The sequence below is a fragment of the Vitis riparia genome, chromosome 19 (genome assembly GCF_004353265.1).
Source record: "Vitis riparia cultivar Riparia Gloire de Montpellier isolate 1030 chromosome 19, EGFV_Vit.rip_1.0, whole genome shotgun sequence".
Taxonomy (NCBI): domain Eukaryota; kingdom Viridiplantae; phylum Streptophyta; class Magnoliopsida; order Vitales; family Vitaceae; genus Vitis; species Vitis riparia.
In genome coordinates, this window is record NC_048449.1 from 8,384,665 (window position 1) to 8,456,753 (window position 72,089).

The 72,089-nt window shown below is 37.1% G+C and overlaps 2 protein-coding genes, 2 non-coding genes and 2 pseudogenes across 5 annotated transcripts in view; 2 read left to right on the forward strand and 4 right to left on the reverse strand.

The window, feature by feature from the left end:
- Positions 1-2,765: 2,765 nt before the first annotated feature.
- Positions 2,766-2,857, forward strand: LOC117909692. Its single transcript, XR_004650423.1, has one exon. It is a non-coding gene; the product is annotated as a small nucleolar RNA Z223 (small nucleolar RNA).
- Positions 2,858-3,436: 579 nt separating this feature from the next.
- LOC117909699 lies at positions 3,437-3,540 on the forward strand. Its single transcript, XR_004650429.1, has one exon. It is a non-coding gene; the product is annotated as a small nucleolar RNA snoR97 (small nucleolar RNA).
- Positions 3,541-3,910: 370 nt separating this feature from the next.
- LOC117908855 (ABC transporter C family member 3-like) lies at positions 3,911-11,427 on the reverse strand. Of its 2 annotated transcripts, none has more exons than XM_034822647.1 (11): positions 9,055-11,427; positions 8,654-8,740; positions 7,927-8,568; positions 7,668-7,832; positions 6,520-6,814; positions 6,204-6,418; positions 5,795-6,100; positions 5,572-5,635; positions 5,261-5,500; positions 5,090-5,177; positions 3,911-4,207 (listed from the first exon to the last, which is right to left on the reverse strand). In XM_034822647.1, exons 1-11 carry the CDS (start codon positions 11,392-11,394, stop codon positions 4,198-4,200), a joined length of 4,452 nt encoding a protein of 1,483 aa, XP_034678538.1. In that variant the 5' UTR covers positions 11,395-11,427; the 3' UTR covers positions 3,911-4,197. The 2 variants fall into 2 exon arrangements, with proteins under 2 accessions (XP_034678538.1, XP_034678537.1); XM_034822646.1 differs by having other exon boundaries at positions 5,035-5,177.
- A 21,177-nt stretch (positions 11,428-32,604) lies between these two features.
- LOC117908852 lies at positions 32,605-39,191 on the reverse strand (annotated as a pseudogene).
- A 4,019-nt stretch (positions 39,192-43,210) lies between these two features.
- On the reverse strand, positions 43,211-49,617 carry LOC117908851 (annotated as a pseudogene).
- Positions 49,618-68,873: 19,256 nt separating this feature from the next.
- LOC117908139 (receptor-like protein 7) overlaps positions 68,874-72,089 on the reverse strand; it is a 5,037-nt gene continuing 1,821 nt past the window's right edge. Inside the window, exons 2-4 of the mRNA XM_034821805.1 lie at positions 71,851-71,989; positions 71,458-71,688; positions 68,874-70,137 (exon numbers count right to left, since the gene is read on the reverse strand). Of these exons, the coding sequence (XP_034677696.1) occupies positions 68,874-70,137; positions 71,458-71,688; positions 71,851-71,989 (1,634 nt within the window). The remainder of the gene's footprint in view (positions 70,138-71,457; positions 71,689-71,850; positions 71,990-72,089) is intronic.

The window sequence follows — 72,089 nt, forward strand, 5'->3', positions numbered from 1 at the left end:
GGGTCTAATTCTTAAGTATGATGGACCATTCGAGGTGATAAAATGAGTTGGGCAGGTGGCCTACATGTTAAAGTTGCTTGAGAGGCTCAAGCTTCACCCAACTTTCCATGTTAGCTTTCTGAAGCCTTACCATGAGGATCTGGATCCAGAGCAAGTGTAGATAAAGTGGGCCCCTCCCTTGGTCATGAAGCAGTTTGATCGAGAGATAGAGAAGATCTTGGATCATAGGACCATGAGACATAGCAAAAAGAACCAACGAACTGATTTCTTGGTTCAGTGGAAGGGGACTTCAGAAGTAAAAGCTACTTGGGAGAATGATGTTACCTTATGGCAATTTGAAACGACGGTCCAGGCATACTGGCATACTAAGTCGACGAGGGCGTCAACTTCAGCAGGCGAGAGTGGGTTTGTCAGCCCCTTAGCCTCTTGACTTAACCATGGAGGAAAAGGCCTCATGGGTAGGCCTTGCACCCATGAGAGTCTAGGTAGAAAGCAAGGAAAGCTTGGAGGTTTGATGGTTTAAACTCCAGGGGCTGTGTGAGGAGGCCGTGGGTGAGCCAGACACGCACCGCGAGCAGGCCAAATGCGCACCGTGAGCAGGCCAGACGCGCACGCACTACGGGCAAGCCAGACATGCACCGCGTGCACACCAGATGGGCATCGCGCACACCTGACTTAGGTGGTGCAGATGAAGGCTGAGGGACTTTTGGAATTTTAATTTATATTTATTTATTATTCCATTATGTCTCCTCAGGCATATTGATGTCTCCTCCAGAAACAATGAAAACGGAAGAAAGTGTTGTCTGTAGAGTCGACAAAGTGTTGTCCAATGGTTATGACTGTAGAGTCGACAAAGTGTTGTCTAAGGGTTTGCTTAATCAGATTGTCAGTGGCTGTATCAACTGATGCGGTAGCTTCATCAAGCATTAAGACCTTGCTTTTCTTGAGTAGCACTTGGCCAAGACAAACCAGCTACCTCTGACCCATGCTCCAATTCTCTCCATTCTCAGTAACTGCCAAATTCATATCAATATTAGGAGACTCATATGAGGTTTCTATTTAAATTTTATGTTAGCAAAGCGGAAGAAATAACCTGCAGAATCTAGCTTTCCTTCTTTCTTCCTGACTTCATCCCCAAGCTGGCTCTTATCTAGAGCCTGAACCAATGAGTTAGGAAAGCAATATTTCATTTGTACAATATTAAGAAATGAAGCAAAAGAAAACTATTTTTCTACTGTCTTAAGAAAACATAGTAGAGGAAAACCACATGTCCACCTTACTTTCTGAGTATATCAATAGAATAAACAAAGCCTACCTCCCAAATCTGTTCATCTGAGTACTCTTCAAGTGGGTCAAGGTTGCTCCGTACAGTCCCTTCAAACATGGTTGGATCCTGAGGGATAATGCTTAGTCTGGGCCGCAAATCATGTAGTCCAATGGAAGAGATGTTGGTACCATCTATCATAATCTGACCAGCGACAGGTTCAACGATTCGAAAGAGGGTCTGTAGGAGGGTTGATTTACCACTGCCAGTTCGCCCTACAATGCCACTCTTCATTCCTCCCAGGAAAGTGCATGTGAGACCTCTCAATGCAAGTGGCATGTGTGGGGAATAGCGGACCTACATCCACACTCACCGTCATCAAACATATGGAAATTCCTCTGACCAGAGGAAGCCATGAATAATCCTCTAGCATATATACAAATTGAAATTACCTGCAAATCCTGAATATCAACTTGTCCATGTGAAGGCCAAGAACATGCTGGCCTGTTTTCTTCTATGACAAGAGGCGGCTCACTTGGAATGGAAGTGTATTGAAAGTATTCTCTCAACTGATATAATTATATTCTCCATATTGCAAAAATTCCGTATTACCTAAGACCTTTAATGTTCAAATTAAGTCCAGATGTCACTGTTAGGCCTGCAAGACCTTTAATGGAAGCGGAAAAGAGTATTAGTAATTCTCCTATGCCATTTGCTACCGAGAGTGAAATGGATAATCAGCGAATGTACGAGATCAGAGCTACTTACCAGGATCAATTACTCCCTCTGGAACAGAGATTAAGAAAACCAAAGAGAAGGCAAATGTAACAGAAGATAGCATATCCAAGCGGAAGCACAGCCATTCCATTGCACCAGCAATGCTAAACTTGGGCCGTATATACCCATCTATCAATTTCATGTTTGTGTCTCTGAATCTAGATTCTTGATCAAAGCTCCTGATGGTCATAGATCCTGATATAGTTTCAGAAAAATGTTGTATTACTGGAGCTTTGCATACTCCGGCCAATCTTGATAGTTCTCGTGCTGAAGGTATGTAATATTGCTGCATAATTATAACTTTGAAAGAACCTTTTGCTCATATATGATATAAATCTAAGCTTTAAGGAGTACTGAGGGAGAAAAATGGTTTTGGAAATGATAAAAAAAGAAAAAAGAAGTACATTACTTAAACATCCATCTAAACAGAAAAACCTGCAGTCTATCTTGCAGCCAATTTCATTACCCTTATCTGAAAAATGAATTGGCACTAAAAAACCACCATATCAAAACTAAAGAAACTTTCATTTTGAGGCCATATTAATTGGCATGGTACATTCATATTGGCACCTTAATATGCAATGCTTGTGGTTCAGCCCCAGCTCAGCTCGATCAGAAAGGAAAGTTGAACATTCTATTTTAATGCAGTTGGTTTAAAATGGATCAAAATCTTATTAAGCATTTAGAATTTTTACTCAAATTGTTGAGTGATATATTTCATTTGTATTGGCAATGATGATGAAAGTACAGGGTTAAATGCCAGTTCTGCTTCAAAAAATTCTTGATTGATAAGCTGTTATTTACTCTGAGCCTCTCATTCAATTCATAAAATTTTGTGAAAATCTAGAAATAATTTTCTATTTATAATTTAGATCTGTTGAGCTTGGCTGGAATGATGGTTTTTCTTATACCTATATGATAATCCACAAATAATGTTTTCCTTTTCCATAATATTTATGTTTTGGGTTTGATTGTGAGCTTGTTATACTTTCATGATAGTGAAGATATATATCCAAGACCCTGTTTTCAGGGAGAACCTACTTGGTTGCTACACTATTTATGAAATTACTGGATCTTTCTGAGTCATCTGCAGAACTTTATGCATCTTATTGTGAAGATATCCATATTTGCAAGCCTTCATAGTAGAAAATTATTATGTACATTCTCTTTTTGTTCTTTGTGGATTGTGTTGTGAGAATTTGATTTAATTAATGGTTTTGAGGTCACTAAGTTACTAGTGATGATACAATCCAATTAATTGAGACGTGGTGGAGCCAAGTCCCTGTTTACAGGGAGAACCTACTTGGTGAAGCCTCATATCATAATGAGACCCTGCTATGCTAAAACGATATCTCAATTTGAATTGTGGGTCTGAGTTTTACTATACTCTTTGCCATTACACGGTTGGTATAGAGTCTGAAAAACTCAGAAAGTGTGTTGTCATCAGCTACTTCTCTTGTATGTTTACGAGATTGGAGTTAAATAACAGCACTACATTAAACCTTAGATTAATTTGCTAGCCATTAATGATTAAATAATAGCAATCTTAAATGGTTGGTGTTGGTTTGCTTTCTTGTTGGCAGGCTTGTTCTAACTTTAGCAACTGTCAATGAGCATTTGCAGAAGGCATTTGGACATTTGCTGAAGTAATGTGAGAGAATTTGGAGGGTGAAGTCATGTGGGTTTGTGATTTTGTTATCTGGAAAGAGCTTTGATTATTATTAGCAATCGTGTGTATGATTAATAATCAATCTTTCAAATTGTATAAATTGTTTTATTTAATAAAGGATTAATTTGGGTTGGTTTCATGGTGTGGACTTTCCTATACTGCAGTGGTGGTACTGACTCCAATATTTGTCTAGAGTAGGCTTTGTCAGTAGCCAATTTTCCCACTCAACCAAAACTTAAGGTCATGCTCTCTTGAATTACATAACACATTCTGCCAAAGCATATCCAGATTGTAACAGCCACTCGGTTGCCAACATTGCCAGGCAAGAGTTTCTGCTGACATGGTTGAATAGTTCAGCATTTGGGCTTCTTGGTTCAGATGTCTGTCAGCCTCTCAAAATTAGAATTTGACCTCACTGTACTCTGCTTCAAGCTTTGCAAAAGTTGATGACTTGTTCTCTAGCAATCTAGCCGGGGTGTCATATTCCTCAATAAGCCCTGCACCAACATTTCCATGAAAAAAGAATCAAGAAAAAGGATAGGAAATATTTGGAACTTTTGAGAGAGTAACATAAGGGTGGCCGAATCTATTGTGCCAAATATCAAAATTAGAAGTTGCAGCCAGGTGTAGCATCAGAGAAGATGAAATCTGATTCTTTTCAAGAAATTTTCTTGGATAGAGTTTGTAAAGGTGATGTTCAACTAGACTATAGAGCATAATTTTCTTTGAATCCAGGTTCTTAACAAGGAAACAAGAAAGGAAAAACTTAATTGAGATTTTTTCTCTACTTGACCTCAAATTGTAGCAGAGGTAAAATAAATTCTCCCATACATGGTTATCATTTACGATACCTGAAAAGAAAAATGAAGCTTTGCAGAACTTTATTCCTACTTACAAGAGTGCTTCTATTTCTATTTAGATTAATACATTGAATAGTGTAAATAAGTTTCTACATCGAACAAGATCGTTACAGAAAAGCTGAGTAACAAGATAACTCCCAACAGAACAGTTGAGTTCGATACCTAACTCCAACTCATCCAAGCGACTCAACTGAGTCCTAGCTTAAAAATGAAAACAAAAGAAGTCTAAAATATTTGTAGGAATGTTCCTTTACTTATCACATGACTATGACATTTGAATGCCAGTTTCAAACCATTGACAGTAGGTCTAATCTACTTCTACAATCATTGATCATGTGATGGCTGATTTTATTATGGACAATTGAGGGGAAAAACACTACTGTGTTTATGGGATTGTAATTGCAATTCAGTTGTTGTCATTGTCAAGCAAAATTTGCAGTTCAAATTGTTGAAGGGTGTAAGACCTGGGCTTGCTGGTTCAGATATCGGCCAGATTTTCAAGACTAGTTAGATTTTGACCTCACGGTGTACTCTGCTACAAGCTTTGCAAAAGATGACGACTTGTTCTCTAGCAATCTTGCGGGGGTATCATGTTCCTCAATAAGCCCTGCATCAACATTTCCAGGGAAACAAATCAAGAATACAGATGAAGTTAAAGGAGTGTGAGTAGATGATGTTTATAGTACTAACCATGATCTAGAAGTAGAACCATGTCACTATCTAGAACAGAAGTTATTCGATGCGCAATGGTTATGACCGTAGAATCAACAAAGTGTTGTCTAAGGGTTAGCTGAATCAGATTATCAGTGGCTGTATCAACTGATGCAGTAGCTTCATCAAGCACCAAGACCTTGCTTTTCTTGAGTAGCACTCGTCCGAGACAAACCAGCTGCCTCTGACCCATACTCCAATTCTCTCCATTCTCATTAACTGCCAAATGCACATCAACCTTAAGAGACTTAAATTTTGTGCTCTTATATGGGGTTTCTATTTAATATTACCTGCAGAATCAAGCTTTCCTTCTTTCCTCCTGACTTCATCTCCAAGCTGACACTTCTCCAGGGCCTGAACCAATAAGTTAGTTAAGTAAACAACATTGCGTTTCTACAGAATTAAGAAATGAAGCAAAGGAAAACTATATTTCGACGGTATTAAGAAAACAAGGTAAAGGAAAACTATATTTCTACCATACTTGAGTATATCAAAAGAATAAACAAAACCCACCTCCCAAATCTGTTCATCTGAATACTCTTCCAGTGGGTCAAGGTTGCTCCGTACAGTCCCTTCAAACATGGTTGGATCCTGAGGGATAATGCTTAGTCTGGACCGCAAATCATGTAGCCCAATCAAGGAGATGTTGGTACCATCTATCATAATTTCACCGGCGGTAGGTTCAACAATTCGAAAGAGGGTCTGTATGAGGGTTGATTTACCGCTACCAGTTCGGCCTACTATGCCAGTCCTCATCCCTCCTGGGAAATTGCATGTGAGACCTCTCAATACAAGTGGCAGGTGTGGGGCATAGCGGACCTACATCCACACTCACCATCATCAAACATATAGAAATTCCTTTGACCAGAGGTAGCCATGAATAACCCTCTAATACAATGTAAGAATGCAAAATTGAACTTACCTGCAAATCACGAATATCAACTTCTCCATGTGAAGGCCAAGAACATGCTGGCTTGTTTCCTTCCATGACAAGGGGAGGCTCATTTGGAATGGAAGTGTATTGAAGCATTCTCTCAACTGATATAATCTTATTCTCCATATTGCAAAGATTCCATACCACCCAAGATTGTAACGTGTTTAAATTAAGTCCATATGTCACTGCTAAGCCCGCAATGCCTTCAATGCAAGGAGGGAAAGTGTATTAGTCATGCTCCTATGCCATTTACTGATGCGAGTGAGATGGATAATTAATACAGATTCCAGATCGAGCTACTTACCCGGATCAATTGCTCCCTCTGGAATAGAGATCAAGAAAACCAAAGAGAAGGCAAATGTAATAGAAGATAGCACATCCAAGCGGAAGCACAGCCACTCCATTGCAGCAGCACTGTTGAACTTGGGCCTGGTATACCCATCTATAAGTTTCATATTTGTATCCCTGAATCTTGACTCTTGATCAAAGCTCCTGATGGTTGTGGATCCTGAGATGGTTTCAGAAAAATGCTGTATTACTGGAGCTTTGCATACTCCGACCAATCTTGCCAGTTCTCGGGCTGATGATATATAATATCGCTGCATATAAATATTCCAAAATTTAGGTTTACATCATATATCACAATGGAAGGTAGGTTGAATGGAATTAGAGCTTCTAAGAGTTGTGGAAAATGATATTAATGCAATAATCAAGACTATAGCATCTAGACAGCAAAATCATGCAGTCTAGCTTTCAGCAAACTTCACCACACTATATCTGAAAAATGATTGGCACTTAAAAGAATCATACAACTAAATCTTTACTTCCGAATAGGGATGGGCAATGGGGCGGGTTTTTCTGTGTACCCGCCCCACCCCTAATAGGACGAGTTTAAAATTTAAATAAATGGATTTGGGATGTTTTTAAAACTTGGGATGGATTTGGGTATTTCCTTGTCTCGCCATGCCTTGCCCTGCCTCGCTCCGATTATATATAAAATTAATTTGATTTAATTTAATTTTTATTTTTCTATTTTTAATATATTATTAATAATAATAATAAACTACTTTTCAATAAAATAAGTTAAAAAAAAATATTAATTTAATTATTTATAAAATATATTTATTTTAATGTAATTAAACAAATTGAAAATAATTTAAAAAAAAAATTAAAATTTTTTTTTAAAAAAAGTTAAACCGGGCAAGGCGGGTATAGGAATTTCTCATACTTGCCCCGCCCTGCCCGATCCCGTTTAATTTTTTTAATGGTATGAGGATGAAAATTATTTTGACTGAAACCCCTCTTACCCCTATTGCCATCCCTACTTCTGAAGCGATATAAATTAGGATAGCATATACTCCACAATATGCAATAGTTGTGAGTGAGTCTGCTTTGATGCAGTTGGTTTGAAAAAAATCAAATAACCCAGCAAGTAAAGATGGTGAGAGTCACCTGATACCAGATGCAAGTTGCAATCATGGGGACAAAAACAATGAAAACCTGCCATACGACTTGGGACATGACTGCAATAATTCCCAGGAGCTGTATGAATGAGAAAGCACATTTCCATATTACCATTGGAATATCCATGTCCACTGCACTTTGGTCTGTAGAAGCCTGTAAGAGGAAAAGGGAAAGCACAATTAAGTGATGCTTTGGTTCTTGGGGAAAACTGAAAGAAAGCAATAGATATATTCTCTTTTTCGCTTACTCTGTTTAGGATTCGTCCACTTGGGGTGGCATCAAAGAATGACATTGGGGCACGGAAAATGCTCAAATGCATTTTATTGAAGAGTATAGTAGCTGTCCTGTAACCAGCTGTTACAACAAGCATGGCTCTGGAAAGGACACAAAGAGAACTTCCAATGGCCAAAGCTACATAGACAAGTATAAGAGTAGAGCCACCAACCGCAGGTTTCACATCCTCTGACACAGGTGTTGCCCAAGCCATCCAATAATTGCTTCCAATTTGAAGCAGCTGAAAGAGAATTTGTGACAGCAATATAAAGGGCACAAGAGCTCCTCCATATGCTGTTGTGATATATTTCCAATAAACTGAAAAACCAACTTTACCTTTCCCTCTCTCCTCTTCTTGAACGAGCTGGGCTTTTGGCCCATCCGTGCCTTCTATGTTTCCAGTTTGCCCATTTCTGTTTTCTTCTTTTAGCACAACCTCAGAAGTACTTCCTGTATCAACACTGTTCTCACTCATGATACTTGATTTTTCTGCCTCTATGGATTCAAGTGCTGATAAGGCTTTCTTATGTGCACCCACAAGCTCCACAAAATCACTTCCATAGTTGAGAATGTCATTGTACTTTCCAGCCTGTGTGATTCTTCCTTCTTTCATGACCTGTTGGCAAGGAGCACTACATTTCATTAGTTGTGGGGGGATAAAGAAACAAATGCAGGGAAGAGAAAATAAGTTAATTGCTCACCAATATGAGATCAGCAGCAGGTAAGAACTCCACTTGATGAGTAACATAAACCACTGTTTTTGAATCCAAGAGGCCCAGCAAACATTCCTGTTAAAAATAGTAAAATGCCATTTATGCAAGGACTATACATTTATTTATTTAGTCAGATAAATGGAGAAACAAAACTGAATGAAACACAACAAAATTAAGAGGGAATGGAATGGTAGGAGTCCCCAATTACCTCAAACTCACCAAGCCCAATGGTACATACATATATAAGTGCTTATTTCTGACTAAATTGTGAGGAGAGCTCAATTCTACTAAATGCAATAGTGTTCATAGAAAGTATGTTTTCATTTCATAAAATTATCAATGCATCATAGCTCAATAAATAAAAAATTTAGAACTGAAAACAGAATCACCTTGAAGAGCTGGGTGCCTGTACGAGCATCAACAGCACTAAAAGGATCATCAAACAGATAAATATCCGCATCTTGGTAAAGTGCACGTGCGATCTGAATTCTTTGCTTCTGCCCACCACTCAAATTGATTCCTCGCTCACCTATAACCGTCTGATCACCAAATGGGAGGATCTCCAGGTCCGTCTTCAAGGAACATGCATCCAGGATCCTTTCATACCTTTCTCTGTCCATCTCCTTGCCAAACAAGATGTTTTCTTCTATCTTGCCACTCTGTATCCAAGGCGACTGTGCAACATATGCCTTTGTTCCACTCAGCTTAAGGGTACCAGATATCTTGGGCACTTCACCCAGGATACAAGAAAGTAAGCTTGACTTTCCTGAGCCAACAGCACCACAAACAGCAACCCTCATGCCATGATGCACTTGCAAATTAATATCCTTCAATGTTGGATGAGGGGAAGATAAATCCCAAGAGAAATTCCCATTTACTATCTCAATTGCTGTGCTAGAAGTACCCAATGGAAGCTTCTCGACAACATCAGGCTGCAAGTCATCAAGACGAAGAAAGGATGCAATTCTATCAAGGGAAACTTTTGTCTGAGCTATCATCGAGATAGTGTCAGGAAGATTGTAAATGGGCTCTTGAAGTATCCTGAATGTTGCAAGTGAAGATAAGATCTTCCCTGATTCAAGTGGGATCCCCATAAGCATAGCAGTTCCAAAGGAGACCACAGACACAAATATTGGGCCAACCCAGAAAACAAAAGTGGTGATGGCTAAAGTGTAAACATATTTTTTCAACCACCCTGTCTCATTCTTCCGTAAGTCAACAATTTTAGATAAAAACTTCATTTCCCATCCCTGAAGCTTGAGAATCCTCATGTTCCTCAAGATCTCGGATGTTGACTTCATCCTTTTATCTTTCGATTCCATTAGCTTGTCTTGGAACTTTTCTTGGAATTTCGCCAGTGGAACATTTGCCAACATAATAATTACTGTTGCAAAGAAAGCTGCAATTGAAGCAAGACCAAGATTTTTATACAAGATCAACAATGCCAAAGCAACTTGCAAAGTCACCATCCATGGATCGTGCATGTACCAACCAAAGTCACCGATTCTCTCAGCATCAACAGAAATGAAATTGATGATCTCCCCACTAGTATGACACTGCTTTGAGTGGTATGAAACAGCCAAAACTTTGTTGTAGATCTTTGTGACCAGTACTGCTCTCATCCTAATTCCAACCTGCTGCAATCGAAAGAACCAGTGCCTCATTGAAAGGCATTCAACAAGCTTTGCAACAAGAAAAGCTGAAACCAGAAAGTAGCCTTCATTTTTGAATTGCCGCTGGCCATTGAGGTACTGAACGAAGGTGTCAATAAGATAGGGACCAACATAAGAAGCTAACGTGTAAAGAAGGGCGAATAAAGCCGACAATAGTATTTCTGCCCATGCTGAGAGGATCATTGCTTTCACCAGCTTAAGCGTGGTCACTCCACTACTTCCACCACCATCACCCTCGAGCTTACTTCTAAAAATTGGAAAGCCCCCAACAACACTGTTGACAGCGTCAAGCTGAGGAACATCCTCAAGGTCTAATGTTTTCTTATTACCAAGGGCGATCAAGGGACCCATCCAAGAGAAAGTAAGAAGACTAAAAACACCAGCATTGGAGAACGGGGTCACAGTTTCTTCCCCCTTTGATTTATTTGACGCCACTCTAGTACTTATACTGGCACTACCATGCAAAAGGGATTCCCTAAGAATTGATTCTTCACCTTGATTCTTCCCCCACAACCCCAAATAGCACAAGAACAGACCAGTTATGACGTAGACAGCATCAGGCACCAAAAATTGAATTGGTTGGGACTGGTGTTGCTTAACAATATCTATAACAAGGCAATAACAAGAGATGGAGAAGTAAAATCCCCACCAAACTCTTAACGAAAACGGGAACTTTGGTTCAACAGAACCAAGGAATTGAGTGTGCAAATATACACAAACTGCAGCCCAAGCAGATGTTCTGAGCGCTAAATCCGAAAGGGTTACCAGCTGTTCATCAGACCAACCATTCTTATACCAATAAAAGTAGTTCAAAAAGAACAAGGCAAGGTTAAACACTGACAGACCCAGACAACAAACGAATGTTTGCTTACAGTACGAAAACCCAGTCCTCTTACAATTCTCAAGAGCACCCATCTTGATTTTCTTGCACGCCCATGATACAAATAGGTAAAGCAACAAGACAAGATGGAAAGAAGCGGAAAAGGCACGTAAAGAGGTTGGGTTTAGCAGAAATCCAATACCTGAGTACGGGACCATGGCTTCAAGACCCGCCATTTTTGTGGGAACCTTTTCGCTTATGCTGAAAGAGTGTTTTAGAGGTGGGCTAATAAATAGAACACAGGTGTTTGGCCACTGTATAGCATATATCGACAAGATAGGGAGTCGGTGGTTCAAACTTGGCGGCCAAGCTGATGGAAAGAGACACCTTCGACTTTCGACCAGCCGCAGCGCGCAGCCGCCAACTAGTATTGTTTTTATTTTTTTCTTTTTTTTCGTTTAACGTGATAAGTAAAAAAAAAAAATAAAAATAAAAAACCTCACCATGATTTTTTTTTTTTTTCCCAAAAAACAAACGCTTAAACACCGGGCCACGTGATTTTTTTTTTTTCCAATCATCCTATTGATTTTTTTTATTTAACACATGAGGGACCAACATGCCATTGTTTTTTTCCACTCTTCATTTTAGTTTTTGATTTTTTTAAAACTCTTTTATCTTTTTAAAAAATAAAAATAAAAATAAATATATAATAAATAAATATAACTTTTTTACTTATGAATTTAATTTATATTGATTTTAACCTTTTTTCTTAATTAAAATATTTAATATTTTTAATTAAAAATGACAAAGGCGTGGTTGTGATTTTAACATTTTTCTTTAGTAAAATTTTTAATAAAATAAAAATTTTGCAATTTAATTGTTTATATTAATTTTCTTTTAATTTTATTAAAAATTAAAATTTTTATATATTAAAGTTGTGCATCAATGGACACAACCTTTGAAAAAAAAAACATTGAAAGTGGGTTAAATGTTTAATATTTTTAATTAAAGAAGATAAAGATTTGGTTGTAATTATAATATTTTTCTTTATTAATATTTTTATTTGTATTTATATAAATAAAAAATAAAATAAATTTTTTCATGAAAAATTAGTAATATGATGATTTATATTAATTTTTTCTTAATTTTATTTCAAAAAAAGAGTACTACTTTTTTTATTAAAAAAATGGCATTGAAGTATATTAAAAGTATCATCATATGAAAAGGATGTATCACTCTTCTTTGTAATGTAACTGTGATGGGAAGATGGTAAGAATGTATCACTTTTCTCCGTAATGCAATTATTTATTGACCTATGAAAACATTTTAATTTTAAAAAAAATTAAGAGAAAATGAATATAAATGATCCAATATAATTTTTTTATGAAAAAAAAATAATTTACTTTTATTTTATATAAATAAAAAATAAAAAAATTAACAAAGAAAAATGTTAAAACCGTGACTTATTGTAGACCCCCTCTTAGGAAACCAGAAAACTATTAGTTTTTTTAGGATTTTTATAGCATGGGAGGAATGCTATTTCCTCATCACCAGCAGCGGGCAACACTTGAGATAAGTGGAGGGCCCCCTTTTCCCTATACCCGGGAAATCAGCTGCGGAGACAGGGGCAGCCATGCTGATGGTCAGAGACCCCATCCTTGCTGACGAGGGAAACAGGAAATGGAGGGTTGGGGCTTGCTGAAGAAGACACCCACAAAAGAAACCAGGGAAGAGGACGGAAAGGGGGGTCACGAAGAGGATCCGCAGAGAGGGAAGAAAGGAAAGGTATGTCCTCCATGAATCATTGAACTCATTTTATTGGTATATATTCCTATTCCTTTTTTTTTTTTCTGGATAGTGTTTGCGGATTGCTTGGTTATGCGTTCAGTTTTATGGTCGCCATTTGGTCTATGAATTCATTGTGGCTAGCTCGTTTATTTTCCTCGGGGTGATTGGAGAGCAACTTGGCTCTGTTTCTGTTGCACTATACCTCATGGGAGAGTCTTGTTTTCGTCCCCGCTCCCGTGGAATGCATTCGGATCCATCCACCTACAGCGAAGCCCATGGATCCAAGCGCGAAACATAGGTTTGTTTGCCTTAGTTGTTTGGTCAGCTGGTGCCCTCTTTTTTTTATTTTATTTTCTTGTAGTTTCCTCTCTTTCCCCTGTTTCTGATGTCCATCTAAGGGGAGCCGTGCAATGGATTTAAATAGATAAAAAGGTTCTGGACCCATTAAACTTGAAGAATCCGTTGCCCAGACATTTTCTTATCGGAGAGAATACCAACCCCGAAGTCGAGAGTGCCTTGAAGGATCCATACTCGAACCCTGCCCTTCAAGCAGACGTTCGTGGCACTCGAAAGGCTGCTGCCATGCATATCCCCAGCAGTCCCCTTTGTTCAACAGCCTCATAGCCGCGCACCCACGTTCCTTGCATGGCCGTTATCCTCTCCTATCTTCCCCATCACCTTTTCTCCTTCTAGTCGCCATACCCATCTCCACAAGGGCTCCCAAAGCCGCTCTTCTGTACGCGTGGGATTCAAGCATGCAAGCTGCCTCCACCATCTCCCTCCTCATTATTTTCCATCGCTCCCGCAGTCTCCATCGGCGGCGCGTTTTCCAGAGGCCCGGAGAGCTCCGCGACTTTCCATGCACGCCTGCCGCGCCTCCCTGCATCTTCTTGCTGTGCGCACCACGTCGGCAAGGCGCCGACTCGCCTCACCAGCCGCCATCACCCGTTCCGGCCAGGTGGGCACTCGCATCAGTCGCCATGACGCCGGCACCTTCTGGATGCCGCCGAATCGCTGTCACGGCTCCTCCCTCCACCTTGCTGCTGGTGATGAAGGTTTTCTCTGAGGATGGTGTGCGTTTAGAGGAGTAGGCTGTGAAGAAGATGAAGTGTGGGCTTGGGCTTGATGGGTTTAGGCTTGATGGGTTTGGGCTTGATGGAGTTGGGCCCTTTTTAATGGTTGGACATGGGTTTAGGTTTATTGGCTTTGGGTTTAATAGAGATGGATATGGTTACTTTCATTATTATTATTGCTATTATTATTATTAATTATTATTATTATTACTATTATTATTATTATTATTATCATTGTCAATATTATCATTTGTTCAATTTTTTGAATCTTATTCTTATTGTTATTATTATTTTTATCATTGTTAATCTAAAACCTTCAAAATCCTATTCTTATTTTCATTATTAATCCAACCCTTTAAAACCTTATCAATATCTTATTATTATTATTAATTCCACTTTCAAAAATCTTATTCTTATTTTTTTAATCAATCCAATCTCTTAAAATCTTATCATTAATATCCTATTATTATTATTATTATTATTAATCCCACTTCCAAAATCTTATTATTATTATTATTATTATTATTATTATCATTATTATTAATTCAAACCCTCAGGACCTTATTGTCATTATTATTAATATAACTTTTAAAATCCCATTATTATTATTGTTATCAAATTAACTTTTAAGATATTACGATTATTGTTATCATTATTAATTCAATTAAAATATCCTTATTATTATTCTTACTATTATTATTAATTCAAACTTTCAATATTTTATTATTATCATTATTAATTCGAATTCTCAATATCTTATTATCACTATTATCATTAATTCACACTTTCAAAATCCTACTATTAATATTATCCTGTTACTATCATTATTAATCCAAAACTCTCCAAAATCCTATTATTATTATTATTATTAATTCAACTTTCAAGACCTTATTATTGTTGTTGTTATTATTATTATCATTATTATTAATTCAACTTTCAAAATTTATTTTTTTTATATTTTCACAGTTTAATTTCTTAAAGTTCATTTCTTATAATTATTATTATTGTTAAATCAACTTTCAAAATCCATATTCTCATAGTTTAATTGTCCAAAGTTCTCTTCTTAAATCTAATTTTTGAAGTTTCCTTTCCAAAGTTAATTGTCAAGATTCAAAATTTTAATCTAGTTGCCAAAGTTCCAATCTTTAAAACCAAGTTTTCAAAAATTTCAACTATCATTATTATTAATATTATTCCATTCAGTTATTTCAAAATATCCTTCCTTATACAATTCTGTTTTTCCAACCTTTAAATTCAATTTCCGATTTGAAGGAATTCCAAAATTTTCGTTCATTCATTTAATCATTATATTCTTTATTATTATCGTATTTATTTATTTCAAGTTTTCCTTCTTTAAACAATCTTAATTTTCTGACTTCCGGATTCGATCCCAACTTCCGAAATTTTAAAATTCTCATACCCATTTATTTAAACATCATTATTTATTCACTTGCTTATCTTTAAAATTCAATCTTTAAAAAACTCCTCGAAATTTCGATTTCTAAATTTAAGCTCCAATTTCCGAAATTTTAATTCTCAATATCAAAATTTAATTCTCCATTATTATTTTATTTATTTATTCATTTTTAAAATTCAACCTTTTAAGAATCTTCAAAATTTCCGATTCCTAAATTTAAATTCCAATTTCCGAAATTTTAATTCTCATATCAGTTTATTTAATTATCATTATTTTATTTATTTATTTAAAATTCAACCTTTTAATAATCTTCAAAATTCCGTTTTCTTAATTTAAATTCTAATTTCTGAAATTTTAATTCTCACATCAATTGGTTTAATGATCATTATTTTATTTATTTATTTTAAAATTCAATCTTTGAATAAGCCATCAAAATTCCAATGTTTAAATTTAATTACAATTTCTGAAATTTTGTTTTTCATATCGACTTATTTTATCAAAATTCCAATTTCCGAAAATTCTCATGCTCACTTCAATTTATTTAATCACTAATATTTCATTTAGTTATTTTAAAACTCCATTTTTAATCAATTCTATAAAATTTCCGATTTCCAAATTAAATCCCGAAAATTCTCATATTCACTTTAATTTATTTAATCACTAATACTTCATTCATTTATTCTAAAACTCCATTTCTAATCAATTCTTTAAAACTTCCGATTTCTGAATTAAATCCCGAAAATTCTCATACTCACTTCAATTTATTTAATCACTAATATTTCATTCATTTATTTTAAAACTCCATTTTTAATCAATTCTTTAAAACTTCCAATCTCAAAGATTCCAAAATTCATGTTTTATTTATTCAATTATTATTTTCGTTATTATTATTATTCTATTTATTTTAAAATTCCATCATTAGACAATTCCAATTTTCCGACTTCTGAACTCAATTTCCAATTTTCAAAATTCTAATTTCTTTCAAATTTAGTTCCCAAAATTCCAATTCTTAAATCTAATTCCCAAAACTCCAATCTTCAAATAAATTCCAAGGAATCCAATTTTCACTCAAACAGTTTTAATTCTACTTCAGCTCTCAAATAAACCTTCTGTTTTTCTTGGTTCTACATAAGCATGAATGGAATTTGTGAGACTAATTTGTGCAAGATACATCGGGCTTTGGTGAGGGCTCGACACATATGATTTTATGATCGATTGATTGATTGATTGATTTAATTGTCATGCGTGATTGATTTGTTCTGCTTTGTGATATGTATATATTCATCCTATATAGATTTACTAACCCCCCTCTTGATAGCGCATATTGGTTTGCCACCCAGGTATGTATTTTCTCGCATTATGGTCACTCCTTGTGCTTGTTTTAATTCTCATACGGGCATGATCGATTCGAGTATTCATTGTTTTTTCTCATCAATTGCCACATCAGCTTCATTTTATTAGTAGAGACCCGACTTTAGGGACTTAGAGGGGTGCTACGGTCGTTACCGTACCTTCCCAATAAGTAACCTGACCCCCGAACCCGATCCGGTTTTTCACAGACCACCTTTTCCAAAGTAAGGAGTCACACTTAGGGTTTTTCTTTCTTATTTTGTTTACCCTTTAAAGATAAAACAAAAATAAGTGGCGACTCCAAGTCAGTTTTCTTAATCAAATAAAATCAATTTTTCAAAATTAAAATCGAGCTCGCCATCGAGTGGGAAACGCATTGAGCCGAAATGCGGGGTCCACAAAATGGCGACTCCGCTGGGGATTTTTAGAGGGTCAAGCTTGAACTTAAAGTGAAGCAAACATGGCATTTGATGAGTCGATCAGTGAGTACCTGTCTCTTGATTGCACATCGGGAGTTTTTGATGCATGCTTAGATATTGTGTTGTGACATTGATATGATTGATTATCTTGATTTGGGGCTTCGGATGTCGTTTTTTCTATACTTCATTGCTAGATTAGTCTGGTACATTGACATGCCGATTATCATAGATTGCTCAGCTTGTTTTGCTTAGGTATAGCGATTCTGTTTCTTCTTGATTATTCTGCTCACTTCACATGCATAGACTCACTATTGTACATCGATTGACTTGCTGTGTTGTTTTCCCTAGCTTGCATATTATCTTGATCGTCTTTTGAGCATGATGTTCGTATTGCTATTCATCCTGATAGTCATAGTTTTTTGTGTGGACATGAGTGATATATCCTGTATTCTGCTTGACTGCATGTCACTTGATTCCCCTTCTTCTACTTGATTGCATGTTGCTTGTCTATGTGGGCTGCACATCTATCCCCTTATCTCCAACTCTCTTGGTTTCGGTCATTCTTTTCATCCCGGTTCTCACTATTGCAAGTGTGAGACCTTCTATGTGCTTGCTCTTTGACCGAGCCAGAGATTAGGAATAGGGTCTAGCGACGGGCTATACCGATGTCTGGGAGCGTTTTGGAGGAGACCGACATATCAATGCTGATTGGAGTCCGATCATTGAAGACCTGTATAGCCCCGAGCTAGGTTTCATGGATAGTTGTGCGACCAGTGTGTTTTCTCTCTTGTTTTAGCTTCTTAGGGTTTTTGGATGCACCCACACCATTCACTGTGCACTCTAGTCGACCATTGAGCGTTGAGAGTTTTGAGAGGCTTCACCATAGGAAACCCCCTGGGATGTCGAGGTAGTGCATGTGTGGAGGTGATGACCACCTTGCATGGAAGCGCCCCGTCTCTTCGGAGGCGTGCAGAGGGTTGCGTACCGCCGGAGGGTATGATCGCTTCTGCTAGGGATCTTTTAAAGTCCACCCATATCCATTTAGAGCCACCTTCACCTCGTAGGTTGAGCCGTAGATCCTTCGATTAGGACTCCTTCCCTACACGTGGGTGCATCTGAGGGCCTTCAGAGCCTCTGAGGTTACAGTTTGGATCCAGTATTCCCTCTTTTTAGTCTCCAGTTGAGAGTGCTTGGAGATCGGTATGAGTTTGAGTACGGTTGGATCACCTTTCATCTTGTCGCCTTAGTTTGTGTTTTCCACTCGATGAGTTTAGCATGTTTTCTCCCTAGGGCTTTCGTTTTCTTTCTTGGCTCGGCACACCCTTTCACTTTGTTGTCACTCACTCGATACTTTGGGATATGTTCATGATCATCTTTTTACACTGTACACCTATCACGGGCTCAGTACCTCATCATTTGTTTGATCCATGGTTTGATTTTCGACTCGATGCTCATATTTTCATTACAGAAAGGTGAAAGACACATTTTCATATTCACACATTTTTCGAGAGATTCGTCTTGATCACCTTATCATTTTTTCTCTTATGGAGCTCGAGTTGAAGGTTGAATCAAGGATATTTTGGTCTAGATTGAGTATCGATCTCGTGATAGTGTTGTTCTTCACACCCCATTCACTTTTTTCACACCTCGATCATTTTCTGGATCATCAATAGAAATTCTTTAGTCATATTTGTAGTCATCTCATGTTGGACACTCCTATGACTCTAAAGTTTCTATCGTACATCCAGATTTTTATTGTGACCATGTGATTGTGTGTCGCACCCTGTCATGTATTGGGTTGTAGTGTATCATGCACTAGTCATTGTTCGTTGCATCCCGTGTCGTTGCATGAGTCGTGTTTGAGTCGTTGTGTTTAGGTTCTTTTGTAGGGGTTATTTGTAGTCCTAGTCTTGGTTCAGTGCCCTGGGTTGAGTGGGATAGAGGTTGATTCATATCTCTGAGTTGCTATAGACGGATTCATAGTTGGTTTCGTTTGGTTATCTTATCGCTTCTGTGGTTTCGATTCAGGGGGCATTGACCAGTTTGAGTTAGAGGATGGATACTCAGCAGAGTAGACACGTAGTGCTCGAGGACACGTCGTTTGATATAGTGCCACCACCCGTTCTGCCTGTTCAGATGCCAGCTACACAGACTTTGCATGTTACTTCACATGATCAGGCTGCTGTCATTCCACCTATTGTCACACCAGTTACCATTATTGAGGATCCTCATTCTCGTATGGACAGACTCGAGCGGAGGATTGGACAGATGAGAGATCCTGATGAGATGATTTCATGGGATGATCCTGACGACGTGCCAGTGGCCACTTTGCCGGTCGGGTTCAAGATGCCTGATATAGAGAGATATACGGGTGTTGGATGTCCTCGTATTCATCTCAGACTTTATAGCACAGTTATGAGGTGATGACCACCTTGCCCTTGGTCTAGATGAGGCACAGTTGCTCACTTTGTTCCCATTGTCATTGAGCGGCATGACACAGAGATGGTACGCTTCATTAAAGTTATCTCGTCGGAGAATTTGGGAGGACTTAGCACGGGAGTTTCTGAGACAGTATTCATTCAGTGGTGACACGAGCGTTACACGTAGAGAGCTTGAGTTTCTTAGACAGGGATCAGATGAGTCTGTTTCTTCTTTTATCTCCCGCTGGAGGGAGAAGGCTGCGGAGATGATTGAGAGACCTACCAAGAGAGATCAGATGAGCATGTTTTTGAGGAGTTTGCATCCTAGGTTTGCTCGGCATCTGACAGGAGTCCCATTCCAGGATTTCAGATCATTGGTTCAGGCTTTATTCGATGTAGATGATGGCATCTCTAGAGGATTATGGTCAGATATTATTCCTCCTCCGGATACTGAGGGGAAGAGAGTTGGTGGATCATCTGAGAGCTATGGAGACGTATGTTCTGCGGATTTTCAGCATCGACGACCTGGTTATCATCCCTATGCGAGATCATTGCCGATACCTAGGAGTGATTTCCTGTCTTTACAGCATCGTCATCCTCATTCAGTTCAGCAGTACCCTTCTGTGCATCCTCATGCTGTCACGGTGCGACCTCCATCTCAGTTTCAGCGTCCACAGACTAGTATCCCACGACATGAGCAGTCTCGTCCCCATCGGCGACATCAGAGGACTTATTCTGATTTGGGGATGCCTTTGGATAAAGCTTTTGAGCGACTCAGAGCTACTGGCTTTTTAGTACCATTGGCCCCTAGGCCACTCCCGAGTACTTTACCTCCGCGTTTTCGTGCTCATGAGTTTTGTGCATTTCACCAGATGGCAGGCCATCGTACTGACTATTGTGCTTCTCTACGTCATGCCATACAGGATCTTATTGACAGTGGTGCGGTTAGCTTCCCTTTATCGACCACAGATACTGATCTCGGTTCAGATATGACTATTGATTCCTTTCCAGCCTATTCCACACATGCAGTTCCTCCTCCTTCGGGCTTATACCATCATGTTTGAGACACCCAGGGCACTGATATTCACCAGACGTTATGATATGGCAGACCTTGTTGGTGTACTTTTGGGACTACGTTATTAGTTGGTCGTTTTGAGTTTTGTTCTCTTTTCTTTTTATTTGAGTCTTGTTTTATGGTTAGTGATTCGTGTTCGTACCTTGTGTTTCGAGAGTAGACCTTAGTGTCTTATTTTGCATGATGTACTCTCATTTCGCTTAGTGGTATTGTTGTTTTCTTGGGTATGCGTTTCTATCTTCTTTTTATTATTATCATTATTTCTTATCATGCATTTTATGTGTTGTTATTTTAGGTAGCATCGTGTGTTGCTTTGTTTTTGTCTCTTGTATGTTTTTATTTTAGAGTCTTGGACAGTTTTAGTGTCGTGACTGGTCCCCGAGCAGAGATTGATGGTATGATGATTATGATACAGAGCACCTTGATACTAGACTTCTTCAGCTGAGATTCACCATGTCGGACGAGATCACACCCATTACTCTTACTACTCTTTATGAGATGATGGTGGATTTGACGCGGAGGGTTGAGAGGATTGAGCTTATTTTGTCAGAGCATCCATCGTCATCGAGAGAAGCTCCAGGAGTAGCGATGCCTTCATTACCACATTTGACTTCATCGATGTTTGCTGCTTTGGGTGCCTCACATCCACGGCCTCGCCCACATTCAGTGTTCCAGCAGCGCTCCTCATCCATTTCATTGGCTATGCCGACACGACCTTCATCCCGGCTTCAGGGCCCTCCAGTTATTACAGTCCCTCAGGAGCGACTTCACCCTCATCGACGATGTCAGAGACGCTTTTCAGATTTGAGCACACCCCTGAGCAGAGTTCTTGAGACGTTCCAGGCCATGGGATTCTTGGCTCCTCTGGCTCCCAGGGCACTTCCAGATCCTGTGCCTCCGCAGTTTCGGCTTGACTTGTATTGTGCGTACCATCAATCAGCAGGACATCACACTGATCGTTGTACTGCTCTACGACATGCCATACAGGACATTATTGATTCTGGGACGTTTGGGCATCCTCAGTCCGATATGTTTCCTATTCCTACCTCAGCTCAGGCCATGCATGTAGACTCCCCTCCACCAGCAGTCCCTGATCTTATTGATTTGGGCGATTGACTCATGATTGGCTTGCCTTGGTACAGTGGCGCTCAGATTTTGTTCCTTCTATGGCCAGAGATGTGACGACAGGACCAGTCACTGTTTTTGTTTTTGTTTGTTTAGTCTTGTCTTACTTGTGACTTTTAGAGACTATAACTCGATTTCTTGAGTATTGTCTTTGTTATCTTTCTTTTTGCATGATGTACTCATCGGATTATCCCATTGGATGCATTTTCTTTTATGGACATGTGTTTGTGTTTTGTGATACTATGATTTGTACTTTTGACTCGAGGCATCTCTTCACTTGCACGTTGTGGTATTGAGGCTTGACCTATCATGGAGGATATTGAGCCTATTAGCCTAGGATCAAAGATGTCCTAGGGAGTTTGAGACTGTGACACATCTTCTTATGATCAGAGTCATACCTTGCTCACTTCCCACACCTTGACTCTTTGTTTTGACCTGCGTTCCATGCGTTCCATCCATTATGAGCTTTGCATAGCATCACCTTTGAGACCATTATATGACATTTCTATCCTCGACCTTTCTAGCTTTGCACATCCCCTCTCTGATTCGACCAGGTAGAGTGTGAGGAGTTTGAGCCCATGGTTGTTCTTTCATGGCGAGGGATAGCTTATGATCTTTAGGTGGCTTACGATATGAGGATGGTCGAGTGCTTGATGAGACTATCACTTATTTTGCCGTGAGTATAGAGATTGATCTTGTACGATGAGAGTTGGCTTGTGACGGGCAGTCGTGCCTGATGAGATCACTGTTTACTTTGCCTTGAGAGGATCATCTTTGAGATTATTATGGAGCATTCGGAGTACGGTTGATACATGATCCTAGAGGAAGTTCAGACCCAACTGGAGCGGACCTTATTTCATCAGGGAGTTGACCCCAGAGGCGCTGCATGGTGATGGATTTAGACGGAAACCGATTCTCAGAGCCAACCAATGTGGATCAGCTAAAGAGGTACTATGTTTGAGACCATGGTCGCAGGATGGGTGGCCATCATTTCGGTTAGCCATTACCTTGTTATTCCTTTGTGATACATAGTCCGTTGCTAGCCCATTGAGCCTCACATGCGTATTATAGCCTTTCTTTCTTATCGCCTTGCTCACATTTTCACACCGGGACAGGGGCCCTTTAATGTATGCATGCATTGTTTGGGAGTTTCATGAGCCTTGGACCTAAGGGCATGTTTTTCTCATCATCTTTTCCTATCACTGCACCTTTGCATTTTCATCTCATCTTATTGGTTGTGTTATTCATTTCTTCTTCCTTATCCTATCTACTATTTGTTTGTCTCATATTCTCCCCACCCTGAGTGGTGAGCCTCCTCAGTTCATCACGTGGAGGATAGTCACATCATTTCCACCACCTATCTCGCGGACACTGGTTTAGAGATCCTTAGTTTGAGAAGGTCATCTTGTCAGAGAGAGTTTGTTTGTTACCTTATCACTTGGGAGTGTGTCCATTTGTTATTGATATCATCTTTGGGGTTCATTTGTTCATGTTCAGGGTACGCGTGTTTGTATATATGTAAAAAAAAAAAAAAAAAAAAAAAAAAAAAAAAAAAAAAAATGAATGATGAAAAGAAAAGAAAAAAATATAATAAGCACATGTGTGTATGTGCATAGTGTTCTCGATCATTGAGTATGTATATTGATGTCTGGGGGTCATTTTTATCGAGTATGTTCGTTATTGGGAGTTCGTATGTGAGCTTTCTGAGATCCCATGTTGTTTGTATTGCTTCGTCATATCTATTTGTGAGAGAGGTGAGTGACCTTCTCCTAAGGACTCCGAGTCATTGTCCTTTCCATCATTACATTCATTATTGATGTGACTTCACTTCATGTTTGATCTGAGTTGATCACCACTTTTCTTCACATATTCATTGTTTCGCTGTCGCTTTCATCGTTGCTTGTGATTCATCTCATTCCCTTCACATCTTATTATCTTCTTACAGCAACCCATCTCGGGTTCGATACTCATTTCGCATCATCATTACTCATACCACTATCAGTTCATGTTGCTTCATTTGTCTCCTTATCGACATCATATTCACGTTAGGCATCCTCAGGTCCATGGCTCATGGGGTTCACTATACATGTTGCATTTCATATATGAGGGCATGGTTTTCTGATCATTGGGTATTTGAGCCTAGTTTCCTTTCATTTCTATTACCCTATCACCTTGGCCTACGTTACGTCCCGTGTCTTAAGACCACCTTGAGGCCATGGGATCAGATGTCGTCTTCGGCAGCCTCTACTTGGACAGGTGATTGAGATCTGGTTGATATTTAGATATTGTCATGCTTCTTCTTCTGGGGGTCGCCTCTTTGATGTGCAGGTCTGATTCAGTTGTGTTCGGATTACCGGGATCGCGAGTTTGACGATGATTGATTTGCTGTCACCTGATTTTGACCTATCATACCTCTGGTGCCACACTGAGGCATGTCCCATTTCATTTAGAGGTTCATGGATCCTCACGGACTTGCATGATCATCACTTACTGGATGCTCACTGAGACGTAGACATGATCGTTACCTTACAGAGCCCCTGAGATCCACCCAGCCAGGTCCGCGCTTCTCGACACTTGGATGCCATCATGCCTCTCCATCCGGGAGGTACATCTTGGAGATGTGTGCATGATTCAGTTATAGATTCGGACGACCAGTGTTACATGTACGATGATAGATGATTTCATGTCGCTCGATTTTGACTTGTCGTGCGTCCGATGCCCATACTGGGGCATATTTTCCGTTTCAGATGAGATTTACCGATTTTCATGGAGGTCACATGTGCGACGATGGATGATTTCATGACATTTGTTCTTCGGACCTGTCGCGCACCTGATGCCGTACTGGGGCATATTCCGTTTCGGAGGATCTTTACGGACTTTCACGGAGGTCACGTGCTCGACGATAGAGGATTTCATGACACTTGTTCTTTTGACCTGTCACACATCTGATGCCCATACTGGGGCATATTTCCTTTTCGATTGAGATTTATGGATCTTCATGGAGTTGCACGCTCATCCCCACTCACGAGATACACATTGACACGATGTTTCCTCCGTGGAGCCTCTCAGGAGTTACCCAGTTAGGCCTGCACCTCGCGACGCTTCGATGTCATCATGTTTTTCTTCCGAGAGACACCCCTTTGATCTATAGGTCTGATTCAGTTGTACACGTGGATGACGTGGATCGCGCATTCGATGACGGGTGATCTGAGCTCATCTGGTTCTTTTGACTCGTCATGCATTGTGTTTGATAGCTCTTATGTGAGCGATATCTGGGATTGATCCGGGAGCATTCTGATTGTGATGGACCAGGAGTTATGGTATGACCTTACATTGGGGCATACCATCTCAGAGAGTTTTATTATCGGATGACCATTATGTTGAGGCATACTCTTCTCAGTCGATGACGGATTTTTGAGCCATGTCCATTCCTCGGGGGATATTAGATGTCCTTTTTCACATTGGAGCATGAGACAGGATTGGCGCATTTCATCTGGTGTATTTTACACAGGGGCATACCCCTTTCGGTCGACGATGGTTTTTAGGCATAGTTGTTCCTTGGAGGCGATTAGATTCATTTCACACTGGAGTGCGAGATATGACCGGATGTTTTCTTTGATGTGATCACGAGAGCGTAGCCCTCTCATCATTGTTGACAGATTTTCCAGATGATTGGATCAAGACACAGACACTTATGAGAGCATGTAGCGGAGTTTAGTCATTTTAGGGTTTGCCCTATACTGGGGCGTAACCCTTTCATTGGCAGTTGATCTTAGAGATACCAGTTCACATTGGGACATGCTCTTTCTTTAGAGGAGGCCAGATACTCTCTTCACATTACCACGATGACTTTGAGGAGCGGAGATTCGTTTTGGATCAGATGATGCATGATTGGTTATACTTTTCTCATGGATGTTTGATTTGGAGATGCTTACACTGGGGCATAGCCCTCTCATCGATGATGATTTTGTGAGATGACAGTTTATACCGGACACTTACTTTCCGGAGATCATTCTGCACTGAGAGTTTACCCATTCTGAGATGATGCATTCACACTAGGGCATGGCCACCTTGCTGATTTTGACATTGAGGCTCCATTTCGTGTTTATGATTGCTGCTTTCGATGGATCATGGAGTCATTGACACCCTGGGCTCAGTCTTCTCAGCGTACCTAGTTTGATTTGGATATTCACTTATCTTTGTTACGCACCCATACATCCTACATTGGACACCATTATACCTACACCCATCTTATCAGAGCCTTACACCTTTTGAGTTTACATATTTCATCATCTTACCTGACTTTATCCTCTTCTCTTGATCAGAGGAAGATGCAGACTAGTCTCGGGCTTTCTGGTTGAGTTTTCACATGCCTTTGGGCATTAGGTTCAACATCTTCCGTGATGGTAGGACCTGTTAGATTATTGATATATTTGTGATGATGTACTCATATTGATAGTTGCCATATTGTGTCTTGATTTGTTTACATTTCAGACTTAGGGTTTTGGTCAGCATTTGTTTGATCCCTTATTCTGGTTTTGCTTTGTCAGCATAGTTTTGGGGATGTTTGGTCTTGTTTTAGCGTTTGTTCATTGAGGCTATGTATATCCTGTTCATTGCATCATCATTGAGCATATCCCAGAGTGTCTTGTTTGGTGACATTCTATCTTATGTTGGTTACTATCTTGCACTTGGGCATACCCCCATCCTTCAGTTCATTAGATATTTTGCGAATTTTCTCACTACTCGATCTATTTCTTGATCTTTGCGAGTCGTCACACTGAGGCATGCCCCCTTTAGTGCTTTTCTACTGGGACATACCCCCTCTCTTTGGGTTTACCGTGTCTCGTTTTGATTTCATGGTTGTCAGACCCATTTGTCGATCTTTACGAGTTATCCCTTATGGCATCCCCCTATTTTCAGTTTGTTTAGGGCATCCCCCTATTTTTCAATTTGTTTAGGGCATCCCCCTACCGTCAGTTTGTTTAGGGCATCCCCTTTGTTTTATATTCACCACCATGGATTTTCATCTATGGGCATTTCCGATTATCACCACCATAGACCGGGCATCTATGGGCATTTCAGTTGTTTCACCACCATGGATTTTCATCCTTGGGCCTTTCAGATTTCACCACCATAGATTTTCATCTATGGGCTTTGATCAGTTTTTCACCATCATAGATTTTCATCTATGAGCATTTGTTTCAGTTATCACCACCATAGACTGGCATCTATGGGCATTTTTATTGTATCACCACCGTAAGTCTTCACTTATGGGCCTTCTAGTTTAGTGTTTAGAGTCAGCTTTTTGGTTTGGCTTCTAGAGCTATTATTTTTCTTAGTTTAGTGTTTAGAGTCAGTCTTGTCATTCAGAGTCGCAGCTCCTGACGTTCATATTCGCTGGCATTGCACATCATACCTTCAGGGTTTTGCATTCCTGCTCGGCTTTCCTCACTTCGTTACCTGGTGCTTATTGCATATTCATCTCGTACTCCAAGGTGGTTCGACCGTTACTCATCTTTGACATTGATCTCTTGGGTCACTTTTGGAGACATCTTAGAGAGAGATTGGGCCCTTAGTGTGGCTTCAGAGGCGCTTTGAGATGGGTTTTCTTTTAGGATTAGAGCCTTTGTGTTCGTCTGCTAGCCTGAATGAGTTTGCGTTTCACTAGTGTCCCTGTAGGGGTCTCCTTGGTTCTTCGGTAGAGTTCACTTCATTCCACTCACTATTCACACTTTCTTTTCATTCCAGTATTCATATTCCTTGCACTCGTGAACTCTACCGAAGAGGGGCATATTTGTAGACCCCCTCTTAGGAAACCAGAAAACTATTAGTTTTTTTAGGATTTTTATAGCATGGGAGGAATGCTATTTCCTCATCACCAGCAGCGGGCAACACTTGAGATAAGTGGAGGGCCCCCTTTTCCCTATACCCGGGAAATCAGCTGCGGAGACAGGGGCAGCCATGCTGATGGTCAGAGACCCCATCCTTGCTGACGAGGGAAACAGGAAATGGAGGGTTGGGGCTTGCTGAAGAAGACACCCACAAAAGAAACCAGGGAAGAGGACGGAAAGGGGGGGTCACGAAGAGGATCCGCAGAGAGGGAAGAAAGGAAAGGTATGTCCTCCATGAATCATTGAACTCATTTTATTGGTATATATTCCTATTCCTTTTTTTTTTTTCTGGATAGTGTTTGCGGATTGCTTGGTTATGCGTTCAGTTTTATGGTCGCCATTTGGTCTATGAATTCATTGTGGCTAGCTCGTTTATTTTCCTCGGGGTGATTGGAGAGCAACTTGGCTCTGTTTCTGTTGCACTATACCTCATGGGAGAGTCTTGTTTTCGTCCCCGCTCCCGTGGAATGCATTCGGATCCATCCACCTACAGCGAAGCCCATGGATCCAAGCGCGAAACATAGGTTTGTTTGCCTTAGTTGTTTGGTCAGCTGGTGCCCTCTTTTTTTTATTTTATTTTCTTGTAGTTTCCTCTCTTTCCCCTGTTTCTGATGTCCATCTAAGGGGAGCCGTGCAATGGATTTAAATAGATAAAAAGGTTCTGGACCCATTAAACTTGAAGAATCCGTTGCCCAGACATTTTCTTATCGGAGAGAATACCAACCCCGAAGTCGAGAGTGCCTTGAAGGATCCATACTCGAACCCTGCCCTTCAAGCAGACGTCCGTGGCACTCGAAAGGCTGCTGCCATGCATATCCCCAGCAGTCCCCTTTGTTCAACAGCCTCATAGCCGCGCACCCACGTTCCTTGCATGGCCGTTATCCTCTCCTATCTTCCCCATCACCTTTTCTCCTTCTAGTCGCCATACCCATCTCCACAAGGGCTCCCAAAGCCGCTCTTCTGTACGCGTGGGATTCAAGCATGCAAGCTGCCTCCACCATCTCCCTCCTCATTATTTTCCATCGCTCCCGCAGTCTCCATCGGCGGCGCGTTTTCCAGAGGCCCGGAGAGCTCCGCAACTTTCCATGCACGCCTGCCGCGCCTCCCTGCATCTTCTTGCTGTGCGCACCACGTCGGCAAGGCGCCGACTCGCCTCACCAGCCGCCATCACCCGTTCCGGCCAGGTGGGCACTCGCATCAGTCGCCATGACGCCGGCACCTTCTGGATGCCGCCGAATCGCTGTCACGGCTCCTCCCTCCACCTTGCTGCTGGTGATGAAGGTTTTCTCTGAGGATGGTGTGCGTTTAGAGGAGTAGGCTGTGAAGAAGATGAAGTGTGGGCTTGGGCTTGATGGGTTTAGGCTTGATGGGTTTGGGCTTGATGGAGTTGGGCCCTTTTTAATGGTTGGACATGGGTTTAGGTTTATTGGCTTTGGGTTTAATAGAGATGGATATGGTTACTTTCATTATTATTATTGCTATTATTATTATTAATTATTATTATTATTACTATTATTATTATTATTATTATCATTGTCAATATTATCATTTGTTCAATTTTTTGAATCTTATTCTTATTGTTATTATTATTTTATCATTGTTAATCTAAAACCTTCAAAATCCTATTCTTATTTTCATTATTAATCCAACCCTTTAAAACCTTATCAATATCTTATTATTATTATTAATTCCACTTTCAAAAATCTTATTCTTATTTTTTTTAATCAATCCAATCTCTTAAAATCTTATCATTAATATCCTATTATTATTATTATTATTATTAATCCCACTTCCAAAATCTTATTATTATTATTATTATTATTATTATTATCATTATTATTAATTCAAACCCTCAGGACCTTATTGTCATTATTATTAATATAACTTTTAAAATCCCATTATTATTATTGTTATCAAATTAACTTTTAAGATATTACGATTATTGTTATCATTATTAATTCAATTAAAATATCCTTATTATTATTCTTACTATTATTATTAATTCAAACTTTCAATATTTTATTATTATCATTATTAATTCGAATTCTCAATATCTTATTATCACTATTATCATTAATTCACACTTTCAAAATCCTACTATTAATATTATCCTGTTACTATCATTATTAATCCAAAACTCTCCAAAATCCTATTATTATTATTATTATTAATTCAACTTCAAGACCTTATTATTGTTGTTGTTATTATTATTATCATTATTATTAATTCAACTTTCAAAATTTATTTTTTTATATTTTCACAGTTTAATTTCTTAAAGTTCATTTCTTATAATTATTATTATTGTTAAATCAACTTTCAAAATCCATATTCTCATAGTTTAATTGTCCAAAGTTCTCTTCTTAAATCTAATTTTTGAAGTTTCCTTTCCAAAGTTAATTGTCAAGATTCAAAATTTTAATCTAGTTGCCAAAGTTCCAATCTTTAAAACCAAGTTTTCAAAAATTTCAACTATCATTATTATTAATATTATTCCATTCAGTTATTTCAAAATATCCTTCCTTATACAATTCTGTTTTTCCAACCTTTAAATTCAATTTCCGATTTGAAGGAATTCCAAAATTTTCGTTCATTCATTTAATCATTATATTCTTTATTATTATCGTATTTATTTATTTCAAGTTTTCCTTCTTTAAACAATCTTAATTTTCTGACTTCCAGATTCGATCCCAACTTCCGAAATTTTAAAATTCTCATACCCATTTATTTAAACATCATTATTTATTCACTTGCTTATCTTTAAAATTCAATCTTTAAAAAACTCCTCGAAATTTCGATTTCTAAATTTAAGCTCCAATTTCCGAAATTTTAATTCTCAATATCAAAATTTAATTCTCCATTATTATTTTATTTATTTATTCATTTTTAAAATTCAACCTTTTAAGAATCTTCAAAATTTCCGATTCCTAAATTTAAATTCCAATTTCCGAAATTTTAATTCTCATATCAGTTTATTTAATTATCATTATTTTATTTATTTATTTAAAATTCAACCTTTTAATAATCTTCAAAATTCCGTTTTCTTAATTTAAATTCTAATTTCTGAAATTTTAATTCTCACATCAATTGGTTTAATGATCATTATTTTATTTATTTATTTTAAAATTCAATCTTTGAATAAGCCATCAAAATTCCAATGTTTAAATTTAATTACAATTTCTGAAATTTTGTTTTTCATATCGACTTATTTTATCAAAATTCCAATTTCCGAAAATTCTCATGCTCACTTCAATTTATTTAATCACTAATATTTCATTCAGTTATTTTAAAACTCCATTTTTAATCAATTCTATAAAATTTCCGATTTCCAAATTAAATCCCGAAAATTCTCATATTCACTTTAATTTATTTAATCACTAATACTTCATTCATTTATTCTAAAACTCCATTTCTAATCAATTCTTTAAAACTTCCGATTTCTGAATTAAATCCCGAAAATTCTCATACTCACTTCAATTTATTTAATCACTAATATTTCATTCATTTATTTTAAAACTCCATTTTTAATCAATTCTTTAAAACTTCCAATCTCAAAGATTCCAAAATTCATGTTTTATTTATTCAATTATTATTTTCGTTATTATTATTATTCTATTTATTTTAAAATTCCATCATTAGACAATTCCAATTTTCCGACTTCTGAACTCAATTTCCAATTTTCAAAATTCTAATTTCTTTCAAATTTAGTTCCCAAAATTCCAATTCTTAAATCTAATTCCCAAAACTCCAATCTTCAAATAAATTCCAAGGAATCCAATTTTCACTCAAACAGTTTTAATTCTACTTCAGCTCTCAAATAAACCTTCTGTTTTCTTGGTTCTACATAAGCATGAATGGAATTTGTGAGACTAATTTGTGCAAGATACATCGGGCTTTGGTGAGGGCTCGACACATATGATTTTATGATCGATTGATTGATTGATTGATTTAATTGTCATGCGTGATTGATTTGTTCTGCTTTGTGATATGTATATATTCATCCTATATAGATTTACTAACCCCCCTCTTGATAGCGCATATTGGTTTGCCACCCAGGTATGTATTTTCTCGCATTATGGTCACTCCTTGTGCTTGTTTTAATTCTCATACGGGCATGATCGATTCGAGTATTCATTGTTTTTTCTCATCAATTGCCACATCAGCTTCATTTTATTAGTAGAGACCCGACTTTAGGGACTTAGAGGGGTGCTACGGTCGTTACCGTACCTTCCCAATAAGTAACCTGACCCCCGAACCCGATCCGGTTTTTCACAGACCACCTTTTCCAAAGTAAGGAGTCACACTTAGGGTTTTTCTTTCTTATTTTGTTTACCCTTTAAAGATAAAACAAAAATAAGTGGCGACTCCAAGTCAGTTTTCTTAATCAAATAAAATCAATTTTTCAAAATTAAAATCGAGCTCGCCATCGAGTGGGAAACGCATTGAGCCGAAATGCGGGGTCCACACTTATCTTCTTTAATTAAAAATATGAAACATTTTAATTAAGAAAAAAGTTAAAATGGATGATCAAATTTAATCCATAAACAAAAAGCTAAAACTATAATCATCAACTTTGATTTTTTATAAAAGTTATAATTTTCAAAAAATACAAACAATAAGATAATATAAAAATGTAATAAGATTTAATTAATTTTTTTTCCTTACATTATTTTTAGCTATGGGAATATATGGTAATACATTTTCTATTCATGACCTCTTGCTATGAATGTAAAAATAAGGTAAGACCAAAAAAGAAAAGAAAAAAAAAAGATTAGGTTTATAATATATGTTGGATGCATAGAACATAATTCAAAGTGGGGAATAAGTTCTGAATTAGGAAAAGTTTTCAATATGCTTTCAACATAAAGTTATGAATGAAGAAGTGTAATTTTGGAACAATGAAAACTCTTGATCCATTAATAACATATCAAGGATAAGGAGGAGAAAGCAAAGGATCACTGATAGACGACTGATCATCTCATTCATATGATCATAATACAAAAATATAAATTAAAGGAACAAAGGAAGAAGTCTCTCTCTACTTGGGACTGAAGAAACTTTCTGTGTTAAGTCCTACCTAAGTGGCATACAGTTGAATGCGACCTTCAAACCATTGATAATCTGCTTCTACGATACCCATCATGTGATGAATGACTCTTATATGGAAAATAGAGGGGAAGAAAAAGACTACTGCATATGGGATTGTAACTGCATTTCAGTTGTCGTCATTGTCAAGTAAGATTTTAAGTTGAAGTTGTTGAAGGGTGAAGCAAGCGGGCTTTCTGATTCAGGTATCAGCCACGTTTTCAAGACTAGAATTTGACCTCACAGTGTACTCTGCTACAAGCTTTGCAAAAGACGACGACTTGTTCTCTAGCAATCTGGTGGGGGTATCATATTCCTCAACAAGTCCTGCACCAGCAGTTCCAGGGAAATAAATCAAGACGAATGCAGATGAAGTTAGAGTGAGATCGTGTTGACAGTACTAACCATGATCCAGAAGTAGAACCATGTCACTATCGAGGACAGAAGTAATTCGATGTGCAATGGTTATGACTGTAGAGTCGACAAAGTGTTGTCTAAGGGTTTGCTGAATCAGATTATCGGTGGCTGTATCAACTGATGCGGTAGCTTCATCAAGCACCAAGACCTTGCTTTTCTTGAGTAGCACTCGGCCAAGACAAACCAGCTGCCTCTGACCCATGCTCCAATTCTCTCCATTCTCAGTAACTTCCAAATTCACATCAATATTAGGAGACTTAGATGAGGTTCCTATTTAAATTTTATGTTAGCAAAGCGGGAGAAATAACCTGCAGAATCTAGCTTTCCTTCTTTCTTCCTGACTTCATCCCCAAGCTGGCACTTATCCAGAGCCTGAACCAATGAGTTAGGAAAGCAATAATTCATTTGTACAATATTAATAAATGAAGCAAAAGAAAACTATTTTTCTACTGTCTTAAGAAAACATAGTAGAGGAAAACCACATGTCCACCTTACTTTTTGAGTATATCAATAGAATAAACAAAGCCTACCTCCCAAATCTGTTCATCTGAGTACTCTTCAAGTGGGTCAAGGTTGCTCCGTACAGTCCCTTCAAACATGGTTGGATCCTGAGGGATAATGCTTAGTCTGGACCGCAAATCATGTAGTCCAATGGAAGAGATGTTGGTACCATCTATCATAATCTGACCAGTGGCAGGTTCAACAATTCGAAAGAGGGTCTGTATGAGGGTTGATTTACCACTGCCAGTTCTCCCTACAATGCCAGTCTTCATTCCTCCCAGGAAAGTGCATGTGAGACCTCTCAATACAAGTGGCATGTGTGGGGCATAGCGGACCTACATCCACACTCACCGTCATCAAACATATGGAAATTCCTCTGGCCAGACCAAACCATGAATAACCCTCTAGCATATATACAAATTGAAATTACCTGCAAATCCTGAATATCAACTTGTCCATGTGAAGGCCAAGAACATGCTGGCCTGTTTTCTTCTATGACAAGAGGCGGCTCACTTGGAATGGAAGTGTATTGAAGTATTCTCTCAACTGATATAATTATATTCTCCATATTGCAAAAATTCCATATTACCCAAGCTAGTGTCATGTTCAAATTAAGTCCATATGACACTGTTAGGCCTGCAAGACCTTTAATGGAAGTGGAAAAGAGTATTAGTAATTCTCCTATGCCATTTGCTACTGAGAGTGAAATGGATAATCAGTGAATAAACCAGATCAGAGCTACTTACCAGGATCAATTACTCCGTCTGGAACAGAGATTAAGAAAACCAAAGAGAAGGCAAATGTAACAGAAGATAGCATATCCAAGCGGAAGCACAGCCATTCTATTGCACCAGCAATGCTAAATTTGGGCCGTATATACCCATCTATCAATTTCATGTTTGTGTCCCTGAATCTAGATTCTTGATCAAAGCTCCTGATGGTCATAGATCCTGATATGGTTTCAGAAAAATGTTGTATTACTGGAGCTTTGCATACTCCGGCCAATCTTGATAGTTCTCGTGCTGAAGGTATGTAATATTGCTGCATAATTATAACCATGAAAGAACCTTTTGCTCATATATGATATAAATCTAAGCTTTAAGGAGTACCGAGGGAGAAAAATGGTTTTGGAAATGATAAAAAAAATAGAAATACATTACTTAAACATTGCATCTAAACAGAAAAACCTGCAGTCTATCTTGCAGCCAATTTCATTACCCTTATCTGAAAAATGAATTGGCACTAAAAAACCACCATATTAGAGAGACTTTCATTCTGAGGCCATATTAATTGGCAAGGCACATTCATATTGGTACCTCAATATGCAATGCTTGTGATTGAGCCCCAGCTCAGCTGGATCAGAAAGGAACATGAACATGCCATGAATTGTAGGAGTTATCCTGAATTAGGATTTCATTTTAATGCAGTTGGTTTAAAACGAATCAAATTACTCAGTAAGCAATGCACTACTCCAATTTTTTCCTAAGCAACATTTTGGATTAAAGCTCAGTTTATAGGCAAAATGATTTTAAAACTACTGGCATTTTCATGGACAGATATGATTGATAATCTAATCTGCAAGAGTACATGGCATATGTTAGCGAAGAAAATAAATAATGTAATATGAGAAACATAAGGTGATGTTAACTGCAGAGCATGAGATGTCATGTGACAAAGCCATGTGTTGGCATTAAAGAACGAGAAGAGGTCCAAACAGGTTCACAATGGTTACCTGATACCAGATGCAGGTTGCAGCCACAGGAATAAAGACAATGAAAACCTGCCATGCAACCTGTGACATTACTGCAATAATTCCCAGGAGCTGAATCAATGTGAAGGCACATGCCCCAACTTGCGTTGCAATGTTTGTATCAATCGTACTTTGGTCTGTAGAAGCCTGAAAAAAAAAATGAAGGATCAATTAAGTGATATTCTAACACTTCATTTTGGTCAATGGGGAAAAATGCAAGGCAGCAATAGATATGCATTCATATTTGCACTTACTCTGTTTAGAATCCGTCCACTTGGGGTGGCATCAAAGAATGACATTGGGGCACGGAAAAAGCACAAATGCATTTTATTGAAGAGTATAGTAGCTGTCTTGTAACCGGCTGTTACAAGAAGCATGGCTCTAGAAAGGACGCAAAAAGAACTTCCAACAGCCAAAGCTACATAAACAATTATGAGAGTAGAACCTCTAACTGCAGGTTTCACATCATCTGACACGGGACTTGCCCAAGCCATCCAATAATTGCTTCCAATTTGAAGCAGCTGAAAGAGAATCTGTGACAACAGTATAAAGGGCACAAGAGCCCCTCCATATGCTGTCCTCATGTAATTCCAATAAACCCATAGCCCAACTTTACCTTTCTCTCTCTCCTCTTCTTGAACAAGCTGACCTTTTGGCCCATCTATCTCCTCTGCTTTACCATTTTGGCCACCTCCGTTTTCTTATTTTTCAACTACTTCAGAAGTACCACCAATATTATCACTATCCTCATGGATACTTAATTTTTCTGAAAGTGACCCTGCCTCTACAGAATTGAGTGCTGACAAAGCTTTCTTATGTGCACCAACAAGTTCCATAAAATCAGTTCCAGAGTTGAGAATTTCATTGTACTTTCCAGCTTGTGTAATTCTTCCATCTTTCATGACCTGCGGGTATGCTACATTTCTTCAGTTTATCTAATGGAAACAAAGGCAGGGAAGAAAAAAAATGGTAATTACTCACCAGTATGAGATCAGCAGCAGGTAAGAACTCTACTTGATGTGTAACATAGATCACAGTTTTCGAACCCAAGAGACCCAGCAAACATTCCTGTTATATGAAGGTTACTTACAAATAAGATCAATGAAAGATTTTATTTTTATTTTTATTTCATTTATTATATATAATAAAAGGGAAAGGAAACAGAACAAAGGGCAATGGGTTAGCAAGGGTCCCTAATTACCTCAGCCAGACCAAGAACCAAATCTCATATAGCCCATAGCAGTGCATATTTAAACATACAAGGATAGCTCAATTTCTACTTAATGCAATGGCATTGAATAGATAACATGTTTTATTTCATATATATGTATATTGATCAAACTCAGGCTTTTAGAAGAGAAAGAAATTACCTTAAAGAGATGGGTTCCTGTATGAGCATCCACAGCACTGAAAGGATCATCAAACAGATAAATATCAGCGTTTTGGTAAAGTGCACGTGCAATCTGTATTCTTTGCTTCTGGCCACCACTCAAATTGATTCCCCGCTCACCTATAACCGTCTGATCACCAAATGAGAGAACCTCCAGGTCCTTCTTCAAGGAACATGCATCAAGGACCCTTTCATACCTTTCTCTGTCCATCTCCTTACCAAACAAGATGTTCTCTTCTATCTTGCCACTCTGTATCCAAGGAGACTGAGCAACATAGGCCTTTGTTCCACACAGCTTAAGGATACCAGATATCTTAGGCACTTCTCCCAACATACAAGATAGTAAGCTTGACTTGCCTGAGCCTACAGTACCACAAACAGCAACCCTCATGCCAGGGCACACCCGCAAATTAATATCCTTCAGTGTTGGATTAGGGGAAGATAAATCCCAAGAGAAATTCCCATCCACTATCTCAATTGCTGTATCAGAACTACCTTTTGGAAGCCTCTCGATAACATCACTCTGCAGGTCAACTAGACGAAGAAAGGATGTAATTCTGTCAAGGGATACTTTAGTCTGAGCTATCATTGAGATTAGGTCAGGAAGAAGGTAGATGGGTTGTTGAAGTATCCTGAATGTTGCAAGTGAAGATAAGATCTTCCCTGATTCAAGCGGGATTCCTATAAGCATGCAAGTTCCAAAGGTGACCACGGACACAAATGTTGGGGCAACCCAGAAAAAAAAAGTGGTCATGGCTGAAGTGTAAAGATATTTTTTCAACCACCCCGTCTCATTCTTCCGAAGGTCTACAATTTTAGACAAAAACTTCATCTCCCATCCCTGAAGCTTGAGAATCCTCATGTTTCTTAAAATCTCAGATGTTGCCTTCATCCTTTTATCTTTTGATTCCATTAACTTGCCCTGAAACTTCTCTTCCCATTTCCCCAGTGGAACATTTGCCAACATAACAATTACAGTTGCAAAGAAAGCTGCAACTGAAGCAAGGCCGACGTTTTTATACAAGATTAGCAAGGCTAAAGTAACTTGCACAATCACCATCCATGGTCCGTGCATATACCAAATGAAATCCCCAATTCTCTCCGCATCAACAGACATAAAATTAATGATCTCTCCAGTAGTATGACCCTGCTTTGACTGGCAGGAAAGAGTCAAACCCTTGTTGTAGATCATTGTGATCATTACTGCTCTGATCCTAAAACCAACCTGCTGCAATCTAAAGGAACACTGCCTCAGTGAAAGGCACTCAACAAGCTTCGCAAGAAAAAAGACCATAACCAAAACATAGCCTTCATTTTTTAATTCCCTCCGCCCATTGAGATATTGAACGAAGGTGTCAATAAGATAGGGCCCAACATAAGAAGCTAATATGTTCAGAAGTAGGAATAAAGCCGTCAATAAGATTTCTGCCCAAAATGCAAAGATCAATGCTTTCACCAGCTTAAGCGTGGTCACTCCATTACTTCCACCACAATCACACTGGAGCTTATTTCTAAATGCTGGAAAGACCGCTACAACGCTGTTGCTGGTATCAAGCTGAGGAACATCCCCAAGGTCTAATGTTTTCTTGTTACCCTCAGCAATCAAGGGACCGATCCAAGAGAAAGTAAGAAGGCTAAAAAAACCAGCTTTTGAAAAGGGGGTCACAGTTTCTTCCCCCTTGGATTCATCAGACTCTACTATACTTATACTGGTGCCACCATTCAAAAGTGGTTCCCTAAGAATTGATTCCTCACCTTGATTCTTTCCCAAAAACCCGGAATAGCACAAGAACAGACCAGTTATGACGTAGACAATGTCGGGCACCAAAAATTGAACTTGTAGGGACTGGTCTTTCTTAACAATGTCTATAACAAGGCAATAACAAGAGATGGAGAAGTAAAATCCCCACCAAACTCTTAACAAAAACGGGAACTTTGGTTCAACAGAACCATGGAATTGAGTGTGCAAATATACACAAACTGCTCCCCAGGAAAGTGTTCTGAGCACTAAATCCAAAAGTGTGACCAGCGTTTCACCAGACCAGCCATTTCTGTACCAATAAAAGTAGTTCAAAAAACACAAGAAGAAATTCAACAGTGACAGACCCTGACAGCATGCAAACGTTTGCTTATAGTACAAAAACCTAGTCCTCTTACAATTTTCAAGAGCACCCCCGTTGATTCTCTTGCACACCCATGATACAAACAGGAGAAGCAACAAAACTAGATGCAATGAGGCAGAAAAGGCACGTAAAAAGACGGGGTTTAGCAGAAAACCAATACCTGGGTACGTAACCATGGCTTCGAGCCCCACCATTTTTTGAGAACCTTTGGATTCCACTAAAATGGTATTTTGGAGGTGTGCTCATGAATTGGCACTTGACAGTGAAGATTTTTGGTACTTCATATATGAGAAATAAGATGGGATGTCACTGGTTTTTTAAGAGTGTATTCCACATGAGAAAGTCAGTCAATGGACACTTCCATGGGCGCCGGATAACTTGGCAGCCATCGAATGTTGACGGACATGGCAAAGAAGCTAGGCAGGCATGAAGAGAGAGACAACTTCAAGGACATAGAGACAATTTTCTTGTTTCCCTTTTTTTTATTGATCATCTTTTTAGTAGAATTTTCATTGCCAAATATTTTTAATTCCAAAATCCAAAAGATTTATGATTTATTTTTTTGATTCACATTTCATTCCAACAAACTACTCTATGGTATCATAAATATTTGGGAAATTCCCCGTTATTATCTTATTTTCCATAAAAAAATTTAGAAACAAATTTCAAATTACCCGGATGACAAAAAAAAAAAAAAAAAAAAAACCACACACAAAAGAAAAAGAAAAATAATATTTTTTATTCAGCAATTTAATTTAATTACCATTATTTAGTTAATTTTAAATTAGAATTCAATTATGGAATTTAGTTAATCCCTTTTTTTATTTCATAGTAGAACCATTGATATTTTTATAATCATATAGATCCAGACAATGACTACATTTGCTAAAAGTCAAAATCATAGTAGGCATCACAACTGTGAGCTCATCATTTTGTCATCATGTGTTTTGCTTCTGGTCAAAAGATAACCTTAAAAATACTACTAGTCTACTAGAAAGAAAGCCTAAAAAATAATTTCTATTTTTTTTTTATTCTTTAAGGTTTGTAAACTTTTTTTTTTTTCTTTTCTGAACTTTTATGCTTTATAAAGGATTATCCCCTTCATTCCCTCTTAAAATAGGTAACATTGACACTGGTTATAGTTTGATCATGATATGTTCTTAAGGGGCAATGAAGCATGAGTACTGTTTGTTGACCCTAGGAGGGTTAAGATGATCCCTCATCAACCTATAGGATTGGAAATGCCTAACTTATTGATTGTTGTTGTTGCTTTGATCATTTGTTAGGTCATTTATACTTGCTTGAATTGGCTAAATTTGTCTTTGGCGTCTAGTAAAAATATCCATTTTATAAACAAGCATAGAAAGTAAGAAGAAGATGAAAAGTAAAAAACTAGAAATAAATAAAATTCCTATTATTAAAGAAAACCAACTATTTAAAACAAAAAAAATTAAAAACTAATTAGTACATACTTAATTGACTTAGATAAAACTTGTTACTAATTCCTTAGCAATAACATCATTTTCTTGACCGAAAATCTCTATTACAAATAAAATATTAAAACATAAATACATGATAAAATTAGTAAAGAAAAATGAAGGATAGAGTTATCACAACTTGTAGTATTTTAGGTTATCATCCTTAGGGAATAAAAAAAATTTAACTAATTTTATCTAAAAGTAGTGATTTTTATTGAAAAAAATGATTAGATTGAAATTATGATTTGATGGATAAATTAAGAAAACAATGATAAACCAATCTAAAGATTTTCACAAATCCAATCTCAAACCTAGGATTGAGGGATAATAAATAATGATTAAAGGATTTTTTACCTTCATAGATTAGACCACAATATAGGCCATCCAAGTTTGGAACCATGTTTTCAAACTTAAAATCCATTCTCTAATAGTCATTCAACAAATAATTTGATACAATGTTTTATCCTTTAGGACATTTAAAACCCGATATTCATTTGGTGTATTCTCCTCAGTCATCAATTACATTAACATATGATCACACTAGGTCAACTATTGATCATAATCTCTTATGCATCAAAGGACCCCTAGCATGTATCCTATGTATCTCTAATAGGGACAAACTAACAAATAATTAAACTTTTATACAAAAATTTAAAGATTAGAAACTTACTACCATTAAAAGATATCACATTTTCTTATCATCCCTTTGTCTCGAATTATTCGTGATTTATTGTTACATCTCCAATGAGAGGATTTAGCCACTCATGCTCAAATTAATGTCATACATTGAATTAAACCGAATCATGAGAGATTTTATTGAAAACTAAATAATTATAAAAGTTGTATCCAAACTCAAAAGTTTCTCTTCTTCTCTACTCTCTTTGTTCCTAAAGAAATTTATGGTATTTATAAAAACCTAACGCTAAAAACATAAATAAAAGTGCTAAAATGTCCAAAGACATGTAAAAGAGCCAAATAGGGAAAGCCTTGAAGTGAAATTCTAGAAATTGTAGTTTGTAGAAAAAATTTCGATACCTCCATAGTGGTATCAAATTGCATTTCGATAAATGCCCAAACCTTATAGACCTTTGGCATGCTTCCAATGTGGTATTGGATTGATTACAACATGTATCATAATGTATCTTTTTGTATTGACACCTTATATCAAAATTGTATCTCAATGTATCTTTTCATATTGAAATGTTGCACTTTGTATCAAAATTGCATCTCCTTGTATCGAAATTCATTTTGATGAACCTTGAAATTTTTTACATCTTTGGAATGCTTTTCCAGGAAAATTTGGATGCCTCCACTATATTGAAATGTTTATCAAAATTCATCTTTCGTATCGAAATACATTTTGATAAACTCCTGAACTGAACTCACTAGATCTTTGGAAAGTTGAGGTTGGTGATTTTTTATGCCTTCTTATCGCATCAAAATCAATATCAAAATGCATTTCTTGTATTGAAATGGTGTTCTCACATCAAATTGTGTATCACATAGTATCAAAATGCATTCCAATAACACCCCAAACTTACTATGTTCCAATTGACTCTGCTATTTTGTATTGAAGTTGTTAGGACAATGAGTCTTTATCGTATGTTGACAATTTTGTCCCAATCTTTGAAGATCCAAGGTTATTGTTTGTCCAATTGAAAAGTCACATGTACGTCCAAAATGGTTTCACTTGTGGCAAGTTAGGTAAACAAAGGGAATAAAGCGGATCAGTATATTTTTTTAATGAATTAAAAAGGTTTGTTAAAGGCAAGTTATTATTATTAGTTTTTTTTTTTTTTTTTTTAATAAAGTAAGGTTAGATTGGAAGTTTTAAAATTGAGTTAAAATCTCTTAATTAATTTTTGACAACTTTGAAATGTTATTTTTATTAGAAATTTGATATTTTATTTTTTAAGGTAATTTTTTTTCGAAATTAATTTTTAGAAAGTTGATATTTTATTTTTAAGAAAATTATTTTCTTAATTAATTGTTAGAAAGTTGATATTCTTATTTTTTTTTTTTAAGAAAACTATTTTCTTAATTAATCATTAGAAAGTTGAGATTTAATTCCATTTCCAAGTCTCTAAGCTTTTACGCCTATATGTATAAACCTTTGCTTAACACATTTTGGGGTTGGACATTATTAAGAGAGATTTGACCTAACTTGCCCTTTCCATTTTCTCAAGAAAGTTTCAAAGATTGAATCTTGGATTGTTGGAAGACCTACATTCCTTCATCGAGGCTAAGGAGTATTCATTAAAGCAATTGGAGATTGCTGTGTCGTGTGGATCAAGTTGTAGCTATCGAAAAGTAAGTCTTCAAGGTAAAACAATGATAAATCTCTATAATTTGATCTCATATAATGGATTTAGATTAAGGGTTTTAAACCCCATGTTTTTTTTTATCTCCATAATAGTGTTGGGGTTTTTCACATAAAAATTCTTGTGTCCTATGCATGCATATTTACTTTCTTTTTTTTTTTTTTTCTAATATTTTGGATATTTTGTTAATCCCTACTATCTTATAGATTTAATTAAGTTAAAAACTCTACTCCCTACTTAAATTGAGTAATTAATTCTTAATCCTTATATTATAATTTTTAATTACACCCATTCATCCCTTTGATGTCACCTTATCGGACTACAATTTTTTAGAAGTGATTTTGAAATCAACTCTTATGCATCAAAATTCCACTTTTTCCTTGCATTCTTCACTAGATGTACATATTATTCCTCAATTTGAGGCTTTGCAAATATTTAAGTTACAAGATAATGATTTGCACTCAAAAGTTATTTAAAAGCCTATTTTTATATATGGAAAAACATCAGTTTTGAGTGCTAATCACCTACTGCATATGGGATTGTAACTACATTTTAGTTGTCGTCATTGTCAAGCAAGATTTTAAGTTGAAGTTTTTGACCGGTGCAACAGGCGTGCTTGCTGGTTCAGATATCACCCGCATTTTCAAGATTAGAATGTGACCTCACGGTGTACTCTGCTACAAGCTTTGCAAAAGATGACGACTTGTTCTCTAGCAATCTGGTGGGGGTATCGTATTCCTCAATAAGCCCTGCATTGACATTTCCAGGGAAATAAATCAAGAAGAATGCAGATGAAGTTAAGAGTGCCATTAGTTCATGTTGATAGTACTAACCATGATCCAGAAGTAGAACCTTGTCACTATCAAGAACAGAAGTAATTCGATGTGCAATGGTTATGACTGTGGAATCGACAAAGTGTTGTCTAAGGGTTTGCTGAATCAGATTATCCGTGGCTGTATCAACTGATGCAGTAGCTTCATCAAGCACTAAGACCTTGCTTTTCTTCAGTAGAACTCGGCCAAGACAAACCAGTTGCCTCTGACCCATGCTCCAATTCTCTCCATTCTCAATAACTGCCAAATGCATGCCAACATTAGGAGTCTTATATGAGGTTACTATTTAGATTTTATGTTAGCATGGCGGGAGAAATAACCTGCAGAATCTAGCTTTCTTTCTTTCTTCCTGACTTCATCTCCAAGCTGGCACTTATCCAGAGCCTGAACCAATAAGTTAGTTAACAACATTGCATTTCTACAGTAATAAGAAATGCAGCAAAGGAAACTATATTTCTACTGTATTAAGAAAACATAGTAGAGGAAAACTACATGTCTACCATACTTACGTAAATCAATAGAATAAACAAAACCTACCTCCCAAATCTGTTCATCTGAGTACTCTTCAAGTGGGTCAAGGTTGCTCCGTACAGTCCCTTCAAACATGGTTGGATCCTGAGGGATAATGCTTAGTCTAGACCGCAAATCATGTAGTCCAATAGAAGAGATGTTGGTACCATCTATCATAATCTGACCAGCGGCAGGTTCAACAATTCGAAAGAGGGTCTGTATGAGGGTTGATTTACCACTGCCAGTTCGCCCTACAATGCCAGTCTTCATTCCTCCCAGGAAAGTGCATGTGAGACCTCTCAATACAAGTGGCATGTGCGGGGCATAGCGGACCTACATCCACACTCACCGTCATCAAACATATGGAAATTCCTCTGACCAGAGGAAGCCATGAATAACCCTCTAGCATATATATAAATAGAAATTACCTGCAAATCCTGAATATCAACTTCTCCATGTGAAGGCCAAGAACATGCTAGCCTGTTTTCTTCTATGACAAGAGGAGGCTCGCTTGGAATGGAAGTGTATTGAAGTATTCTCTCAACTGATATAATTTTATTCTCCATATTGCAAAGATTCCACATTACCCAAGCTTGTATCATGTTCAAATTAAGTCCATATGTCACTGCTAGGCCCGCAATACCTTTAATGGAAGTGGAAAAGAGTGTTAGTAATTCTCCTATGCCATTTGCTATTGAGAGTGAAATGGATAATCAGTGAATATACCAGAGCAGAGATACTTACCAGGATCAATTACTCCCTCTGGAACAGAGATTAAGAAAACCAAAGAGAAGGCAAATGTAGCAGAAGATAGCATATCCAAGCGGAAGCACAGCCATTCCATTGCACCGGCAATGTTGAACTTGGGCCGTATATACCCATCTACCAATTTCATGTTTGTATCCCTGAATCTAGATTCTTGATCAAAGCTTCTGATAGTCATAGATCCTGCTATAGTTTCAGAAAAATGTTGAATTACTGGAGCTTTGCATACTCCGGCCAATCTTGACAGTTCTCGTGCTGAAGGTATGTAATATTGCTGCGTAATTATAATGTTGTAAGAACCTTTTGCTCATATATGATATAAATCTAAGCTTTAAGGGGTATTGAAAAAAAGGGAGAAAAATGGTTTTGGAAATGATAAAAAAATAGAAATACATTAGTTAAACATTGCATCTAAACAGCAAAACCTGCAGTCTATCTTGCAGCCAATTTCATTACTCTTATCTGAAAAGTGAATTGGCACTCAAAAACCACCATATCAACACTAAAGAAACTTTCATTCTGAGGCCATATTAATTGGCATGGCACATTCATATTTGCACCTCCTTAATATGCAATGCTTGTGACTGAGCCCCAGCTCAGCTGGATCAGAAAGGAACATGAACATGCCATGAATTGTAAGAGTTATCCTGAATTAGGATTCCATTTTAATGCAGTTGGTTTAAAACGAATCAAATTTCTCAGTAAGCAATGCACTACTCCAATTTTTTTTCTAAGCAACATTTTGGAGTAAAGCTTAGTTTATACCCAAAATGGTTTTGAGCCTACTGGCATTTTCATGGACATATGATTGATAATCTAATGTGGAAGAGTACATGGCATATGTAAGCAAAGAAAATAAATAATGTAATATGAGAAACATAAGGTGATCTCAACTACAGAGCATGAGATGTCATGTGACAAAGCCATGTGTTGGCATTAACTAACAAGAAGAGGTCCTAATAAGTTCACAATGGTTACCTGATACCAGATGCAGGTTGCAATCACAGGAATAAAGACAATGAAAACCTGCCATGCAACCTGTGACATAACTGCAATAATTCCCAGGAGCTGAATCAATTGGAAGGCAAATGCCCCAACTTGCATTGGCATGGTTGTATCGATCGTACTTTGGTCTGTAGAAGCCTGTAAAAAAGGGAAGGATCAATTAAGTGATATTCTAACACTAACTTTGGTAAATGGGGAAAAATGCAAGGCAGAAATAGATATATATTCATATTTTCACTTACTCTGTTTAGAATTCGCCCACTTGGGGTGGCATCAAAGAATGACATTGGGGCACGGAAGACGCACAAATGCATTTTATTGAAGAGTATAGTAGCTGTCTTGTAACCAGCTGTTACAAGAAGCATGGCTCTGGAAAGGACGCAAAAAGAACTTCCAACAGCCAAAGCTACATAAACAATTATGAGAGTAGAACCTCTAACTGCAGGTTTCACATCATCTGACACGGGACTTGCCCAAGCCATCCAATAATTGCTTCCAATCTGAAGCAGCTGAAAGAGAATCTGTGACAACAATATAAAGGGCACAAGAGCTCCTCCATATGCTGTCCTGATGTATTTCCAATAAACCCATAGCCCAACTTTACCTTTCTCTCTCTCCTCTTCTTGAACAAGCTGACCTTTTGGCCCATCTATCTCCTCTGCTTTACCATTTTGGCCACCTCTGTTTTCTTCTTTTTCAACTACTTCAAAAGTACCACCAATATTATCACTATCCTCATGGATACTTAATTTTTCTGAAAGTGACCCTGCCTCTACAGAATTGAGTGCTGACAAAGCTTTCTTATGTGCACCAACAAGTTCCATAAAATCAGTTCCAGAGTTGAGAATTTCATTGTACTTTCCTGCTTGTGTAACCCTTCCATCTTTCATGACCTGCAGGTATGCTACATTTCTTAAGTTTATCTAATGAAAACAAAGGCAAGGAAGAAAAAACATTGTAATCACTCACCAGTATGAGATCAGCTGCAGGTAAGAACTCTACTTGATGTGTAACATAAATCACTGTTTTCGAACCCAAGAGACCCAGCAAACATTCCTGTTATATGAAGATTACTTACAAATACAATCAATGAAAGATTTTTTTTTTTTTTCATTTATTATATATAATAAAAAGGAAAGGAAACAAAACAAAGGGCATAGCCAGGGTCCCTAATTACCTCAGCCAGACCAAGAACCAAATCTTATATAGCCCATAGCAGTGCATATTAAAACATACAAGGATAGCTCATTTTCTACTTAATGCAATGGCATTGTATAGATAATATGTTGTTTTACTTCATATATATATATATATATATATATATATAGATCAAACTCAGGCTTTTATAAGAGAAAAAAATTACCTTAAAGAGATGGGTTCCTGTATGAGCATCCACGGCACTGAAGGGATCATCAAACAGATAAATATCAGCATTTTGGTAGAGCGAACGTGCAATCTGTATTCTTTGCTTCTGGCCACCACTCATATTGATTCCCCGCTCACCTATTACTGTCTGATCACCAAATGAGAGAACCTCCAGGTCCTTCTTTAAGGAACATGCATCAAGGACCCTTTCATACCTTTCTCTGTCCATCTCCTTACCAAACAAGATGTTCTCTTCTATCTTGCCACTCTGTATCCAAGGAGACTGAGCAACATAGGCCTTTGTTCCACACAGCTTAAGGATACCAGATAGCTTAGGCACTTCTCCCAACATACAAGATAGTAAGCTTGACTTGCCTGAGCCTACAGTACCACAAACAGCAACCCTCATGCCACGGCACACCCGCAAATTAATATCCTTCAGTGTTGGATTAGGGGAAGATAAATCCCAAGAGAAATTCCCATCTACTATCTCAATTGCTGTATCAGAACTACCTTTTGGAAGCCTCTCGATAACATCACTCGGCAGGTCATCCAGACGAAGAAAGGATGCAATTCTGTCAAGGGAAACTTTAGTCTGAGCTATCATTGAGATTAGGTCAGGAAGACCGTAGATGGGTTCTTGAAGTATCCTGAATGTTGCAAGTGAAGATAAGATCTTCCCTGATTCAAGCGGGATCCCTAGAAGCATGCAAGTTCCAAAGGTGGCCACAGACACAAATGTTGGGGCTCCCCAGAAAACAAAAGTGGTCACGGCTGAAGTGTAAAGATATTTTTTCAACCACCCTGTCTCATTCTTCCGAAGGTCTTCAATTTTAGACAAAAACTTCATCTCCCATCCCTGAAGCTTGAGAATCCTCATGTTTCTTAAGATCTCGGATGTTGCCTTCATCCTTTTATCTTTTGATTCCATCAACTTGTCCTGAAACTTCTCTTGCCATTTCCCCAGTGGAACATTTGTCAACATAACAATTACAGTTGCAAAGAAAGCTGCAACTGAAGCAAGGCCCAGGTTTTTATACAAGATTAGCAAGGCTAAAGTAACTTGCACAATCACCATCCATGGATCATGCATAAACCAACTGAAATCCCCAATTCTCTCCGCATCAACAGACATAAAATTAATGATCTCCCCAGTAGAATGACCCTGCTTTGACTGGCAGGAAAGAGTCAAACCCTTGTTGTAGATCATTGTGATCAGTACTGCTCTGATCCTAATTCCAACCTGCTGCAATCTAAAGAACCAGTGCCTCACTGAAAGGCACTCAACAAGCTTCGCAACAAAAAAAGCCATAGCCAAAAGATAACCTTCATTTTTGAATTCCCTCCGCCCATTGAGATATTGAACGAAGGTATCAATAAGATAGGGCCCAACATAAGATGCTAATGTGTTTACAAGTACCAACAAAGCCGTCAATAGGATTTCTGCCCAGCATGCAAAGATCAATGCTTTCACCAGCTTAAGCGTGGTCACTCCACTACTTCCACCACTATCACACTGGAGCTTATTACTAAATGCTGGAAAGACCCCCACAACGCTGTTGCTGGTATCAAGCTGAGGAACATCCTCAAGGTCTAATGTTTTCTTGTTACCCTCAGCAATCAAGGGACCGATCCAAGAGAAAGTAAGAAGGCTAAAAAAGCCAGCTTTTGAAAAGGGGGTAACAGTTGCTTCCCCTTGGATTTATTAGACTCCACTCTACTTATACTGGTACTACCATTCAAAAGGGGTTCCCTAAGAATCGATTCCTCGCCTTGATTCTTTCCCAAAAACCCCGAATAGCACAAGAACAGACCAGTTATGACGTAGACAATATCGGGCACCAAATATTGAATTCGTAGGGACTGGTGTTTCTTGACAATATCTAGAACAAGGCAATAACATGAGATGGAGAAGTAAAATCCCCACCAAACTCTTAACAAAAATGGGAACTTTGGTTCAACAGAACCAATGAATTGAGTGTGCAAATATACACAAACTGCTCCCCAGGCAAGTGTTCTGAGCACTAAATCCAAAAGGGTCACCAGCCTTTCATCAGACCAGCCATTTCTATACCAATAAAAGTAGTTCAAAAAACACAACAACAAATTCAACAGCGACAGACCCTGACAGCAAGCAAACGTTTGCTTATAGTACAAAAACCTAGTCCTCTTACAATTTTCAGGAGCACCCCCCTTGATCCTCTTGCACACCCATGATACAAATAGGAGAAGCAACAAAACTAGATGCAATGAGGCAGAAAATGCACGTAAAAAGACGGGGTTTAGCAGAAAACCAGTACCTGGATACGTAACCATGGCTTCGAATCCCACCATTTTTTGAGAATCTTTGGCCTCTGCTAAAAGGGTATTTTGGAGGTGTGCTTATGAATGGAAAGGGATGATTTCTGGTGCTTTATATACGAAAAAAAAGACGGCATGTCCCCGTTTTAAGAGTGTATTCCACAAAGTAAGTCAGTCAAAGGCTATTTCCTTGGGCGCGGGATAACTTGGCAGCCAAGCTTCAGTTGACGGAGATAGTGCGGAAGCGTGGCAGGCACGAAGAGAGAGAACTTTAAGGAGATCGAGACAATTTTATTGTTTCTTTTTTTTTATTTATTGATTATCCTTTTAGTAGAATTTTTATTTCCAAAACCCAACCACATTTAGATTTCATTCTAACCTTATAAATATTTAGGATTTTTTTATTTATTTATAATCATGGATGTTCAGACCAATTTACGGCTATGAAGTTAACAATCTAGTAAATTTCCAGTGGCTCTGAGAGAACTCGAATTGGTGACGGGAAACAAACCTAAGATCGGAACAATTGAACTACTCCTCAAAGTTATAAATATTTGAGAAATTCTCTTTTACTATCTTATTTTTTATAATATTTCTTGGAGACAAATTTCAAACATAAAATAAATAAATAAAATTATTTAGCACTTTAATTTTAATTATCATTATTTATTTAAATTTAAATTCAATTATGAAATTTCTTTTCTTTTTAAGTAGAAAATGAATTGAATCCCCCTTTCATCATCACAATGACTATATTTATTAAAAGTCAAAATTATAGTAGGAGTCATAATTGGCAGTTCATCTTGTCACCTCGTGTTTTGCTTCTAAACTACTGGTAAAAAATTAACCTTAAAAATAGGCTACACAAAATGTGGAGATTCCAAAATATTGGTTTTATATATGTATATATTTATCTTTTTGGGGTAGAGCATGTGGATATCCATGAAAGAGAAAATACTTTCCGCTCCACCATCTGGCTGGAAAGTCCCACTTTGGCGGACCACCGGAGGGTCGGGATTCACAGGACCACAAAGCCTTGAAAATTAGGCCACTCACATGACTTTATATGCAACAATGACATATAATCTGTAACGACCCTCACCCAACCATGTAGATATTGTCCGCTTTGGGCCCAAGGGGGCCCTCACGGCTTTAAAACGCGTCTACTTGGTTAAGAGGAGCCTCTACATATATAGCGCCAGGAACATTCTCTCTTATTCGATGTGGGACATCACAAATACCCCCCTATGCAGACACAACGTCCTCGTTGTGTCCCATGGGATTGTGGGGCCAAACACACAAACACCCCTTACGGAGCCAAACAAACCCCCACACCGGGGTCGGGGATCGGCTCTGATACCATTTGTAACGACCCGCACCCAACCATGTAGATATTGTCCGCTTTGGGCCCAAGGGGGTCCTCACGGTTTTAAAACGCGTCTACTTGGTTAAGAGGAGCCTTTACATATATAGCACCAGGAACATTCTCCCCTATCCAATGTGGGACATCACAAACACTTTGTAACGACCCACTCTCAACCGTGTAAATATTGTCCGCTTTGGGCCCAAAGGGGCCATCACGGCTTTAAAACGCGTCTACTTGGTTAAGAGGAGTCTCTACATATATAGTGCCAGGAACATTCTCCCCTATCCGATGTGGGACATCACAAACACCCTCCCATGCAGACACAACGTCCTCGTTGTGTCCCATGGGATTGTGGGGCCAAACAAACAAACACCCCTTACGGAGCCAAACAAACCCCCACACCGGGGTCGGGGATCGACTCTGATACCATTTGTAACGACCCACTCTCAACCGTGTAGATATTGTCCGCTTTGGGCCCAAAGGGGCCATCACGGCTTTAAAACGCGTCTACTTGGTTAAGAGGAGTCTCTACATATATAGCGCCAGGAACATTCTCCCCTATCCGATGTGGGACATCACATAACCAATTCCCTATTTATGATGCCACTGATTTTCTAGCCACGTGTTTGACTATCGAATAATTATTGTGGAATTATTTTCTTTTGATTTATGTATTGTGTAAGTTTCTAAAAGTTAAAAATGGGTTCACTTTTAGTGATTTACACTTAAAGGAATTGAAGATCTAAAATGTTGGAGAAGACCTTGAAGGGGAAATTTTAAAATAAGGAAGTGATGATATGATTAAGATAGTTAGGGTAAAGATTAAAAATTAGATTTATGGTTAATCATAATGTTTTCAGAATTGGATCGGTTATTGAACCAGAAAAGTTACTGGTTCACGGTTCACTGGTCAGACCGACGGTCGAACCGCGGTCGAATCGGTGATGTCATAAATATACAATTTATAAATGATTAAAATTTAAAATAGTTATTAAAATAATAATAATAATTTATATATTATTTAAAAATTAATTTAAAAAAAAATCATAAAATTAGTTTCAAATTAGAAATTTAAATTAAAATCATGATTTTAATTTTAATTTTAAAATTTTAATATTTATTTTTAAATAAAAAACTTATTTTAAAATCAGAAATTTATTTAAAATTGTAATGTTTTTAATTTTACCATCAAATCATGTCTCATACCATCCATGTAAATCCATATAAAAGGCATTAAATCATATCTCATACCATCCATGTAAATCCATATAAAAGACATTTTTTTAGTTTATCAATTTGAGCTCCCAATCTCCATAGCACCGTTGCTGTGAAGACTAATAAATAAACAAAAAAAAAAATTATAAAAATTGAATATTGAACATAATATCATAATAAAAAAACACATAAAAATTATTAAATATAAAACATAAAAAATAATTTTGAAAATATCAACTTGCAGCTATTGGGCAGAGTCAAAAGGCGCACACAATTGGGTTTTTCCGATGGGCACTTTGATCGGGGGGATGGTTGCAACGGGTTTTGCGTCGGGGCGATCGAGAAGGCGGGCAGGCGATGTAACGACCGGGGAAACCACCGATGAGAGCTAGCGTAGGTGTCGCAGCGTGTTGGGGGGCAGTAGCTTCTTTACCTTCGGTTCAAATGGAGAAGGAAGGGTTAAGGTGTTTTTATGTCATGCCCCAAGACCCACTCCAAGGGCGTAACGGTCATTTCACACCTCAAACCAGGAGGGTTAAAGTGTAACTTGACCCAAACAATTATCTTGTAACTGGAAGTTACCAATTACCAAATACCTGTTCAGAGTAGCGGAACAAATCTAAAATCTTCAAAACTAACTTTAAAACTAAGCATCCATTAACCAAAATCCATTATCCAAATAGATTGCAAACTCAAACAATTCAAGTTCTAACAAAATTTTCATAATCTCCAAATCTCAAATTCAAACTATCAAAAAAAAATTTAAAAGTTCAATATCTAAATAGCTTCCAAAAACCAAATAATCCAAATGAACATAAACTTATAAGCTAATAATGTCCAAAAATAACATCCTAAGCAAAATCCTAATGATGACCATTCCCCGACCTAGTCATCACTCCTCGCCTGAACTAAGGGTACTTGAAAAGTAATCAATAAAGGGGAATGAACTCAAAGCCCAATAAGGAATATTAATATAGTTTCATGGATCAAATAGTTTCAATCATGCTTACAAATAGGAGATTTAGAGTAAAATCATTTTCATAAGAACGTTTGAGTACAAATATGCTAATACATTTTAAGGTGTTTAACCAAACATTTTCCTATATATCAAAATCATTTTGTATCCATTTCAAATCAAATACATTTCAATTGTTTTCACTCTGGTTATCAAATAACAAATAGTGCCCATTTAAGTGGGACTTTACAAATAGGTGGCTAGCCTCAAATGTTCATTTTAAGGTGGACAGAACCAAACACTACTAGTACTAGTAACCTCTAACCAAACCCTAGAGGGTGGGGTTCAAACCAATTACATTTCCCACCACGAAAATGTAAAGATCAACTATTATATCCTGTTAACAAAGGCTAAACAAACTAGAGTCAAATTCTTTATTTTATTTATTCCAACTTACAAATGCAGAAAATCTCCAAGTATTTCAATATAAACAAAATAAATGTTATAACACATTTTTCCACACAAAAATATATTTGATTCATGCTTAAAAGCAAAATTAACAATTACACATTTCAAATAACATATATATATATATATATATATATATATATATAATTATTTTCTTTTGCAAAATCTGTATTAATTTCCCTTACTTCAAAAGAAGTCCTCAAAAACTTGGAAGAAAAATAATTCTGGAAAATCTGCTCTTCACCTAATAAAGGATAGGAGAAATAACCATTACTATTTATCTAAAATTATAGGTTTGATAATCCTAAAATTTTAGGTATTCAAATTAATGTTTTTAATTATAAAAGATAATTTAATCTATTCCTATTTTAGAAAAATTAATTAATTTCTAATTCATATAAAACTTAAATTATATTTTCAATTTATTTCTTAGGACACAACATAATTTAATTAAACTACAATTTATTCCACTAATTAAATTTTATGCTACTTATTAACTTACACTCATCATTAGTATAATAATATTGATAACTTCAATTCTCTCACTTTCAGTTTTTTTTTTCACTAAACATAAACTGTATTCCCAACAATTCTCCATTATTGCTAACATAATAATATATATATATATATATATATTAACCACCAAACACCATCCGTACACATCTTCCTTTATTATTAATATTACTATATTTTTTTTTCTTTTCACCATTCTCCATCTTCCACAAGCACACATTCTTCTTTCTTTATTTCTTTTTTTTTTTAAAAAAAAAAAAAAAAAACTTCCTCTAGTGCACATGCATTCTTTTTTTTTTTTTTTTTTTGCCCTAATATTTTCTAATCCCTTAAGCCACATATAACAATATATTTGTTTGCTCATTTATTTTTATATTTTTTTAAAAAATCATTACTTAGATCTATTCATCTAAGAAATTTTGAGTTTCCCTATTTTCATCAATAGAACAATTTATATTCCTAATTTCAATATTTTGACCTAAAAGTTTTAAATAGGTCAACCCTAGCCAAAATCGAAATCTTCCAGATAATAATTTTTTTTTTAAACTTAAGATTTCCCAATTTCTAACAATAAAACCAACAATAATCCTAAATTTCCAATATTTTGATATTAAAATGAATTAAAAAAATAAACTAACCCTAATCTAAATTAATTTTTTTTGAAAGAATAACTAGCGTGTTCAAAACTAATTAACGAATATAATATATTAATTTAGAGTTATAATCTTACTTGGAAAAAAAAAAAAGCTGAACTTCAACTCTGAATCTTTAACCCTTGAGCCTTATGATCTCCAATTCTCTACTTCTGGTTGATAGGGTTTTTTGAATGAAGAAGACAAGAGGAAAAATCCAATTTATACCTAGGATTTTTAATTGTAAAAGGACTCTTTCACATTTAATGAATTTAATTAATTGCTTAATTATTTTATAAATTACTAGTTTGCCCTTAGATTAAATTTTGGGGTCTTACATTTTATATCTTCCAAAATGGCGTCATTTTGATATTGTAAATATTTTAAAAAATAAAATTAATTGAACCATCCGGTTCGTTGGTCGGACCGTTGGTTCAACCAGTCCGATTTCAATTCAACCTATTTCTGAGCCAATTGACCGGATCGGACTAGAACTGTGACCAGTGGATGGTTAGACCAGCCAATCCGGTCGAATTTTTAAAACCATGGTTAATTATCCATGGAGGGGTGGTGTTACATAAAATTTGAGTCCACCATATCTAGGCATGCTTAATCATATAAATTTATATAACATTCGACATCAAGCATATTAGAAGAATGATAAAATCATCACATCTCAATCGTCTATTATTAAAGCTCCTGTATTGTTCTAAAATTTAAGAAAAAATATATTTTTAAACATCTTCAAATATTGGGGGTATGTTATTCTATTTATTATATGAACATTTGAGAGACTTTATTGGAATTTTTATTTTTTATTTTTACTATGAATATCATATTTATTTGTGTAAAACTTTTAATTTAAATATTTGTTTTAACTTAAGAATTTAAACTCTTCAACAAAGGTAATCTCATTTAGCTTTCTATTTATTGTAGCCTTGCAACTAATATCTAGTTTCAAGTTGAAATTTTTGTTAAGAGAGAATTCTAGACTACAACCAAGATTTGAAATATCGATAAACATGAATATATCGGTACTTGGATTTTACGAATATATAAGAAATATCGATGAATATTTTGATAAAAATTATCTATGGACAAAAATGATTCAAAATTCATGAGAATGCTTTAAAAAACACAAAAAAATAAAAAATAAAATAAAAAATAATATTTAAGTAAGAATACACATGTTAAAGTGTGGACCCCGCATTTCGGGCTCATACGCTTCCACTTGATGACGAGCTCGATTTTTATTTGAAAAATTGATTTTATTTATTGTTTGAAAATGACTTGGGGTCGCCACTTATTTTTGTTTTATTTTTAAAGGGTAAACAAAATAAGAAAGAAAAACCCTAAGTGTGACTCTTTGTTTTGGAAAAGGTGGTTTGTGAAAAATCGGATCGGGTTCGAGGGTCAGGTTACTTATCGGAAAGGTACGGTAAAGACCGTAGCACCCCTCTAAGTCCCTAAAGACGGGTCTCTACTAATAAAATGAAGCAATCATGACATCTAATAAAGAAAACAATGAATACCTGAATTGATCATGCACATATGGGAATCAATACATGTATATAGAGTGACCAGAGTGAGAAAATACGTACCTAGGTGGCGAACCAATATGCGCTATCAAGAAGGGGGTTAGTAAATCCATATAGGATGAATATATATGTATCACAAAGCAAAACAAATCAATCACGCATGACAATTAAATCAATCAATCAATCAATCATAAAATCATATATGTCTGGTCCCCACCAAAGCCCGTTTATTTTAACATGAATTAATTCTATAAATTCCATTATTCGGAATTACGGAATTTAATTCTTGCTTATTTTTAAAACATTTTAAAAGATTAGGAAATATTTGAAAATTGCTTGCCGAATAGAAAATGGAAGCAAATTTTATTAAAATTGATATTTTGAGGCCTAATAAAACTAAAACTAAGGATGAAGATTTGAAAAGTTAAAATTATTTGAAAATCGAGAAATTGGAAATTATTCTAACACTGGAAACCTAGAAATTATTTTAAAATGGAAGATGAAGAAATAAATAAAAAGGACACGTGGCTTAAAAAGATGGCCATGGCATAATCTCCTTAATCGAGTGAACCGGCTAGCCAATTGGAGGAATTATTAATAAAATGATTTGCAGGAAAATTAATTTGAAACTCACGGGAAGAGGTAAGTGGGTGATAACACGTGGCCTCAAGTTCACTGTCACTGCCGCTATACCCATAATCATCAGGCTCTCTGTTAATACCTTCGTTCCTTGTGCAATTCTCCCCATGGCAGCATCAACAAGACTTGGGCTTGTTTTCAAATGCTACCAAGTGTTCTCAGCCAAATACTCTGCAGTCGGTTTAAGTTTAGGATCCTCTAACCCACTGTTGGTTGGACACATGTAGAGCCGCCCTTCGTCATCAATCGTGCCTCTAAAACACGGGCGCATCAAAACCATCCCAACCAATTCCACACACATCATTATAGTGGCTGGTATCCACATGTATTGGAGTCGACATCAGCTTTGTTTAACCTTATAGTTTGACTCGAGATTAATTGGCTTCTCAAATGGTCATTTAGAATCTGTCATCAGCCACATCAGGAGGGCCATAAGCGGCACTGAAGTGTTTTCCATGCTTCTCGACGAGACACAAGGCAAAGAGAACCTCCAACTGATGCATGAGGAATCAACAGGACCAGCTGAAATCACTACGTCAGGAGGTAGAACATTCTGCCTTTGAAAAGACCTCAACACGACGAGGAACCCATTCATCACTCTGCTCTCTATGCCCGAGCCTTCCATAGACACCAAATCACCACGTGCAAACATGGCCATTTGAACTGCTGGAGGAGCAGCAACGCCATTGGATATAGCAAATGAATCCTGTACCTCAAATGGATATGAGGCTGGTGCTCCAACGCCAAGCAACCACAGCCATGCCACTCATGATCTCTAGGACTCCATTGCAGCTGGGAACTATCCCGAGTGGAAACTTTTCATCCAAACAATTGATCCTGATCATGAAGACAAATTTGACTTTGACCCACTTGATGTCACCAAGACCTGGCGCTCAAACCAACCTCTACACTCGCAGCTGCAGTGCCATTACTCGTTGTCGCCGTGTCACAATTCTGGGTGGTGTTCTCAACCCAAATGCCTCATGTCCGATCACCAGTAGCATGAAGACGCTGCATCTTCATGTACAACAACAAAATTCAGCATCATTGAGGGTGACAGAGATTTTAGAAGTCCATTATAAGATGAATGCAAGTGCTGTAACTGAGGGAAGAGTTTTACAAATGAGCTTAAAAGATAAAAGGAAGATATGGCGTTGGCAAGGGACTTACGTGACGCTACCTTGTTTGTCATGGTGCAGGCAATGCGCCTATCAAAGACCATTAATGACAACAAGCTTTAAAGAAATAAGAAATCCTCACGATGTGGATGTCAAGCTTACTTGAGGGTATCCATTTGCTTGCTTCGCATAAATTTTGCAAGTCCTCTGGAAGTCCCTCTGCAACAGCAATGGTGTAACATCTAGGAACAAATCTTCCGATTCGCAGCTACCGAGCAACCCAACTTCTACTTGGGTCCATCATCGAAATTATCCCATTAAAATTAGGAGTAGTGTAGTCGACAACACGCTCATGGTCTGCATCCATCTTAAATAAGGGGCAATTTTCATAGCTTGAGTTTTATCATTTGTACCGTCGGAAAGGTAAGTCAGTGCCCAGCATGTATCCATTAACACCTTTTCATCATTTCGGGCATAGAGCAAGAAAAGTTGAGATAATGGAACTCATCATGCTTCTTCACACTATCAATATCATCCATTAACTCATGAGTTGCTTCCTTAACAAGATAATTTCCTTCTAGTGCGCAGATTCCACGTAATTCTGTTTCAATTTCGAATGATTGTCGTTTCTCTTTTGAGACACCTCGAACAAAATGAACATGTGAAGCTGGCTTGCCTGTCACTTCTGGTATAGTTTTTGTCTCAATATCATTGTGGGGAATTCTGTTAGCCTCCAGACTAGTGCAATCATATTTCAGGGATAGTGGCCAGCCAGTATCTGATTTTGAGTCTTTGTTGGATGGGTCTATAGCAATCCCCATATCTGAACTCCTTGGATCAAGACAATCCAATTGATGAACAACATGCAAAACACCTTCACTTGTATTTTCATCGGCGAGAGAACTCAGGTTTTGATGGGTATGGGAGACAAATTGATGGTTCAGGTTACTAGTGTTAAGGAATTGGCCTGGGCTCACATTTTTGCTGGACTTGAACTACATCTTAGGCTTGATTTGAGTCAGGAGAGGAGATAGCAAGATCAGGGATGGAATTGAGATCAGCATATTCCAATGGTGGAGTGATATTTTGATTTAACTTAACTTAAAGTAAATCAGTATTAATCTCAACACAATGTTCCCTCCTGCACCAAAACTTGCTACCTGTTGCAATTTTATTTTCATCATTCTTTGAAAACCTTGCACCTTTTCTGATTTCTTTAAACCAACCACTACTTTAATCTATTTCCCTAAGACTCCCATGTTATCAACTTGTTTTTTGCTCAAACCTCACTTGCAGAGATGCCATGAGTAGTTCAAAGATCCAGACTCATCAACCCAAACCAAACCGCACCACTCTCATGACCCATTCAATTAAGAACAGAGGAAAACGTGAAAGGATCATCTACAAAAACAGAGTATAAAGACAGAAAATCAATGAGTGAAGCCCTATTTCATTTTTCTATCCATGGGCTTGCAAGAGGGTTGACTGTTGAGAGACTACGGGTTCATATAAAAACAGGGGGATTAAATTCTGAAATATCTCACAATGAAGCTAAAAACAAATTCAAGTTACTCTTCAGCAAAGCCAAGAAGAAGAGAAAGATAAAACAATGACAACAAACCCACAATCATACCAGAGATTAGTGAAAACTAAACATTCAATCTGATGCTCATACCCAAGACAAACAATAATCCAGAAACAAGATGGAGAAGAGAATGAAAAGGGTTCATACCTGAAAAGCTTCCTGCTGAAACCTTACTGCCTCTCTAGAAAAATCTCACCTCAAACGTCTCTCTGCTTAGAAAAGATCTCCAGCCGAGCCTCAAAAGGCACCTCCCCTCTCAAGCTAAACTATCCTCCTCTACAGCTCTTGGAATCTCCTTGCAGCTAGCTCGATACTCCCGCTCAAGGAATACTCTCTCTCTCCACTCCAAACCGGCCACACCCCCAAAAAAATCTCCCCTCTGTAATCTCTACGCTCTCTTCCCTCTCTCTACAGTATATCCTCTCTAACCATCACCCCCCGGCAGCACGTCCAAAAAGCTTGCACCAAAAAGCACCACTACCTCCAGCTGTTAGAGACGCTCCTCCATAACGGCTTCCAGATTTTAGAATATCCTCTTGCCACGTGTCAAACTCTCACTCGCTCCTCAAATCCACTATCTGATTCTATAGCAGCCATCCACGAGCCGAGAAGTGGCTCATTGAGAGGCCTCCACCTGGTAAGAATGAGCTGTTGGGATATGACAAAAACCGAGCCCCATAAGGGGGTCTACATAAAGTTATTTTGTAAGTGTAATTGACATAACTATGATTAAAGATAATATTTATCAATTTTTTATAAAAAAATAGCTTAAAAATTCTTTTAATATATTTATATTCATTTATTTTAAAATTTTAAAATACTTTTATTAAAACATGTTTTATTATATTTTAAATAAAAAATTAAATTTATTTATATAAAATATTTTATTAATAATTTATCTTATCAAATTAATTTTAATTTATAGAAGATTAGGACTTCATTAATTTTTTTATATTGTAGCAATTTTTGAGGAAAATTATATTTTTAATATTTTAAAATAAAAACATTTAAAATTAAATAAAATTAAGAAGAAAAAAAATTAAGAGTAAAGTGATAGTAATTTTTTAAAATAGGATTAATGAGATAAATATGAAAAGTAGTTAAAAATAAATGGATAATATAAATTTAAAATCAAAGATAAATTAAAAATGATTAATTTAAAAATAAAATAGGATAAAAAAAACTTAAAAAAAAAACGACGATTTTTTCAGATTGCCCTTTGCCATGCGTGTGTCACTCCCATGTCCTGATTTTTCATCGATTTTTTGCTCCAAAACCGAAATTTCGTCGATATATTGGCAATTTTTTTGACATTTCTGCGATTTTTTGATTGATCGATTATCAATGGTTGATTTCATTTCGACCACACCGATAATCGATTTTTCACCTATATTTCGGTGAATTTTTTTTTGATTTTTCAAACCTTGGCTTCAACTAGCAGCTACTTTGAAGTTGAAATTTTAGTAGAATGAAGGGAATCTCATTTAGCTTTTTGTTATTCTAGCTTTGCAACTAACTACTAGTTTGAAGTTGGAATTTTAGTACAGAAAGAGAATGGAACAAAACTTTCCTTAATGTGCTAACACTTGATAGTAACGCTAATCTTGGACCTAAGATAGAAAGAACACTCTATGGAGATAGTCTCATCGACAAATTATCCTACTTAATGTAACGGTACACATAAACACACACACACACACACACACACACACACACACACACATATATATAAATTGTGTCCTAGTAGGAGTAAGTTATAATAGGTTAATTACAATTGTGAAGGGGAATATATAGTGTGTCCTAGTAGGAGTAAGTTATAATAGGTTAATTACAATTGTGAAGGGGAATCCTAGTGCAAGTCCTTGTTCTTTGAATTAATTTAAGTCAATGAATCAGAGGAAGGATTCGTATCTAGTTTTAAACCAATGGTGCGGATAGAGTTTGACTTATATTTCAATCATCAATTTAATATCGTTTCTTAAGGAATTGTGTAAGTTTGACTGATATTTCAGTCATCAATTTAGTATCATTTCTTAAGGAATAGTCTAAGGAGGGTTCATTTAGCATGGATCATATCATACAAGTTAAGTATACTATAATTGTGGTAGTAGAAAATGCATATATCAATAAAGAGTGACTAGTAGACTAACCTCAAGGTCAGTCACTGTTTAATCATCTAGCTAGTGCAAAGTTATCAAAGACATAAGTGAAACTTTTGGAACTGTAATGGGAAAAAGTTATGTATTATCCTATTGTTCTATCAATACATACATGCACAATAGGTACAAATGAGCAATAATTAAAGCACTAATAAAGGATGCCTAATTCTCTCCCTCAGGTTGGAATATGGAGGTTATGAACACTCAACTTGCGAATTAAGGGAGAAAAAAACAGTAGCTTCCAAAGCCTTGGTAAAGATATCATCCTATTGGAGAAATTACAGGTATAAAGCTGCAAGTTAATGAAAAAAAGGCTACAGATATGATAGAGAGAAGCTGATAATATTATTCCATTTGAGATGAGATATTTATACAAGAAAAATAACAAATTCTTCCTATCTTTCCTGCATATTTATTTAGGCTGTTACACCTGTTTTTGAAATTTAAAACAAACAGAGTCATAACAAACTTGAGCTAATCTTCAGCAAAGACTAAGTCTTCAAGGATTGGAATTTGGAATGCCAACAATTGAACACTCCTCCTTGGCATCCGGATGACAAACACCTATCTTCTGCTTAAGAGCTTCAAACCTTTCCATTGGTAAAGCTTTGTGAATATATCTGCAAGTTGATTTTCAGAGGAATAGAACAAGTAACACTTCATTGGATTGTTGAACTTCTCTAATAAAATGATACTTGATCTTAATATGCTTTGTTCGACCATGAAACATAGGATTTTTTGAAATTGATATTGTAGAAATGTTGTCACACGTAATGTTGGTTGCTTCAACTTGCTCTTGCCCCAAGTCTTTCAATATTTTTCTTAACCATAAAACTTGATTTACAGCAGATGCAGCAGCAATGTATTCTGCTTCTGCTGTTGATTAGGTTGTGGTTTCTTGTTTCTTTGAGCTCCAAGTGAAAAAACCTGAGCCTAGGGAGAATAAGTACCCTAAAGTACTTCTTGAATCATCAACACAACCTCCCCAATCGTTGTCGGAGTAGCCTAGCTGCTTCAAATCACTTTCTGCAGATTTTGAAAATTTAACTCCAAGATCAATTGTTCCCTTGATGTACCTTAATACTCTTTTAGCTGCCGAAAAATGTTTCTCACTTGGTGAGTGCATGAACCTAGAAAGCACACTAATAGCAAATAGTATGTTAGGTCTGCTAGCTGTTAGGTATAAAAGGCTACCAATTAAGCTTCTATATAAGCCTTCATTTATTTTCTCGAAGCCGTCATCCTTGCTGGTTGTCATAGGAGTAGACACAGGCTTGCAATCTTGCATTTTAAATTTTTTTAGCATATCCATAGCATACTTCTGTTGGCATATGAAAATTCTTGAACATGACTGCATCATTTCCATTCCCAAAAAGTACTTCATGACTCCAAGATCGGTCATTTCAAAGACTTTGTTCATCTCATCCTTAAAGCTTTGAATTAACTTGGGTTGATTTCCTATTACAAGCATGTCGTCTACATAAAGAGAGATTATTAAAAGCTGGACATCATTAGTTTTTACATATAAGGTTGTTTCACTCTGACTTCTAACAAAACGAAGTTTAGTCAGATGCTTGTCCATGGTTTCATACCAAGCCCTGGGGGCTTGTTTCAAGCCATACAATGCCTTCCTTAGAAGGTACACATAGTCCTCTTTGCCTGGAGCCACAACCCCATCTGGTTGCTCTACATATATCTCTTCATCAACAAATCCATTTAAGAAGGCAGATTTAACATCTAACTGATGAATATGCCAAGAATTTTGAGCAGCAAGTACAAAAAGTAGCCTGGTAGTGTCATACCTTGGCACAGGAGCAAAAGTCTCCTGATAATCAACACCATACTGTTGAGCACATCCCTTCACCATTAGCCTAGCTTTGTGCTTGCATATCGAACCATCAGAATTGAGTTTTGTTTTGAAAACCCATTTCACTCCGATCACCTTGTGATTTTTGGGTTTCTTTTACAAGCTACCAGGTTTCATTCTTGTTAATCATCTTCAATTCTTCTTGCATTGCTCTCCTCCATGCTTCAGAATCTTTGGCTTCTACATAACTTGTTGGTTCAATTATTGCTAAACTGCACCTTTGATAGATGTCCTCCAAGCTTCTTGTGCTCCTCATTGGAAAATCATCTACGAATTTAGAAGTTTGAAAATCTTCATGATTGTCGAAGCCGGCATCAAATTGCGCATCTTTTTTATTTTGCCAATCACAAGTTGTCATTTCATCAACTTTTACATTCCTGCTCAAGACAACTTTGTTAGTTTGCAAACAGAATATTCTATAGCCCTTAGTTGATGTCCCATAGCCAATGAGAATGCCCTTCTGAGCTCTGCTATCCAGCTTGCTTCTTTTAGGTTCTGGTACATGTTAATAGCATATGCTTCCAAATATTTTAAGATGATTAACAAAGGGCTTGCCACCATACCATGCTTCATATGGTGTTTTGTTTTTCAAGGATTTTGTAGGCAATCTGTTTAGAAAATATACAGAGGTGTTAACTGCCTCTGCCCAAAAATTACTTGGCATTTTTTTCTCAAATAGAAGACATCTGGCCATCTCCATTACAGTTCGATTCTTCCTCTCCGAGACACCATTTTGCTGTGGAGTGTATGGAGTTGTTAGCTGATGTTCGATGCCTACAATGCTACAAAACTCAACAAATTGACTGGAGGTATATTTCGTACAATTGTTGGACCTTAAGATTTTAATGCTCAAGTTGCTTTGATTTTCTACAAGGGCTTTGAATTGTTTGAAGACAGAGAAAACTTCATTCTTTAGTTTGATAAAATATACCCAACACATTCTGGTATAGTCATCTATAAAGAGAATGAAGTATTTGTTACCACTCAAAGAAGTTGTTTTCATGGGACCACAAACATCGGTGTGTATGAGTTGAAGCTTTTCAGTGGCTCTCCATGCTTGATTATTTTTGAATGGCAACCTTGCTTGTTTGCCTTGTTGACAAATCTCACATATTTGAGCTTCATCAGATACGTTTGGCATGTCTTCCACCAGCTAAAGTTTTTTTAGCTCTACTAAGCTCCTTTGGTTATAGTGTCCAAACCATTTATGCCATAGGTTTGAAACACTTTGAGTAACTCCAGCATATGCATATTCAGCAGTATTCTCCCAATTGATGGCAAAGCTCTTGCTTTTCATCTTCATACAAAGCAATTTCTCTCCATATGGATCAAAGATGATGCATTGGTTGTCTTTGAATTACAGGGAATATCGCTTTTCAAGCATTTGACCTACACTCAATAGATTTTGACTAATATCAGGTACAAATAACACATCAGAGATGAGCTTGATACCTGAATTTGTTTTGACAGCAACCGTGCCCCTTCCCTTGACATCCATGTATCCACCATTGCCTACTTTCACCATAGAGTTGTAGGTTTTGTCAAGGTCCTTGAATATTGTAGCATTATGACACATGTGGTGTGTGCATCCACTATCAATGAGTCAAGCATTCTAAGAGTCTTGACTTGAGAAACATGATGCTACAAAAGTTTCTCCTCCTGCGAATCTGCATCAACAACTTGTGCTTGTTGAAATTGAGGACCTTTATTTTTATATTTGCAGACTTTGGTAACATGCCCAAGCTGTTTGCAGTTGCCACATATTGCATTTGGCCTCCACCAACAGTATTTCTCTAGATGCGTAGTCTTCTTGCAATGTGAGCAGGTTGGATATTTCTTGGGCCCCTTCTTTGCTACTCTTCTCTCCGCTTTTACTTTTCTTCTTGCTGAACTGGTTTTTGTCTTTATTAGATTGTAGTGTCTGCATTTGAAAAGCACCTTCTGTGACGTTCTCTTGCCTCAAAGCTCTTCTTTGCTCTTGTGCTTGGAGTGAGTTCATTAGTTAAGCAAGTGAAATTTGTGAAAGGTCCCTAGATTCTTCAAGAGATGAAATCTTGGACTCAAACCTCTCAGGAAGTGTCACAAGAACCTTTTCCACGATCCTTGCATCAGGAAATTCTTCACCAAGCGACCTGATTTTGTTAACAATCAAAGCAATTCTGTCAAAATACTTGGTGATGGTTTCATCTTCTTGCATGGTTAGAGACTCGAAGTCCCTTTTCAAATTCAGCACTTGCATTTGTTTGGTTCTATCACTTCCTTGATACTCCAATTCAAGCTTGTCCCAGGCTTCTTTGGTTGTCCTGCAATTCATAATTCTATGAAATATTGAGTCAGCAACTGAATTTTGGATTAAAGTCTTAGCTTTAAACTTTTTGGTCTTTTCGTCAGTATGAGCTCTGATTTGTGCTAAGGTAGGATTCGCTGGAAGTGGAGCTATTGGTTCGTCTTCAGCTACAATTTCCCAAAGATCAAATGCTTCCAGGTACGTTTGCATCTTTACGGACCAAATTTGATAGTTTTCTCCCACAAAGATTTGAGGAGATAACCAAGAGATGCTGTTGGTTGCCATTTTCTAGTGTGGTTTCAAATGGGTTATGAAGTGAACTTTCTTGGTTTTCTCTCAACACACAGGTCCTGTAAGACCAACTATGGCTCTGATACCACTTGTTGGAGAAATTACAGGTATAAAGCTGCAAGTTAATGAAGAAAAGGCTACATATATGATAGAGAGAAGCTGATAATATTATTCCATTTGAGATGAGATATTTATACAAGAAAAATAACGAATTCTTCCTATCTTTCTTGCATATTTATTTAGGTTGTTACACCTGTTTTTGAAATTTAAAACAAACAGAGTCATAACAAACTTGAGCTAATCTTCAGCAAAGACTAAGTCTTCAAGGATTGGAATCTGGAATGCCAACAACTGAACACATCCAATTGTTTCTTAGTATAAACATATGTAGTACAAACTAAACTAGCTCGAATTTTTTCATGAATCCTATGACAATACTAGCTTGGTGCGTTCATGAAATACTAGATTTGCAGCAATGTGGAGAACAACTCTTATCACAAAACATGTTGGAAAGGAGCCATTGAATTTCACAAGAAGTTATAGCCATTGCACGATATTTAGCTTCAGTGGAAAAGCAAGAAATTCTGTGTTGCTTTTTGGATTTCCAAGATATAGGAGAAAACCCAACAATATATAACACTTGGTAATGGAACGACGGATTTCTAGACAAGTCACCCAATCAAAGTCACAAAACGCATTGAGTTGAAGTGTACTAGATGGAGAAAAAAGAATGTTGACCTCGACTGAGTGATTGTTCAATGTGTCAAAGCAAGCGACAAGCAACACCAGATATGGTTGTTTAGGATTAGCCATGAATTGATTAAGAATTTGAACTAAGAAAATAGTGTCTGGACAACTAATAGTGAGATAGATGAGGCATCTAATAAGCCTATGATATAAAAGAAGATTAGGTAAAAGGTCTCCATCAGTTGAAGTAAGCGAGAGGTTGGGTGCCGTAGGTGTCTTGGTAGGCCGAGAACCAAGGAAGATAGTATCCTCTAAAATATCAAGTGCCTATATTTGTTGGGAAAAATAAATACCATGCTGGGAGCATGAAACTTCAAGTCTAAGAAAATATTTAAAGTGGACCAAGATCTTTTAAGGCAAAGCAATCATGGAGATAATTCTTCAAAGATGAAATGACAGAGATAATTGGTACAAACCAATTGTTGGCAATGTCGAATTACTTTATTTCCTATCCTGGATTGAATAGATAGTTATTTGTTTTGATCTCTATCTTTCTACCCATAATAGGTTTTGGTATTTACCCATATTTTATTCTCTCATCATTAATTGATAAGGTTGAAGCTATTCTATCTAATTTTTATTTCATTATTATTTTTATATATATAGATAGATTTCATGAATAAAAAAAAAAAAAAAATTAAGCTTTTGGTTTTTATAATTGGTGCATGCCTCTAACCTTAGGCTTCCCTAGATCTTATCAAAGCATAAAAAAATGGCTATAAAAGCCAATAAAATTAATTAATCTAGAGAAAAAGTAACTCATACTTGTGATTTGGATGTTTCCAGATCAATTCCAATCTGCTGAAGTCGTCGAAGAAGTTATAGATCTAGTTTACTTGGTGTTCTTCCACCTAATCTCTCCTTACACGAATCCAAACATGCAAAAGAAGTATAAACTACTCTTCCTCCCTAAGAGTGGTTAGAGTTTCTCTTTGGAAGATAAAAAACAAAAGATTGAAACCCTAATCCCTAAGAGGGTATTTATAGACCATCCCATGGGTTTAAATGACTTGTGCCTAGGTATTCACAAAATAACATTCAAGTGTCCTAAAGCTCTAAGGACTTTTGAGTAGGTTGTAATGTTATTTGGATTAAAAAAATGCTAAGCTACATATCAACTTTCTATGAATGTAATTTTTCATGATTTAATTGGTAAAATAATGGAGGTATATATCGATGATATAGTAGTCTAGGGTTCATTGGAAGTTTTCAGCCCAAGATAATATAGGCAAAAAAAAAAGCAACCAGTCTATTATTTCAGTCGATTGATAACTAAAGTAGGAAAGAATTATTATCCAATATGAGTATTATATCTAGCACTACTTTTTTTCCATAAAGCTCAAACATTGTATTTTGCCTACCATAGTCTAGATGATAGCAAAAATAGATGTAGTAAAATACGATGTTGTCACACCCTATCCCTCAAAGGTTGAATGGGAAAATAAATAGTAGCCGTCCATCTTAAAAGATTGCATTGATATGCATGAGATGTCAAGCATGCCAACGATTGAGATCTTTACATCATCTCTAGGCCTAAAAGAATTGGGAGAAGCTCAAGCAATGTATATGGAGTTAGAAGAATTGAGAGAGTCTCGATTCAGATCTTTGGATCATCTCTAAGCCTAAAAGAGACAAGTTGCTTGGGCCTGTGACAAGAGGGCAAAGAGAAAAGTTTTTAATGGTAACCCATTCATCTTCGTTTTAAATTTTGTACCGTTTATCTTTTCATTTTTAAGTTTTACTTTTTTTAATATTTTTCTAAATTTAAGTTGACTAATTAAAAGGTGTTTGATATTTGGCTAAAACCACATAGATAAAACTATCTCACCAACATTTTTATTTTTTCAAAGACAGATTACGGGCATTTTCTTAATGACTTACACTAGATTTAAAATTCTCTCTCACAATCTGCTATCGTAGGACTACGTTTGCATTAAATCCTCCTCCTTCGCCTCCTTGTTGATTGGGGATGCTGCCTGTTTATTGGAATGGTTTGGGCGAAGATTCCATTCCCCCAGAATAGAATGTAGCCAATACTCAACCCTGCCACCACCCCACACCCGTATCCCATCCATGCCACTCTCCAATCAAATTCAATTCTCGGATCAGAGTTCAAGAGTCGTTCATGAGTTGATGCCTCTGCTTCCTCATCGACTCTGCATTTCCTGGATAATGGAAATCCGCATAACATTGGGTTCCCCTCGTATGATTTTAGAGGAAATGTGTTGAATTGACCTCCGCTAGGTATGGCTCCTTCGAGGTTGTTTCCTGCCAAGTCCAAGAAGGAATGGAATGTTAGACTTGTTAACTGCACAGGAATCTCCCCTGATAGCTTGTTGTTTGAGAGAGCCAATGACTCAAGCTGGTAAGCATTCTCCAGTGATGATGGTATAGGGCCATCGAGGTTGTTACTAGACAAGTCCAGGTTATGCAATGAATTAAACTCTCCTATGGACTCTGGGATTTTCCCTTCCAATTGATGATTGGAGAGATCAATACTTGTGAAAACATCTAGAATCCTTTCTAGTTGAAACTCTCCTCCTTTCATTGTTATCTTCATTGAGCTCTGAAACTCATAATAACCCCTATTGACTCCAAGGTAATTTGGTCCGGAATTTTCATCTTCCTCTTTCATCATTGCTTTCCAAGTGTGGAAGTACGCAGAGGGCAACTGGCTTGCGAAGGCATTGGAAGATAGGTCAATCACATGAAGCATTGGAAAGGCATTCCTCATCCGGGGATGTTTAATCTGGCCATAGAACCTATTGGAGTGCAGGACGAGAACTTGCAGTTGTTGTAAATTCTCCAACCTGAACGGAAAAATATCATTTATCTGGTTGTTAACCAGGTCTAAAACCTCCAATTTTTGACAACCATACAAAGAGCTCGGCACCTTTCCTTCTAATTGATTTCCGTTGAACACAAGTATAGTTAATGATTCTGTATAAACCTGAGGCATGGCTCCCTTCAAGCCATTCCCACCTAGATTTAGCACTGACAGAGAACTGCCGAAGTTACCTAGACAGCTTGGTATTGTGCCATCCAAATTGTTATTGGATGGATCAAGGACTTCAAGTACAAATGCACTGCAAATTGATGTAGGAATTTCTCCATGGAACTTATTGCCTGCAACTGTAAAGAAAGCTGCATTGTAGAGGTATGAACCAATGTCAGCAGGGATGATCGATGTGAAACTACTATTTGAGTAATCCAGAAAATGAGCATCTTGGGGAAAAACTGGAGGACCTTATATGTTGTTAGAGTGAAGGTCCAGAAAAAGCAAATATAGAGGTGTAGAAGCATTTGGAAAAGGCTGATCCATACCAGTAAGGAAGTTCAAAGAAAGATTCAGAAATCTCAATGGCCTAGTCCAAATCCAAGTAGGAATGTGACCCTTGATTCTGTTGTTGGACAGGTCCAGCTCAACCAAATTCTGAAAGTTTTGGAGGAAAGTTGGGAATTCTACCATATTGCATGAATATGATACTAATGTCTGAAATTGGGGAAAGGTTGAATTAGGACTAGCAGTCATTGACCAGTGATTATCAGATAGATCAAGATAACGAGTGGTCAAGTTTGAGAACATGTCCAAGTCCATGCTACCTTTGAAGTCATTGGAAGAAAGATAAATGACTCATATATAGACTCGTGAGTTGAGCAATCCATCTTGGAATAGGGCCCTGCAACACGTTATCACTAAGATCTAGCTCCTTCAAAAATGGGGAAGGCTTGTAAGGAAGCTAGGTAGGCAGCATGGTTCAAAGTCGCGGTATCGGTCATTGACTTGGAGGGTCCCGAGGCGTATCGGTCTAGGTGTATCGGTTTGGTATCGGACGATACGTAAAATAAGCTAATTAGAAAATTCAAAAAATTATAAAAATATTATGTAAATCATCAAAAAAATATATACAATTAAATAAACTCAAAAAATTAATAAAATAAAATTGTATTACATTTAACATTATTTAAATGTTAGAAAAGTATTTACTCAAAATTATTTATAATAATGCTAATAAAAATAAATATATCGGTCTCGAAATCAACTTGAAGTCAACTATAATCAATATGATCTTTAGAGGTAAGATCTATACACGGGGGTGCATAAATAAATTTTTTTTATCAATTTAGACTAATACATCAACATAATTATTATTTTAAGCAATTACTTAAATTATTAACCTCCTTCCAAGGTAATATTAATACATTATTCTTATATGATTCTTTAAACAAATTTAATTTAATTTTTTTTTATATATAATTAATTTTAATTATATTTGATTTTTTTTATATATATTTTTATAAAAAATCATGCATGAAAATTTTATTTTTCTTAATATATTTTTGAAGAAATCATTTTTTTTTCATAAGCTTAAAACACCAAATTTTTATTTATTTATTTATTTATATAGAAATACATGGACCACAGGCTTTTATGAATTGAACTTGGGCTTGGCCTAATCTGGTGGGCTGAACCCGTAAAAATATGTCATGGTGCTGAGCCACATAGGATCAAAGACCTATCTTCTCCTATCTTCCCTCCACTGAAAGCAGAGAGTGCGATCTGCAGAGAGTGAAACCGCCACGGCCACCTCTCTCTTCTCCTATCTTGCCTTCCACCGTGGACGCTCACGACGTTGGTTCTGCCGGTGGTGTCGTCAAATCCTATTTTCTTCACTGCACAAAGCTCTTCTCTGCTCCCAAACTCGGAAGGAGGGTTGTTTAGCCGGCGTTCAGTCACCGTTGCGGCACTAGCAGCGCACCAAAGATGAAAAATCTTCACTCCTGATTTCTCTAAAAATGTTGATTCTTGTTGTGATGGGTTTTAGAATCTGTTGATTGTTTTTTTTTTTTTTTTTTTTCCGAGTCGATCGAGTTAACTCGGAATATTGGTCAAGTCATCCGAGTCCAACCGATTCAAAGCCGAGTCTAAGTATAAAATGTATCTGGTATCGGACTCGTCGCGGTCGGCGTCGAGACGGATACAACTCAGCCGATATTTTGAACCTTGGTAGGCAGAGCTTGGAGTCGGTTCTCGTGAAGATCTAATACCTTCAATGATGGGAATATAAACAAAGAATAATTTATTACACCATCAAGTGAGGCAGACAAGATCGTTGTCTGGAGACAAACTAGTGATAATCTTGTTTGG

What these genes read in the sequence shown, in the direction of transcription:
- LOC117908855 (XM_034822646.1), bottom strand. Translation starts at nt 11,394, where the DNA reads ATGGCGGGTCTTGAAGCCATGGTCCCGTACTCAGGTATTGGATTTCTG. An exon ending in TTGATATTCGTGATTTGCAG is followed by an intron (nt 6,101 to 6,203) that starts GTAAGTTCAATT and finishes GTGTGGATGTAG; the next exon opens with GTCCGCTATGCCCCACACCT. An exon ending in AGGAAAGCTTGATTCTGCAG is followed by an intron (nt 5,501 to 5,571) that starts GTAATATTAAAT and finishes TGCATTTGGCAG; the next exon opens with TTAATGAGAATGGAGAGAAT.